The sequence below is a fragment of the Nelumbo nucifera genome, chromosome 2, assembly GCF_055504915.1.
Source record: "Nelumbo nucifera cultivar China Antique chromosome 2, China Antique-T2T, whole genome shotgun sequence".
NCBI classification, from domain to species: Eukaryota; Viridiplantae; Streptophyta; class Magnoliopsida; order Proteales; family Nelumbonaceae; genus Nelumbo; species Nelumbo nucifera.
Genome location: NC_142650.1, coordinates 13516916 through 13589004, shown reverse-complemented (window position 1 = coordinate 13589004; position 72089 = coordinate 13516916). Strand labels below are relative to the sequence as shown.

The 72089-nt window shown below is 37.5% G+C and overlaps 4 protein-coding genes across 8 annotated transcripts; 3 read left to right on the top strand and 1 right to left on the bottom strand.

Annotated features, from left to right (window-relative positions):
- Positions 1 to 15218: 15218 nt before the first annotated feature.
- On the top strand, positions 15219 to 18320 carry LOC104597186 (uncharacterized). 2 transcript variants are annotated; one of them, XR_735180.3, is made up of 5 exons: positions 15219 to 15348; positions 15882 to 15974; positions 16124 to 16209; positions 16300 to 16603; positions 16724 to 18320. XR_735180.3 is itself a non-coding variant. In XM_010258617.3 (4 exons), the coding sequence occupies exons 1-4, from the start codon at positions 15258 to 15260 to the stop codon at positions 16345 to 16347; spliced, it is 318 nt and encodes a 105-aa protein (XP_010256919.1). In that variant the 5' UTR covers positions 15219 to 15257; the 3' UTR covers positions 16348 to 16711. The 2 variants fall into 2 exon arrangements, 1 of the variants encoding a protein (XP_010256919.1); XM_010258617.3 differs by lacking the exon at positions 16724 to 18320 and having other exon boundaries at positions 16300 to 16711.
- Positions 18321 to 18616: 296 nt separating this feature from the next.
- Positions 18617 to 43279, top strand: LOC104597188 (serine/threonine-protein kinase PCRK1-like). Its single transcript, XM_010258618.3, has 4 exons — positions 18617 to 19494; positions 40301 to 40561; positions 40736 to 40858; positions 42555 to 43279. The coding sequence occupies exons 1-4, from the start codon at positions 19111 to 19113 to the stop codon at positions 43113 to 43115; spliced, it is 1329 nt and encodes a 442-aa protein (XP_010256920.1). The 5' UTR covers positions 18617 to 19110; the 3' UTR covers positions 43116 to 43279.
- Positions 43280 to 54730: 11451 nt separating this feature from the next.
- Positions 54731 to 71183, top strand: SCL30 (SC35-like splicing factor 30). 4 transcript variants are annotated; one of them, XM_010258619.3, is made up of 9 exons: positions 54731 to 54873; positions 66422 to 66574; positions 66715 to 66792; positions 67764 to 67928; positions 68023 to 68063; positions 69469 to 69547; positions 69637 to 69822; positions 70743 to 70870; positions 70984 to 71183. In XM_010258619.3, exons 2-8 carry the CDS (start codon positions 66429 to 66431, stop codon positions 70861 to 70863), a joined length of 816 nt encoding a protein of 271 aa, XP_010256921.1. In that variant the 5' UTR covers positions 54731 to 54873; positions 66422 to 66428; the 3' UTR covers positions 70864 to 70870; positions 70984 to 71183. The 4 variants fall into 4 exon arrangements, with proteins under 4 accessions (XP_010256921.1, XP_010256923.1, XP_010256922.1 ...); XM_010258621.3 differs by having other exon boundaries at positions 70743 to 70884; XM_010258620.3 differs by having other exon boundaries at positions 54737 to 54878.
- On the bottom strand, positions 60755 to 61129 carry LOC104597346 (uncharacterized). The gene has a single exon (XM_010258817.1). The coding sequence runs from the start codon at positions 61127 to 61129 to the stop codon at positions 60755 to 60757; it is 375 nt and encodes a 124-aa protein (XP_010257119.1).
- Positions 71184 to 72089: the final 906 nt, after the last annotated feature.

The following is a 72089-nucleotide window of genomic DNA, read 5'->3' as shown; positions in this document are numbered from 1 at the left end:
GAAGCCGATCTCGCCGGTCATAAAAGTAGGCCCACAATCATTCAATCTCTCATTTATCATTTATGATTGGCGTGGGTCATTTTTATTTGGTTCTACGGGCCGCTAGACAACAATCGCATTCAGGATTCACTTAATCTAAATTACAATTATATGAGTTCCGACTTGGTACTCAGAGAGCATTCCTTACATTAATCTCATAGAATCTGGAGCCATACATCTGGAACATCTTTATACTTCTAAATTATCTGTCAGGAGCAAATCCAAATTCCAGTTATATATGGGTAAGGAGTTTAGGGATCTGCTACCAAAAAAATACTCTTTCACACTATCCCAACAGGACATTGCAGCCCCATATTGGAAATATGGAAATATTTGAGTTCAAATCAGACCCCATAAGATTGTCCCCCACAATGTCCCACAGTATATCTTCACCATTTATTGGAAACATCACCCGATGATGATGATGACATCATTAGATGTTATCAATACATGGCAAGGATATGTTGTGGGGGACTGATTTGATTTCTCTATCTCCCTTATCACTCGTGTGAAAATGTTTCCATTGTACAACTGTAATGTCTTGTTGGGACATGGTTGGGAACATTTGTTAGTAGCAGATTGAGAGAGGACCATTGGGATTCGTATGATTTCTTTATTATACCGTATAATAAAAAGGAGCATGCTCACTTACTTTGCTTTTTATGTCAAATTTGTTCTCAATTTTATTTGTTATTCCACAATTCTGCACATGTGAAACAAAAAACAGTGGAGGGCAAAAGTGTTAAACAATCATTTTTGCTTGATTTTATTTTCCATGTTTACCACTTTACCATCTTCTTTATATGTTTTTCCGAAGTAATAAATGTAGTATAATAACAGATTGATTTTTATGTCATAGCATTCTGTCGTTTATTTTGTGCATGATTTTACCTAGTGACACATGTTTGTTAAAGATACAAACAGAAATTCGAATCAAGGTATATTCGAATCTGATTTGATATATGAACAGTTCACAAACATTTATTTGAATTCAAACCTAATGAAGAAGTCGGATATTTGGATTTGATCTAATCTGATTTAATTTTTTAAAAATTAATAAATTATTAAAATAAAAATAAAATATAACCATTTAAATAAAGAAAAACAAAAAAATACAAGTATCTTTTCAACTATCTTCATCATATATATATATATATACATGTTTTTATAAAAATAAATAAATTAACAAATTTACAAAAATGCAATACAAATAACATATTTATAAATGAATAAACAACATATTCATGTGTTATATATATTTATATAAATAAATAAATAACATATATATCGGATCAGATAGTGGGGTGATCTGAATTTGATCCGACTTCTTATCAAATCCTATCATCCGATCCAAAGATCTGAAATGGGGGGATATCCGAATCAAAGAAAATAAGAACAGATCATAATCCAATCCATTTGCATCCCTAATGTTTCCATCATAAAACTTTATATAACACAAGTCAATGTTTGTGGGCAATACTTGGCTCCTACTACATTGGAGGGCATGTGTCCTACCACCTCCTCTTGATTTTTAGATCTAAATCTGAAACCCTAAAATCAATACTCTTAAACCCTAATCCTAAGTATTTACCCTTAAACCTAACATCTAAGCTCTAAAATCTAAACCCTTAAATCTTCACAGTATATAATGATTTGAAATCGCGATTCATGATAAGATTACTTTTTTTTGGATAGTTTTCTCACTGTTTCAATGTGCCAAATCGTGATTTGAGTTGAAAAAAAAATTAGGTGGAATTAAAAATGGAGAATATATATATTGTTTATGACTTTAGTTTGTGGAATTTCATGATGAGAAAAAAAACCTTAAATATGGGATTCAATGAAACATAATGAGAGAGAATAAATTGAACTGAAAAGGTGGTGATGAGGGCATATTTGGCCCTCCAGTGAAATTGCGACACGTGGCACCTCGCGACAACTAGGCAAGCACCCAGGCAACATCTTACCAAGTTGGTCTCCCCCCCGGGCACCGGTGTGGCTGGCTTGGCGCGACCTGCACGTGGCCCACGGGCGGCCTGCACGCGGCCTGGCACGGCCTGCGCGCGACCTGCGCACAACCTGCGCGCGGCCTGCGCGTGACCTGCGCACGACCTGCGCACGACCTGCGCGCGGCCTGCGCGCGACCTGGCCGGATCAGCCTGCCACAGGCGCCGACCTGGCAACCTGGCCCGGACACAGGCGCCGACCTGGCAATCTGGCCCGAACACAGGCGCCGACCTGACAACCTGACCCGGACACAGGCGCCGACCTGACAACCTGACCCGGACACAGGCACCGGCCTGGCAACCTGGCCCAGACACCGACCCGCCGACTGACACAGGCGCCGACTTGGCAACCTGGCCCGGACACCGACCCGCCAACAGACACAGGCGCCGGCCTGGCAACCTGGCCCGGACATCGACCCGCCGACCTGAAAACCTGGCCCAGGCGCTGACCTAGCCGCCTGGCACAAGCGCCAGCCTGACAACCTCGAGGAGTTCATCATCGTACCCCGGTTCTGACGGGATATGACGTCTTACCATTATAAGGCTTTTCACCCACCTAACCCGCGAGGGCACCACTATATAAGGACTCCGACCCCCAAAGCCAGGGGGAAAAAAAGAAGGATGGTAACCCCCGCTCTCTAGCTCTCTCATTTCTCTCCAAGCCCTCTGTAATCAGAATGCTAACTTAGGCATCGGAGAGTCCCCGCCGGGAAAATACCCTCGAGTCCTCTAATTCAGTTCTCGCAGGTCCCTCAGCTCCCGCCATCTACAAAGGAGAGAAAATCACCTCACGCGGAGGGTAGTCGGGTTGCGCTGCACCAGGGAGCTCCACCATCATCTGAGTTGCAGACCGCCTAGGAGCAAGTCAAGTGACGAGTTCGCCATCAGACAGTTCAACACCAGGGAGTTCGCCACCAGGCAGTTCGCCCCCAGGCAGTTCGCCACCAGGGAGCACTACCAGGCAGTTCGCCACCAGGTAGTTCGCCACCAGGCAGTTCGCCACCAGGCAATTCGCCACCAGGCAGTTTGCCACCAGGCAGCTCGCCACCGGGCAGCTCGCCACCGGGCAGTTCACCATCAGGCAGTTCGCCACCAGGGAGCACCACTAGGCAGTTCGCCACCAGGTAGCTCGCCACCAAGTAGTTCGCCACCAGGCAGTTCGCCACCAGGGAGCACTACCAGGCAATTCGCCATCAGGCAGTTCGCCACCAGACCGCCATCAAGCAGTTCGTCACCAAGTAGTTCTCTCGCAGGGAGTTCGCCACCAAGTAGCTCATCACCAAGGCACATCACCACCGGGTCAAACAACGAGGTACTTAGCCAAAAAATGTGTACATCACAAAAAATGGTACGTGACCAAAAACGGTTACATCAATTGGCGCCGTCTGTGGGAAACGCTACGAAAAGCTAAGTTCTCATCCTACAAAAGCTAAGTTCTCATCTTACCAAAGCTAAGTCCTCACTTTTTTTGAAGCTATCACTTTATAGTTTACATTTTTTATGAACTCAAAAACTATGTAGGGGGCTAACAGACTAAGTAGCTCTACCAACCTTACTTTCAATTCAAATAATGCCTCATCAGTCCTCTCCGCAAGGTCCCCCCTACAAAGATGAGCTCTTCGTGGCTTCCGCGGGAGTTGACGGCCAACAAACTACATAGGCACCCTTACCGGTCGAGCCTTCCAAGACTCCCGTGTGAGCTGGCAACCTAAAGTTAGTAGTGCTGCCCCCGAAGGTCGAGCTCCTAGTAGCTTCTTGTAGGAGTGGGTGACCGGCTTTACGAAGCTGATGCAGCTCAATCATAGCTCGACACCTCACAGGCAAAGCCTATGGGCCACATTACTGCTTAAGACCCGGTCACCTCTCTGGCACGGGCAAAAGTAAAAAAAGAGTAGACTACAAGTCACTCCCAAAAGCCTACGGGCCACATTACTGCTTAAGACCCGGTCGCCTCTCCGACACGGGCAAAAGTCAAAAAAGTAGACTACGAGTCACTCCCAAAAGCCTACGGGTCAGATTACTGCTTCAGACCCGGTCGCCTCTCCGGCATGGGCAAAAGTCAAAAAAAGAGTAGACTACGAGTCACTCCCAAAGCCTACGGGCCACATTACTGCTTAAGGCCCGGTCGCCTCTCCGGCATGAGCAAAAGTCAAAAAAGATTAGACTACGAGTCACTCCCAAATCCTGCGGGCACACTATTGCTAAATATCCAGTCGCTTTCTCAGCAGGAACAAAATCAGCAAAAGTGAACTATAAGTTGCCCCAAAGCCTAAGGGCTACACTACTGAACTGGCGGAGACCCCCTCGTCTTACTAGCAGCTCGCCACATACAGGTAGCTCCCAAAGCCTAAGGAATTGGATCAAAACTTACTAGCTCGTCGACTTACGGGCCAAAAGAAATCTACTCCCTTCGCTGAGTTACTCTCAGCTCGGGAGTGGGGGGCAATTGATGAGGGCAGATTTGGCCCTCCAGTGAAATTGTGACATGTGGCACCTCGTGACAACTAGGCAAGCACCCAGGCAACATCTTACCAAGTTGGTCTCCCCCCCGGCACCGGTCTGGCTGGCCTGGCGCGACCTGGCCGGATCAGCCTGCCACAGGCGCCGACTTGGCAACCTGGCCCGGACACAGGCGCCAACCTGGCAATCTGTCCCGGACACAAGCGCCGACCTAACAACCTGACCCGGACACAGGCGCCGACCTGACAACCTGACCCGGACACAGGCGCCAGCCTGGCAACCTGGCCCGGACACCGACCCGCCGACTGACACAGGTGCCGACCTGGCAACCTGGCCCGGACACCGACCCGCCGATAGACACAGGCGTCGGCCTGGCAACCTGGCCCGGACACCGACCTGCCGACCTGACAACCTGGCCCCGGCGCCGACCTGGCCGCCTGGCACAAGCGCCAGCCTGACAACCTCGAGGAGTTCATCACCGTACCCCGGTTCTGACGGGATATGACGTCTTACCATTTGAAGGCTTTTCACCCACCAAACCCGCGAGGGCACCACTATATAAGGACTCCGACCCCCAAAGCTAGGGGGAAAAAAAGAAGGATGGTAACCCCCGCTCTCTAGCTCTCTCATTTCTCTCCAAACCCTCTGTAATCAGAATGCTAACTTAGGCATCGGAGAGTCCCCGCCGGGAAAATACCCCCGGGTCCTCTGATTCAGTTCTCGCAGGTCCCTCCGCTCCCGTCGTCTACAAAGGAGAGAAAATCACCTCACGCGGAGGGTAGTCGGGTTGCGCCGCACCAGGGAGCTCCACCATCACCCGAGTTGCAGACCGCCTAGGAGCAAGTCAAGTGACGAGTTCGCCATCAGGCAGTTCGCCACCAGGGAGTTCGCCACCAGGCAGTTCGCCCCCGGGCAGTTCGCCACCAGGGAGCACTACCAGGCAGTTCGCCACCAGGTAGTTCGCCACCAAGCAGTTCGCCACCAGGCAATTCGCCACCAGGCAATTCGCCACCAGGCAGCTCGCCACCGGGCAGCTCACCACCGGGCAGTTCGCCATCAGGCAGTTCGCCACCAGGGAGCACCACTAGGCAGTTTGCCACCAGGCAGTTCGCCCCCAGGTAGCTCGCCACCAGGTAGTTCGCCACCTGGCAGTTCGCCACCAGAGAGCACTACCAGGCAGTTCGCCATCAGGCAGTTCGCCACCAGACCGCCATCAAGTAGTTTGTCACCAAGTAGTTCTCCCGCAGGGAGTTCGCCACCAAGTAGCTCATCACCAAGGCACGTCACCACCGGGTCAAACAATGAGGTACTTAGCCAAAAAATTTATACATCACAAAAAATGGTACGTGACCAAAAACGGTTTCATCAGGTGGCATTCAAATTACTATTTATATATGCCCTCTCAAATATATATATAGAGAGAGAGATAGAGAGTAAATTTGAAAAAGAGGGGTGTTTAGTAAAGAAAAATTCCAAAATCCTTTGGAAACTATTCCTGCATTCTATAATATAGATAGATAATAGATTATAATTAATTTGAAAGATTTCCCTTTCCCTTTCCCTTTCTCCTCTTCTTTGTTTCTTTGGTTTTCTAGATCCAATTATTTGCCCTACGATCTCTAACTATAGTGGATTGGTAGGTGGGATAGAGGTGAGATCTGTTACTAAGAGTCCTTGCTTTTAACCAATAAACCTACAGATGGGCCAAGATCCCCCCCCTATTTATAGTCAATTTGGCCACAAATCTTTCTTGTTTTTTAGTTGCATATTCAGGATTTATGTAAGGAAAACCCTTTATGTAAAATAAATAGGGTTTGGCTATGATATGAAAAAGATATGATATCTGAAAAACTTTTCATCAGTTAATTGGAATCATAAATATGATAGTCAATCAGGTGTTATTTATCAAAATTCATAGATGAGTTTTGATTGATCAAAACTCTTCCCATACCATATCTTTTCCACATCATAGATTTTCCCAAATAATTTTGGAAGGGTGCAAGTCAAGTTGTCCAATTCGAATAACTTCAAGTGCATCAGGTTTGGGTTTGGGCTCAAGCCCATTTAAAATTCAAATAATATTTCAATCCAACTCAAGCTGCATCACTAATGAAGCACAAACATAAATGGTTAAGACAGCACTGTGGCCCACGACTTGGCCCAACTCTCAATTGTGCTTATTGAGCCAACTACTTGGCTGTTGGACAACCATCGTTGCATTTTTTCCCTCCTTTCTGATGATTCTGATCCTATCCTACTACTGAGGTATGTTTATTGTTTAATGAATTTTGGTTTTAGACTCCAAAAAATGGTTAAGATAGAGATCTAGCGTTGGGTCTTGTGGTAACACAACCACTGACCCACAGATGAATCATGAAGTGGAGTGGCTATTTAATGTTTACATGTAGGCAGGGCAAAGTCTTTTTATTTATATTTTTTAGAGATTGAGGGCTAAGAATTAACCTTAATATGTATTAATTTAAGTGAAGAATTTTGAGACATAGGGGTTTACAGGTTACAGCTCCCTTGGGCTTTGCACCTGTATGTCGATTTACCATGGGTAGACCTGTTCATGGGCCGGGTGGCCCGATGAGCCGGCCCGGTCCCCGGACGAGTTAGAATAGGTATATAGGTCTGCAGGCTTAACCTCGGGCCAAAAATCCCGACCTGCAATAAATTTGAGCCGGGCTCGGGATTTGCCAAAATAGCCCGGCCTGAGCCCGGCCCGGCCCGACCTATAAATAAACCTAGAAAACCTAATTGAATACCCCTCTTTTTTTCACCTCTTTTCCTTCTTTTTCCAACCAAATTCTTCTTCTCCACATCCTCTTTGCCTTCTTTATATATATATTTTTAATATAAATAAATTTTGAATTTATATATTTTTTTAATGTAAATAAATTCTGATTTATATTGATTATTGAATAGGGAAAATTTCTAATTTTTTTTATTAGGTCGGGCTCGGGCTCGGGCTTCAGGCTTTTTATTAGGGCCGGGCTCGGGCCCAAGTTGTAGGCTCGTTGGTCGGGCCAGGCTCGGGCTCGGGCCTAACATATTTCTATTAATGAATAGTAAAAGCCCGGCCCGAACCCGGCCCGGCCCATGAACAGGTCTAACCATGGGTACGGAAAATGGAGAGATCGACAATGTGGGGAATAAAGGGTTCCAAATGGTATTCATTTATCTGATAAAATATTTTAATATGGAATAATTGGATTCAATTTATTATTATATATATATATATATTGCTGTAAAAATAATTTAATCTATTACACCACTGCAAATACAAAGAGGAGGATGTTCTTCCCAAACTCCGTAACTTTTAGTCCCCAAATACCAAGTAGCAACTTTGAGCTAGTAGTACATTGATGTTTCTTTTACATACTTAAAAATTTAATATTTTATCTATTAGTAAAGTTACTTTAACTGTATTTATTAAGGAGATATATGTTAAATACAAAAAAAGAGTTATATGTTAAAGAGTTAAATAAGTTTTCATGAATTCATTTTGCTAATGAAATATAATTTTAAATTCATTTTAGGAAATAGATTTATTTACCCCTACTGTTTGCAAAATCCCTTCAAGTATCATCAAGTTTTCTAACAACTGTCTAAGTGGGTATTTGGCACTAGTGCTTTTACAAGCGTTCCATTTCACAAGTGGGCTTTGATTCATAAGTTTTTGTTTCATTTGTTGTTTTTTTTTGATTAACACAAAAAAAAAATGGGATGCAGATTGACTGGGTGTTTAAAGTGATTTAATATTATATTGTATTTATAATGACAATGGTGTGACATATAAGAAAATTAGTCAGTTTTTTCAAATTTCAATGTGCCATGTTACCATGACAATTCGAGAAACGTCAATTTGATGTTTCAAGAAATCCTTCTTTTTTCAAATTCCAAAGTTAATCATTACAAAAACATTTTTTTTAGATCCAAGATTGCCAAATGCGATTTTCTTGCCGAATCCATTTATTTGCTGATGTGGCATGCATGACATATCCGCAAAAATGAAACACTTATGAAATGCACTAGTGCCAAACACCCAATAATTCTAGGGGTGTCAATTGGACTGGATTTGGTCCAATCCGATCCAATCCAATGTGAGTCCATTACAAATTGACCAGATACAATCCTTTCCAATGAATAATTTTGACTATTTTGGACCAGTCCAATTCAATATTCGGACCATCCAATTTGTTCAAATTCATTTTAATTTAGATTGGTTTCAACTCAAACCCGATCTATTGACACCTATATTCTTATCTTATATCAATGGACATGTATTGGCTTAATCCAACAACCAAATCCAATATAAATTTATTACGGACGAATTAGGTCCAATCCAATTTAATAAATATTTTGAACTGAATTGGTCCAATCCGTTCAAATTGGTTTTCAATTGGATGGGGTCCAGTCCAAAACCGGCCCATTGACACCCTTAACTAACTCTACCCCTAAGGGTGCCATCACATTTCATTTGTATACGATAGCACAACTATTAAAACATTTTTAAAACTCAAATTTACCCTGGAGCTTTTACCATTTCCCCATTAAACTACTCTTTCTCTCACTCCACAGCCCATTTCTTTTCTTTCCTCTCCAACCAAATAAACATTTGTCGCTGGTAGAAACACAGCAAAGCTGATCATTTTGTTTGATTTTTGGTAGGCGAACAATGCCCTTGGCCATGGGAGTCTATGGAGTCCACTAATAAAGTAGAAGGTGGAAAACTGACACTACATTGCAGATAAGGAAGCCAGCCACACCTCATTACAAGCTCCGTCAAAGCTTTAACGGCGGATGATGAGTCATTTTTCGAGAACTTGTAATTAAGGAACAAACATCCATTCATTGGTTCACAATTTCACCTTCTTACCTTTAGATCTTTTGTAAAACACATTGTGTCCTTTATAAAACTAGAGAGTAAATTCCATCAAATCAAATCTTAATCTGAAAATGAAGACATAGAATTCCATGATTATCCACATCTCCTTTCCTCAACATGCTCTGTAGATTGTCATCTTATAAATCCAAAAGGGTAGAGTTTCTCTTCAAAATATCAAAAGTAATGAATCCCTTATCAGGGTCAATGAGCAACTGAAACCCATTTGAGAGTTCCTGAATCAATCTCTACCCGTACAACTTCTTAAGCATTATGGTCAAGAAAGTAGAAACCATAGAAATTGGCGGCCTTTAATTTCTCCGTCTAATACTTTTTTCTGATGAAGAAAAAGAATTCCAAGGGAGTTCGGATTTTGTTATGAGAGGAAAAGGGATAAATCTTGGACTAGACTAAGTTATAGTTGGGCAGCTTTAATAGTTCGAATTCAAAACCGGATGAGATGAGAAGTTGTCGTGGGTTAGTGAGAGAGATTCGGGCGTTGTGGATTATAAAAACCAAAAAATTGAATAGAAGGATTCTATTCATCAACGGTTAGAGATGAAGCTCCATTACCGCCATGCATCCTTCCACATTATTTATATCAAAACAGAAAATGTCAATCGTAACGGAATTACTCTTAAGTTTCTGAGAATCATAAAAACCTTTCTTATAGTTTTATTTTAGTAAAAATCTCCTTTTGATTTTTCAAAAATTCAAGAAAAATCTCCCTTCCATTAATGATCAAAACAGAAAATGTTTATAATTACGAAATTACCCCTAAGTCATTTAATTATTCTGTAAACTACCATATTTGCCTTCAAACGAGCAACATTTTACATTTTCCTTTTCTTTTTTGTCATATTAGAAGAACATAAACCATACAGTTGCAATAGTGCTACTGCTCGGAATATTCCAATACTTCTCGAATATTCATCCATTTTTCCGACAACTATTCTTCATTGGAGACTATCATTGACTGATGAGTGTTCTCATATTTCCGCTTTGAAGCTTACTATCTATGTTCACTCTGAAAATCCAAGGAGTTCAGTTTCTTCACTGAGCTAAGGGTTCAACGTCTGAACAGTTAGTGTTCATATGATTTCAATTGGTTTGAATGGATTTTTATTGGATTCGAGTGGGGTTTATTGTAGTTTATAGGTTTTCTTTGCTTCGTTTTCTTCCATTTTCGTTGTTTTAAACTTCCATTGGTTTTTATTTCTTTATTGTAACTCGTTGTTTGACTTCATCAAACTTCACTCCAATTCATTGATCTATATTAACCGGTGCACAAAATTACAGAAATAGGAAATAAGAATCAGAAATGTGATGCATTTTTAGAACGGTGCAAGTAATTATAATGTATGGGAAATTGACCTTGGAAATTTGCTTAAATCGATTTGTATCCATATTTCCAAGCTTAAACCCCTCTCTCCCTTGGTTATTCAATAGAAATTTCCACATATATTTGTTGTCCCTAAGGCTAATAGGGCATTCAAGGATTTTGCTCTTCGTTACAAAGCAAGAATCCCCACCTCATTTTGCTAAAAATCAGTGTTAAGACATCGAAAATAGAGCAACACTGACTGAATAATGTCAACTGCTACCTCACTTGCTTTGTAACAAAGCAACACTAGCTAAAATTCAAAAATTACTTGCATTGGCATTATATTGTCAACGGCTACCTCTCCTTGATTGAAAGAGAAGGAAGAAATTGCCAAAGATGAAGAAAATGGAAAGGAAAAACAAAGTCAATAGAATTCCTTGAACCCCTGTGCTGCGTTCCTCGAACCTTTGTGATGTATTCCTCCTAAACTGGGTTAAGAAAAGAGGGTAAATGCGACGACATGAGAGGAAAAAAGGATAAAATATTGACAGGGATGTTTTAGCAAAAATAGATGCAAAATAATTTGAAAAAGGGTAAAATAGGTATTTGAAAAAAATTGATTTGTCAGTTTCACGTTTTTTGTCTTGATCATTAATGAAATGGAGATTTTTGTTGAGTTTTTTAAAAATCTAGGGGAGGTTTTTGTTAAAGTTAAACTATAGGGGAGGTCTTTATGATTGTCAAAAACTTTAAGGGAGTTTTTTTGTATTTTACCTTAAAAAAAGATGGATAAAATAGTTTTTGATATTTCCAGTAGTATAGCATGAGACTAATCAATTTTCTAAAACATGGTTATAATTTAAGAGATTTTCCTTTTAATATTTGGTTGCATCTTGTAATTTAAAATCGATACAAATCCAACAAGTTTACATTTACACCATCCGTGAACCGAGTTTTAAAACGAAGGGATTTATTGGATAGATTATATGGACAAAAAGAAATAGATTGTTATGACCAATTGATAATGGGGGAAGCAGCCTTTGCAAGGCTATGCAAGATTATTCGTGAGACAAGAAGACTACATAATACAATAAGGTGCACAATAGAAGAACAAGTGGCACGCTTCCTACACATATTGGCACACAACGTTAGGAATAGAAAAATGGGTTTTCATTTCAGTCGGTTTGATGAGACTGTGAGCCGTCATTTCAACAACATATTGAATGCATTTTTGAGCTTGGAGGATAGGTATTTGATTCAACCAAGACCAAGTGGTACTGAAACACCTTCAGAAATTAAAAACCGGCATGATTTTTTACCATATTTCAAAGTAATTAAGTGATAAAGTATTCTTTATGACATATACACTCATAAAAATGAATAATAAAAAACCTAAGTCTACTAACAGGATTGTATTGGGGCAATTGGTGGCTCACACCTCCTTGTGAAAGTCCCTTCTACTGATGTTGTTAGGTTTCGAAGTCGTAAATCTTATTCCACACAAAACATCATTGCTGCATGTACTTTCAATTTGCGTTTCACATATGTATTACCTAGTTGGGAGAGTGTCGCATCGGACTCCCACATGCTTAACAATGCTTTAAGGAGAGAGCATAATTTAGAGGTCCTCAATGTAGTAATAAACTCTCACAAGAGACATTTTTATTTAATAGGTAAGTATGTACGTGTTTTCTAACTTTATATATTTTAAATAGGTAAATACTATCTTATAGATGCAATATTTTCATTAAAGGCTAGGTTCATTACACCATATCGAAGCACACGATACCATGTAAAGGAATGGAGTGCACATCAACCTGAGAACCTAAAAGAATTATTCATCCTTCGACACTCATCACTTAGAAATGCCGTTGAATGGATCTTTGGTGTATTGAAGAAACGTTTTCCAATCTTGGTATCTCAGCAACATTACCCTTTTAAGTCACAGGTGAAGATTATGCCTACATGCTACATCTTACACAACCATGTCATGGGTGTGAATCCATATGATTTCATCATGCGTTAGTATGATCCAGAAACAGTTGATACTGAGAATGATGTAGGAATTGATGATTTATATGATGATAGAACAAACAATACACAACTCTCCCAACTATCTCAGCGAGCTAGTAGAAATGAATAATCAAGGGAAGGAATTTGTCTCAGAGAAGAAATAGCTACCCAAATGTGGGTTGATTATGTCTTGTATCGATCTAGGGCTCGACATTAATTTCTTCCTGTTGTTTAATTCTTTCTTTCTAATATAATTTTTGTTGTATAACTTATTTCTATGTAAATTCATTTCTTTAACTAATTATAATGTTTGACTTTATTAATTGCCTATTGCTATTTATACAAAAATACTTTGTATTAATTGGTGTTATGGATATATATTGTTGATTTGCATTATTCATTTGATTGGCATGAAACATAAATTGACTCTTCTAGCTCTCAGCTTAAAAACAAGAATGGAAAAACAAATATGAATTAAACACAAAACATGGATAATTTACTCATTGACACACTTGTTAAGTAAGTCAACCTTGGAAACAAGGTTGACAAAAGTTTTAAATCACCGGCTTACACTGCAGCAGCACATGCTATTAGCACTAAGTTTTCAGTTGAATGTACTAAATGACACATATGAAATAGGCTGAAAACAATCAAACAGAATTTTGCAATATTAAAAAACCTTTTGAATCAAAGTGGCTTTGTGTTGAATGATTCAATCAAGACAATAGATGCAACACCCGATGTTTGAGCTACATATATTGAGGTAAAATAGATTAATAACACTTACTTTAAACACTTGGTTTACAAATTAGTATGAAAGATGACTTATTAGTACGAAAGGTGACTTATTATGGTACTCTCATGATAAATGAGTAGGCACATCTAGAGGCAAAGCAGTTCAAACAAAAAAGCATTCCAAACTATGACCAATTGGCGTTAACATGCGAAAATGATCAAGTGACTGGAAATTGTGCTTTTACAGCCAAGGAGCTGAATAAACAAGATGCAATTTTTGCAACTGCCACTAGTGCAACACTGAATGTTGAGCATGTGTTTGATGACATTGATAAGGTTGAGAATTTTGAAGGTCTTAACGTTCAAGCAAGACCAGTGGTGGCAAGTAGTTTTGCAAAATGAAGAGTTTTAGGAAAACGGAAGTTATATGCTTAAAATGTTGTTGAACAAGTGCAAAACATTCCTACACATCTCGAGAAACTTGCATCTACAGTTAAGAGAGGGTTTAGTTTATTTAGCAAGGAAAAGGTGAATGCCGATGTTATGAGCCTAGAAGGATGTTTAGTGGCATTTTTTATGAAAGCATATGACTTCTTAACTGAATCTGAAAGGCGAGTTATGACATTTTACGGAGTGGAGCCACATCTGAGGAAGGCGTGGCTTCAAATGAAGTTAGGGCCTTCATATTGAAGGGATGGATAAAAGACTTAAACTATTATAAAATCACGTTTATTAACAAACTAGGTATTAATTATATATGACAAAATTTGTTTTGTTGGTTGAGCCTTTGCATCCATTTTGTATAATTTTTGGGGATGCATTGGTAATTTGATGGTTGTCCCAATATTTTTTGCGATGGTCAATCTACTTGTATTAGGTGGAATGAATAGTTATATTTTACCACAATGGATTTATTGGTATATGGATGATTATGAATACATGGAATGAATAGGCTGAACTAATTACAGGTTAAAGACATTCAAATGATTTATTGATGTATGTATGACTTTCTGGATGAAATAGGTTATTGCATGCAACTTCTTTGATGTATGAACAAGTCCAAATAATGGAGCAATTTTAGTTCCTAGTAGTTTTTTTTATGAATGCATGCATATGTTTTTTATAGATGAATACATTGAGTAGACCTATGAACAAATTCTATGATGAATGAGCAAGTCCAAATAATTAAGTATTTCTTATTCTTTAGTAAAATTTTTGAATAAGCAAGTTTAATAACACTATCATGCCACGTGGCAAGTTTAATTGCACATGTCATACATTTGGGGGATGCAACTTGTCATAAAAGTAAATTACATGCAATTTTATAATTGGGCATAATTTTTCTCATATAAATTTTTTTTTGCGAAACAAACACCGAAAAATGAATTTTCTCATAAAAATTTTCTTAGCAAATAAACACATTATAACTAACTAAGAAAATAATTTTTTCTTTTCTTATCCCAACCTTTATCAGCGCAATTTTCCCAACAATCAAACAGACCCTACAATGAGTTGATACTCAATAATGAGTGAGTTGATACTCAATAATGGCAACCCAATAATACACACGTCTGATCACCTGCCCATCTGCCCCCCAAAAACGTCCCACGAAATCTAAGTGCGACGCGTGTCATGACACACGCGCACTAAGCGCGACGCGTGCGGACTCCATTTCGCGCCGTTTCAAACACGTCTGTTAATTCCTTCCCGCCCAAAAGGGTTTCTTCCCCCATTCTACTTCTATGCCCCTTCCCTCTCTTCTCTCTGCCACCTTTTATACTTTTAAAACAAAATGCTTTCTACGGCAACTCTCCGCCGCCACTTTCCACAACTTCCAGTCGCACGAGCTTCTCCTTCGTCAGATACGCCGGCGGTTTCCTCTGGTGAGTTTCCACTTTCCATTAGGTTTCCGTTGTACGCTATATATCTTATGAACCATCATCACCTGCTACAAGTTCAGATTTATGGGAACAAAATCAGATAACCTCTACGGCAGTTAACTGCTTTTTATAACTGATCCAGTTGGTAAAGGTAAAAGCAATGGAATTCTACTAGCTACGAATATTCACCGGTTCAGCCGAAACGAACGTCAAGATATATTGATCGTTTTTCTCTAGAATCTATATCCTTTTGGATTACAGTTCTGACTTCTAAGACAAAAAAAAGGCGAGCCTATTTTTCTGGTGAATTATTGAGATTCATGTTTTTAGCCGGGGAATTAATCAAGAGATATGGTGAACACTGCATAACCTCTTCTAAGTTTCCTGTTAGCTTTGCTCTAACTGTTACAGAGTGATCGAATTAATGAGTCTAAAATGACATTGTGGCCCGGCTGCATTGTAATTTTTCACATCAAACTTACTTTCTAGTTTCTGCTATAAATCAATGGGTTTCCGTTAATTATTCTTCTTTGAAGGTGTATGGTCTATGATCAGGACTACGAATGAAAGGAATAACCTTGGTCTCTTCCATTCCATACTTGGCGCCAAATCCAAATCTCCCACGCAAGGTATAACAAACGTTTGATTATAGTTCCAGATCCCAGATAGATTCATACTGATTCTGCACATATATATATATACGTCTTTTCCTGCAAATGCATACGTATACGCAACACACATGATACGCTAGCTGGATAATCCATGATCGTTTGTGCAGTTTACGCGGAGGTTTCTAAACATGGCTCAGCAGTGATAGAGTGGCTAGATACTGTCAACAGTGACGAAGAAGGGGAAGCTCATAACGTAATTTCACTTGTCGATTATTGTTTTTTTTTTTTTTTTTGATCTTCACTGGTTTATCCAACTAATGGAGTTTCGTCTATGTTGACCAAGGTTTTGATTTCGAAAGAGATAGCGGAGAGGGTGAGTTCTATTAAATAAATGTTGAATTCAATGGAGGGTGGAGAAATTAGTATCTCGGCCTACGACACTGCATGGGTGGCTCTAGTCGAAGATATTCATGGAAGTGGTGTTCCTCAGTTCCCTTCTAGCATTCGGTGGATCGTCGAAAATCAGCTCCCAGATGGTTCTTGAGGTGACCGTGGGATGCTCTCTGCTCACGATCGGATACTAAACACTTTGGCTTATGTGGTTGCATTGAAATCATGGAACGTATACCCAGAGAGATGGGAGAAAGGTATGACAAAATTAACTAAATACTGGTTCATCATCAGTTGTACGTATTATCAGTTCATCAATTGAGTGTGATGATTATATAGGCTAATTAATTAAGATGGGTTTTGCTTTGGCTTACTAGGAATGTTATTCATTCGGGAGAACATGTGCATGCTCGAAACTGAAAATGCAGAGAACATGCCGATAGGCTTTGAAATTGCTTTCCCCTCTCGTATTGAAATTGCTAAATATCAGGATTTGCAAGTTCCAGATGATTCTGCTTTCATGCAAGAGATATATACCAAGCGGAACGCCTCAGCTTTCTGCTTTCATGCTTTCCCTTCTCTAAATTGTTTTTTCTCAGTACCTACCTAATGTCTATCCTGTCGACTTGTTTGAACATATTTGGGCTGTTGATCGGTTGGAACGCCTCGGCATTTCTCGATATTTCCAATCAGAAATTAAAGAATGCCTCAATTATGTCTACAGGTGTCGTTATTCGGCGTCGACCGGCGGTAATCGAAAGAGTTAATCTCCGGTGGGTTACCGAAAAGAATGTCAAGGGTTTGAAACGGCGTCAGGGGGCTTCCACTCCGGCGGGTTTCAGATCTGAGAATGTTAAAAAACGAATGAGAAAAAAAAAAAAAAAAAAAGATAAGAAATGAGAAAAGGAATCCGCACGGTATGGCCGTCGGAAGGGGGCGCCAAGCGTTTCAGTTTCGACAGTAGAATGGGAGAAGAATGCCCAGAATGGGAGAAGAAACTTTTTTGGGCGGGAAATGGAATCCGCACGCGTCGTACCTAATATGCGTGCGTTATGACACGCGTCACGCCTAAGTTTCGTAGGACGTTTTTAGGGGACAAGTCTGTGGGGGCAGATGCGAACCCCATTCCAACAACTTACCAGCAGGAGATCCCAATTCGCAATACACCACGTGGGCCCCTTAACCCCTTGGGATCTGTTACCCACAAATTGTTTATACATAGCTTCTCCCTATAGAGTACCACCACCGTGTATTGGAAACATCTTCTAGAAATATTCCCAATCACGAGTAGAACTGCATGATAGGTACTAATTGTACAGTTGTACAACGTTAATTCGGGAGGGACAGAAACTTGCAGATGGTTGGGACCACGGTAATGTGTAAGACCCGAAATCAGATTCAGTCAGTGCAAGGTCCGTTCCAATAACCCATGAAATAAAACACGGAAGCATAGAGATGTTCCCAATGCGCTGTCCGAACGGGTCTTCAAGCCGATCTCGTAGGATCCACCTAATCGGTGTCAGTATCATAATCCTACCGTACCGCCCATTTCTAATTAATCCGATCATTCACCCGTTACAGAGTCTGTATCGATTAGGATACATTGCTGGCCACGTTTACCCAGCCGCACATCGGGATCCGTGATATAAATTACAAGAGATGTTCGTAATGTGAAGCTGGGTAAAGGCAGCTCGCAATGTGTTGTGGACTTGTGGTTAGCAGATCGCCGTTTATGTATAAACTAACAAATCGTATGAGTTTCATAACAGGTACGACTTCAACCGTCGGATTGGAATGGGAAGCGAGTTGTGAAAAAGAATATCTGATTTGGTGGAAAAGCATTGTCGTTTCGTCGTCGTTTTCGAAATGTGTCGTGAAGCACAGTATAGTTTCCGTCTGGATTTTCAAACTGGAATATTACGGATCTTATGATTTTATATACACTTGGAGCTGGGTAAAGGCAGCCCGCAATGTGTTGTGGTCAGCAGATCGCCGTTTATGTATAAACTAACAAATCGTATGAGTTTCATAACAGGTACGACTTCAACCGTCGGATTGGAATGGGAAGCGAGTTGTGAAAAAGAATATCTGATTTGGTGGAAAAGCATTGTTGTTTCGTCGTCGTTTTCGGAAATGTGTCGTGAAGCACAGTATAGTTTCCGTCTGGAATTTCAAACTTGAATATTACGGATCTTATGATTTTATATACACTTGGGGTTGGGGGCGTTTTCAGTTCAACTACCCAAACGTTGTTTTCTGCTCCAACTCTAAAGTCTAAACTCTGTTATTCGTCGATTGTGGCCTGTAAGTTGTATCGGTTCTGTCGATACGTACACAGTGAAGCTTTCACAACTTGACTCTGCAAAACACCCATCTCTCGTGAATGGCCGTGCCTGGCATCAGACAACTCTCTCTCACTCTCTCTGCAATAGGAGAGTAGGCCAAGCCCATCTTTCAACGTCAACGTCATGACAGAGAAGGAAAACAAAACCAAACCTACTCTTTGCGTCCCTCCTTTCTTTCAATTGCATTTATTCTTCTCAGTGTTCTAATATTTTTTTTCTTTCTCAAATTCTAGTTAGTTAGATTCGATCAACAGTCTATCTCATTTGACTCACTTCACCCACCCACCTTTCTCTTGTTCTCTCTCTTTCTCTGTTTTTCTTCTCATGGTCATACACTTTGCTTCATGTCTGCGTTTCTTCAATTTCGTGTTTTCTAGCGTTTTGTTAGGTTTTCTTCAGGGTTTTTTCTTTTTACAGCAATGAAGTGCTTTCACTTTTCTAATGGGGAGAAGAGGGAAAACGACGATGGCTCCATTTCTAGGGCTTCTAAGGTTTCATGGGCCCGTTCCTTCAGTGTTGCATCGAGTAATGTCGATGTTAGGTGCTCCGAGTTTGACTCGTATTCCAGGGACTTCTCTGGCTCGCTGGGCTTCAATGATTTCTTATATCAAAGGAGGAGTAATGATCTACGAGTATTCTCATTCTCCGAGTTGAGAGCGGCAACGAGAGGATTTAGTCGGGCCTTGATGATTGGGGAGGGAGGGTTTGGCTGTGTTTACAGAGGGGTCATTAGTATTTCTGATGATGATCCTGATGCAAAACTGGATGTTGCTGTGAAGCAATTGAATCGGAATGGATTGCAGGCAAGGACTTCCTTTATTATCTTCCTAATTCTTCTTGGAAATTGTTTAGTTATTATGAAATTGGGCGCAAGGTACTTGTGATTCCTGGATCCTAGTTCAAGTTAAAATCCTGAAGTCTAAATTCTTTTTGAATTTTTTAAACAAATTTGTTCAGCTTGAATTTCAATATTGAATATAGATATATTTTTTTTTTTGTATTTTCTGGAATGCAGAGTATAGTCGAAACCATGTACTACAACTAATAAAAAATCCTCAAACTTTGGTTACTGTTAACTAGAGAACGGATAATTGGATCTTGAATGTATACATTTTTGTGTTTCCTCCTCTTTGACATTGCTAGATTTGTGGACCTGGAAATGTACATGTAGTATCTAAAAATTGCTTCCTTTATAATGGTTAAAGTGATAATGTAATGCCGAATCGTCCTTATCAAAACTTCCTCTTGGGAAGAAAAGTACCAAATACCTAGATTTTTATTATTTGATTATTTTTTATGTAAGACAGACCAGAAATGTCAATAAATATATGGGTTCAATGCTATTAACCAGCAAGGTGAAATTTCTTTGGTGAAATTTCTGCGACATTTTTTCTGTCATTACTTTATATAAAAACTGTTGGTGCTTTCCATAATGTTAGCAATATATAAAACCATGATAGCCAACCAAGATGATCCATTTGCTCAAATTTGGTTATGTTTGACTGTCTTCTTTAAAGGAATCCAATGTTTGTGCACATTGGTAGTATTTAACCTTTCACCATGCTCAATAAAAGTCCTTCAAGGGAGCCCTTTTTTAAGAAAACTCACTTAAAAAAAATTGAAAATTTGGATGGCATAATATAACTCAGAAAAATTTTTCACTACGAAGTAGTGAATAGGGTTCACATTTACTGCAGAAGTGAAACATGCACGATGCAGACTCCAGAGTTTCCCTCTGATTCTTTTTGATCAGGGATATGATCAAAGAGATGATTTTAGTGATTAGTCAGAGGATTCCTCCACATGGAAGAATTAGGTGGCATTGCCTGCAGTAAATGTTTTTCCATCTATTATTGTTTTCAGATACTGTATTTTTTTCTGTTTAATGTCTATTAGCTTGTTCTGGTTACAATTTTCTTCTACGCTGCATCCACTTCAACTTTAGCCCTTGGATTCAGGGGTGGAGCTAGGATTTTTTTGTTGAGGGGGCCAAAAACTAGTAAACATGGATTGGGGGGGGGGGGCAAAAGCTAGGAAACATAGGTAAGGGGACCGAAATACCAAAATGTAAGATGGATTTAACGAGTGCTGTGGGGATTTTCAAGGCATAGGGGGGCCATAACTCCCTTCCGCCAGACCACCACCCTTGGTTCCGCCCCTGCTTGGATTAATGCCAATTATTCATATCTCAAGTAATTACCTTGACTAACCACCCCTGAAAAACTATGGATTATGTTGCCACTTTCATCCCTAACAAGTCCCCCTACACCGGAAGCCCCTGGATTGCCCAACCAGCACCCATCAAAATTTAGTTTGATGTGGGATGCAAAGAAGCTAATGCCCAAAGTTGTCTTTGGATTATTTGGGAGTGAACTATCTTTGAATCCGTAACCCAACCTGTTGCCAAATTTTTGGAGGCAAAAAACTTTCTTATTTGTGTTGATTTTGATATTGCTAGAAGGTTGCTCAATTAGTCAATTATGTCCCCAAGAAGACTGTGGATTCTAATTGTAATTAAGACATGAATGGAGTGAGTTATGTCAATATATGGGTGACCAACTAGTCTGTAATGAAATTCTCTCTGTTTTTTAGCTTCTTTTTTGAACTTTTAAGCTAAGGTTAGCTTATTTTGGTAGGTATCAATTCTATTCTAGAAGTTGTTTCATTTTTAGAAACTCATGCCAAACTTGTAATGAGTTAAAACTCCTTAGAAGGATTTTAGAAATTAGAGGAAGCTAATTTATAGTTATGTTCTAATTTTGATTTCTTGGTTCTGAAGGAATTCTTTCTTTACACTCACCATATACACCATTCTAGGAGCTGTCCATTCCTGTCTTACACCAATATGACTCAAAATTTTCTTTGATTTGACTTCATTTTTTATAGTAAAATAAAAATTCATTAAAATAAAAGAAGGTACATGAGAAAGGTGATGAGATCGCCCGAGAGAAGAAGAGAAGTGTGACTTCTCTAGCCATCTAACTTCTACTACCTATCTATTCTTTGTTTTTTCCATATTTGTGAGAATTTTGAGCATTCCCAAGGCCTCCTACATCACTTGGTTTCAACTTTTCTAGGTATTCTTCACCTCCAATAACTATTTACAATACTAGTTTTTCTTCTTTGGCTCTTTTTTTAGTTTGCATCAATAAACCAAAACTTACAAAAGATTGGTAGGATCCTCTCCATTGCCATAACCAGATTGCTGGAATATAGTTTTGGCAGTTAAAGCACTGGCAATAGATGTATCTCCATTCCCTATCCAGTTTATTTATTTTTTCTTTTTTTTACTGTTTTTGAGATGTTCTGAAAGGAATTCTCCAAAAGGTTCAAATCTCTCAAGAATTCAGAATACTTAATTAAGATCATCATGCCCTCAAAAGAGTTAAAGAGTTCAATTGTAGATATAGAAAGCTGAAAATCCTAGTTATAGGTTACAATACATTGATACTGTGTAACAGGGTATAACCTTGGACACTGGACAGGTAGTTGTTGCAAAGAGATGCGGTTTTAGAAAATTTCAGCAAATAGACTTTTATAACAAGGAAACAAAGGTGTGGTAGTATCTGACATGGATACGAGGTGTGTTGTGTGTGACATTGCAATTTCAGGAAAATTGAATTAGAGTTAGCATTCTAGGAGTTAGGTGTGTTTTGAACATAGATACTGTAAAATCCCTATTCGATTCTAGGTTAAAGTAGAGAAGAAGAAGAGAAGAAGAAGGAGGAGAAGAAGGGTTCGTCCAGATTAGGAAAAATCAGTCCACCTTTAGCCGACCCACTTGTATTTATCTCCAATAACATAGTTACAAGAAAGACCATATTGTTCCTCATAAATGATGGGACACATAACTTAAACTTAAATAAAATAGACCTTTCACTCTCAAATAGATAAACCCAAATGACCAAAATACCCATGATTTGTGTATTCTAACACTCTCCCTCAAGCTGGAGAGTATATGTCATATAGTTCCAGCTTGTCACAAATATAATTTACTCTGCCCCGAGACAATCCCTTTGTAAAGAGATATCCCCACTGATTTCCTGAGCTCACATGAGATGTGGTTATCACTCCACTTATCACTTTCTCTCTCAAAAAGTGACAATCGACCTCAATATGCTTGGTTCTCTCATGGAAGACTGGGTTGGAAGAGATGTGAACAGCAGTTTGGTTATCACAGTATAATCTCATGGGTTTGTCAACCGAGAACCCCATCTCTTGTAGCAAGTTCACATGTGGTATGAGCCATAGCTCTGTACTCAGCTTCTGCACTACTCCTTGTCACCACTATTTGTTTCTTGCTCTTCCAAGTTACAAGATTGCCACCAAGGAAGGTACAATACTCTGTAGTTGATCTCCTGTCTGATATAGAACCAGCCCAATCAGCATCTATATACCCTACTATTTCAAGAGTCCCTCCACTTTGGTATAGCAAACCACGACCTGGAGCACCCTTCAGGTACCTAACAATCCTTAGAATTGCTTCCCAATGGAATCCGAGGATGTTGCATAAACTGACTCACCATACTCACAGCAAATGATATATCTGGTCAGGTAATAGTCAGATAATTCAACTTTCCCACCAACCTCCTGTATCTTCCAGGATCATTAAACTCTTCACTTGCATCAACACTCAACTTGACATTAAGTTCCATAGGAGTCTGTTGGTTTAGCACCTAATAGTCCTGTTTCTTCAAGTAGGTCAAGAACATATTTTCTTTGACATAAGTTAATTCCATGCCTTGACCTTGCAACTTCTATTCCCAGGAAGTACTTCAGCTTACCCAAATCTTTCGTATTGAAGTGGTCCTGTAGGAATTTCTTCAACCTGTCAATCCCGTTACTGTCACTCCCAGTTATGACAATATCATCCACATACACCACTAGCAAGATTTTCCCATCTTTTGAGTCATGGCTGAACACAGAATGGTCTACCTGACATTGTTTCATCCCAAAGTCTTTCACTACTTCACTGAACCTGCCAAATCATGCGCGTGGAGATTGTTTCAGTCCATAAATTGCCTTTTTGAGTCTACAAACCTTACCATCCTCCCCCTGAGCAACAAACCCTGGCAGTTGTTCCATATACACTTCCTCAATGAGATCACCATGTAGAAAAGCATTTTTAATGTCAAGTTGCACAAGAGGCCAATCATACATAGCAGCTAATGAAATCAACACCCGAACTGAACCAATTTTAGCCACAGGAGAAAATGTCTCCATATAGTCCACACCATACAACTGAGAATAGCCCTTGGCCACTAACCTGGCCTTCAATCGCTCCACACTGCCATCTGGAAGATACTTCACTGTGTAAACCCACTTACACCCAACAGCATGCTTACCAAGAGGAAGAGCAGTGAGTTCCCACGTGTGATTGTGTTGTAGAGTAGAGAGTTCCTCTTCCATGGCTTGCTGCCACCCTGGGGAGGTAAGGGCTTTCTGGACAGTCTTGGGAATGGAAATAGATGATAGCAATGATATAAAGTTGTGATGAGAAGCAGAAAGGTGAGCAGCTGAAACATAGTGTGAAATAGAATGAGAAGTACAAGTGCGTTTACCTTTCCGCAAGGCAATAGGAAGATCAAGGTCTAAGGGAGAAGAAGCAATGACAGGATCTGTCGACGAGGGCTGAATTGGAGGAGGGGCCGGTGCTCTTCTGTGAGTATACACTTGTTTGATTGGTGGCCTCTCAGTAGTAACTGGCATGGGAGGTGAATCTACAACTGGAATGGGAACCACGGGAAGGGGATCCGCAACTGGGACGGGAAGAGGAACTGCGGAGGAAGGAGAAGAAGCCACAGTATCTAAAAAAAAAGGAACTGATTCAAAGAAGGTGACATCGGAGCACACAAATGACTTATGGAAGTTAGGGTTATAGCACTTATACCCTTTCTGAGTCCTTGAGTAGCCAAGGAAGATACACTTAGTAGCTCGTGCATCTAACTTGTCTAAACCAGGCCCCAAGTTTTGAACAAAACAAACACATCCAAAGACTCTTGGGGTGAGAGGAAACGGAGACAAGGTGGGAAACAACACCGGAAGGGGATTGACTTCCAAGGATGCTATTGCTTGGAAGCCAAGCAAGCCATACCTGAATGGGTAGCTGTGTTCTGCTGTGTTCTGCTGAGATGCCTGAAGGAACTGCTCATATACTACACGGGGTACACTCACCATCTCCTTCCCAGAAGCACCAGTAGATGTGGAGGGGATCAGGTCAGTATGCTGACTATCAGTAATTGTACCACTACCCTTAGTCACAGCATGGTTAGCCCAAGTGTTGGGTGGACCATGTAAATCATAGCAGAAATTAACCGTGTGCCCCTCTAATCCACAATGTGTACACTTCCTAGGGGCATTACTTCTTCCTTTACCACAACCTCCCCCTGAGTCCCGACCTCCACTCCGGCCGCTAGCACAGTTAAACAAACACCACGGTTACCTGGAAGTCCACGACCACCGCCACCACCTCTATTTCCACGGCCTCCCCCTCTAGTCACCACAAAACCATATCTGTCTGAGAGAGAAGAATGCTCTATAAACTCAATAGATGTCCTCCTAAGACGGGCAAAAACTTCTTCAAGTGAGGGAAGAGCAGACCTCCCCAGTATTTGTACTCGGACAGGCTCATATTCAGCCTTCAAACCCACTAGAAACCTTGTAACATCAAGTTGCTCACGCTGTTGTTGCTGAATCTGAACATCCTGTGTCAAAGGATGATACACATTGAGCTCATTTCAGATATTCCTCAGACTTACATGGTATTCCTCCAAGTTTTGACTGCCTTGCTTCAGATTAAAGTACTCTTGGTACAACTGATACACCCTCATTGTATTGTCTTGTCCAGAGTACAGTTTCTTAGCATGATCATAGATTTCTTTAGCTGTATCTAGGAACATAAAGTTCACGCTAATTTTTGGTTCCATGCTATTTCACAGCCATGTCATTATTTGTGCATCTTCATGTTCCCAGTCACTAAACCTCGGAGAATCAGAGGAGGGTTTCTCCTCTCTCACATATTTTACTTTTTTCTTGGCCTTTAAAAACACCTCCACAGATTTTGCCCACGGCACATAATTCTCACCATTCAACTTAATAGATGTCATTTGAACATTTGGGTAATCTGGAGAAATCATTATGCCTATTTTATTGTCATTCCCATCTCCAATCGATGCCATCTTAACCAATTCACCTTCAAATATTCAGCACAATCTCATGCACTTCCACAAAACTTATCTCACTTTCAGCACCACCAACTTCTTCAAATACACATTGCACATCAAATACAAAAGCTGAAATCACTCAGTCATTAAATCAAACAGAGAAATCAGTATAAAACCACCACATGACACAAGGTTTCACTTTCAACTACTCAGAAGCATCCACACACCATTCAACACAGTACAACCACCACCACACCTCTGCTGTTGTGACCTTCAGCAGTCGAAAAACCCTACTTTCAGCACACATATGAGGTAAAAACAGAGGAGAACAAGGCTGATATGCATACTAGTCAGTTCAAACCTCCACAAAAAAATATTTTGAACCAAAACACAGCATTTACAGTCCACTATTTGGGCAAAAAAAAACAGAATTGTTCATACCTGTCCACAAACAGCCCTCTTCGTATCACAGAATAGAGGGCATCTAGTACACAACCTCAACAACCACCACCACAGTAACTGGAGGCATACTCACCTCCAAAACCACAAAATGACTACTCCTTTTTGGCCTCTTGTCGAGTTTCCACTCAGGCTATAAGAAAATCGAAGAAAGTTGAAATGGTTGGCGGCGAACCCAAGAAGAAGACAAACAGTGAGGAAAGAAGAAAAAAAAAGGGAAAAGAGAACTAGGTTTTATTGCTCTGATACCATGTAAAATCCCTATTCGATTCTAGGTTAAAGTAGAGAAGAAGAAGAGAAAGAAGAAGAAAAGAAGAAGAAGAGAAAGAAGAAGAAGAGAAAGAAGAAGAAGAAGAAGGGTTCGACCAGATTAGGAAAAATCAGTCCACCTCTAGCCGACCCACTTGTATTTATCTCCAATAACATAGTTACAAGAAAGACCATATTGTCCCTCATAAGTGATGGGACACATAACTTAAACTTAAATAAAATAGACCTTTCACTCTCAAATAGATAAACCCAAATGACCAAAATACCCCTGATTTGTGTATTCTAACAAATACAAATAGTGTGATTATTGTCTGATGCAATCGGTTTTCTAAAAAAGTATGGAAGATATCACAAAAAGGCCATTACCTAATGTTGGTCCCAGCTATCTGTGGTCTTGGGAGGGTGAACTGGTCCTAACATTCATCTCTCAGATGTGACCTTGCACCATTATGCTTGTCAGCCTGAGATTTTACCATTACACCAAGAAATGGCCCTAGGAATAACAATATTTTATGACAGCTTTGATAATAGGGAACACAGGAATCTGAACCTCATCCAATTCTATGAATGTTGAAACAAAATGAGTGGAGATCTCCTAGTCCATGATCTGATTCCCAATAAAAATGTAACTAATGTTCTATCTCAAGTGTTTTCCCTTTCTTACATGGTGCTGGATTAAGGCTTCAATTACTGATCAGGACTCAGGAGTTTAATTCTGGATAGGTTAAAGTGGCTGGAATTTTAGGCTAATTGAGTTATAAATCCCCAGAGAATTTATTTACAAGGACAGTTTCTAGGAAAACTGATCTGCTGGATCTTAGGTGGCTAGTGGAAGAATATATGTTAATACAGAGCTAGAATTACCAATTAAGGCAATAGGTGTTCTAGGAAACTTTATACTAGAAATTATATTGAAATTTGTTTATGGGAGCCTCACTTTATTTCAGGATTATGAATTGATTATTTAGTTAGCACAATTATTGTTTTGCATAGGAGTTATTAACAGCCAAATAGAGGAGAAGAGAGGAAGGAGAAGAGAAGAGGAAGAGAGGAGAGAAGAGAGAGATTTGGAATCAACTACTAATCTTAGCGGTGCCAGTTTATATTAATATATATAGGGCGACCATAATTAGAAGGGAAAGGACCCTTGTGCCCCTACTTAAGTTACAGCATAAAAACAAAAGAAAAAAAAATTGCTTTAACTAGTCCAAACGGACCCTAACTCAGCAGAATACAAGCATAAGAGATAAAACTAACATTCTAACACTCCCCCTCAAGTTGGGACATGGATGTCAATCATGCCCAACTTGTCACACAAATTATTATGTTGCACATGATGAAGGCCCTTGGTGAAGATGTCTGCAAGTTGTTCCTCTGAACTGACATAAGGAGTGCACACTTCTCCACTCACAAGTTTTTCTCTAATAAAATGCTTGTCCACTTCAATATGTTTTGTTCTATCATGGAGGACTGTGTTAGCAACAATATTGATAGCAGCTTTGTTGTCACAGTAGAGTGACATAGGTTTATTAACTGCAAAACCCAGGTCTCCTAACAAGTTTTTTATCCACATTATTTCAGCAACTCCATGAGGCATGGCTCTGTATTTTGCCTCAACACTAGATCTAGCCACCACACTTTGCTTCTTACTTCTCCAAGTGACTAGTTTTCCTCCCATAAAGGTACAATACCCACTGGTAGATTTTCTGTCATCGATTGCCCCTGCCCAATCAGCATTTGTATACACCTCCACTTTCAAATGCCCATGTTTCTGGAAAAGCAAACCAGCTCCTGGGAACTTCTTGAGGTATCTAGGGATTCTTTCTGCAGCTTCAAAGTGAGTTGTCTTAAGATTATGCATGAACTGACTAAAAACACCCACTGCATAGGCAATATCAGGACTGGTCATAAACAAATATAAGAATCTCCCTACAAGTCTCTAGAACTTCTTCACATCTTTCAAACACTCCCCCTAATTGTCTCCTAGCCGATGGTTGGGTTCACTGGGTGAATCAATTGGTTTCACTCCCAACTTGCTTGTATCCTCTAATAGATCTAGTACATATTTCCTTTAGGAAATAAAGATGCCCTTTTTTGAGCGGGCAACTTCAATTCCAAGGAAATATTGTAAGGGGCCTAGATCTTTCACCTCAAATTGAGTGGCTAGGAATTTCTTCAGCTTCTGTATTTCAGTCTTCTAGTCTTCGGTGATTAGTATGTCATCAATATACACAATTAAAGCTGCAATTTTCCCTTCACCTTTCTTCACAAACAAAGTATGATCTGACTAGCATTGTTTGAATCCCATCTGTTGCATTACTAAATGAAACCTGCTAAACCAGGCCCGAGGTGATTGCTTCAATCCATATAGAGATTTTTTTAACTTGCACACCTTCTACTCACTACCTTTGGCACAAAAACCTGGAGGTTGAGTCATGTAAACCTCCTCCTCTAGGTCACCATTCAAAAATGCATTCTTGATATCTAACTGATGAAGTTCCCAGTCAAGGTTAGCTACCAATGAGAGGAGGATTCTGATTGAATTCATCTTGGCTATTGGAGCAAAGGTCTCTGCATAGTCTACTCCATACACTTGTGTAAACCCTTTGGCCACCAATCTAGCTTTGTATCTTTCTACTGAACCATCAACTCTATGCTTTACTGTGAATACCCACTTGCAACCCACTAGTTCCTTCCCTTCAGGAAGATCCACCAACTCTCAGGTGCCATTTTTGTGTAAGGCATTAATTTCTTCTTCATTGCATCTGTCCATTCATGTTTAGATAAAGCTTCTGCCACATTCTTAGGAACAGAGACACTGTCGATAGAGGAAAGGAATGCACGGTATGAAGGTGAAATATGACCGTAGGACACAAAGTGAGAGATAGGATGATTTAGTACAAGATCTAACACCTTTTCTCTTAGCAATAGGAACATCAAGATCATTAACAACAGGAGGATCAATGTTAAGAGGTTCAGGCATATCAATGGGAACAAGTGTACTTGGCTGATGAGGAGGATCTACCTTTGGAGAGTCCGATGATATTGGTTGTATAGTTTCAAGTTCCACGACTCTTGAACTCTGTTGGCTCTTATGGCGGCGAAGAAAGACACTAAATGGAGAAGGGTCAGGAAGAAGAGGTAGTTGAACCTGAGTGTGCTTCTCCTCAACCCTACTCTCCCCCTGAGGAGAAACCGAGAAGAAATGTTGACTCTCAAAGAATGATACATCCATGGAGACATAGTACTTGCATGAAGCAGGATCATAGCAATGGTAACCCTTTTGAGATAATGGATAACCAAGAAAAAAAAAGGAGTGGCACGAGGATCAAGTTTACCACGAGTAGGAGACAAGTCATGAACGAAGCAACGACACCCAAAGACACGCATTGGAATAGGGGACAGCGGAGCTGTAGGAAACAAAAGTTGATATGGGGCCTTATACTCTAGTAATCGAGATAGCATACAGTTGATGATTTATGCAACACACATAACAACATCCATCCAAAAACGTTTCGGAACATTCATGTGAAGTAATAGACCACGAGCTACTTCAAGTAGATGATTGTTTTTCCTTTCAACAACACCGTTTTGTTGAGGTGTCCTGGCACAAGAGCTTCGATGAAGGGATCCATACGAAGCAAAGAACTCCGTGAGATCACTATGGAAGTACTCTTTTGCATTGTTCGACTGGAAAATGTGAATTTCAGTTTGAAATTGAGTGAAAACCATTCGTTGGAAGTCTTTTACAATTTTTGGCACTTCATCTCTAGATCGCATAGGATACACCCACGAATATCTAGACTAGTCATCGATCAAAGTAATGAAATATTTATATCCAGACTCAGTAGGTAGAGAAATAGGGCCCCAAGCATCAGAATAGACAATATGAAAGGGAAATTCAGATATTTTATTTCTTAAAGGAAAGGAGTTTCTACAATGTTTGCTCAATTGACATGTCTGACACTATAGTTTGCTAACTGACAAAGACTTAAACAACTCAAGAAACATAAGTTTTAAAGACTCAAACGAAAGGTGACCAAGACGATTATGCCACAAGTAGGCATGACTCTCACTAGAAGAACTTAAGGACTCTGTAGCCACAAGACCGGATTTATTCTCCAACACGTAGAGGCCATCCACCATGCTTCCTCTACCAATCGTCTCCCTCGAGGTCAAATCCTGAAACACATACGAAGAAGGAAAGAAGGTCACTAAACAATTCAAGGAATGAGTAATATTGCTAATGGAAAGTAAATTGATCGGTAATTTAGGAACATGCAACACATTAGAGAGGGTAAGACCAAGAGGAAGGGAGATGGTTCCTTGACCGTCTATGGTGGAAAAAGACCCATCAATCAATCTCATCTTATCTCTCCCAGAGAGGAGGTTATATGCCTGAAATAAATTTGACTTACCAGTCATGTGGTTTGAGGCTCCAGAGTCAATTATCCAAGGGGAATCAGATGTATGAGATGACACATGGAAAGCAGTGGTAATGTTACTTGATGTAGACACAAAGGAGGTAGAAGGAGTAAGGCCAGAACCCATTTGGCGAAGTGTCCTACCATATAATTCCAAGTGGTCATTAAAGGAGTTGATATCTTCCTTGGGGTTAGAACCAGAGTGTCGCTCCTGGTGTACCATGGGACTAGTCTCTTGAGATGCCACATTTGTTGAGTTATATTTCTTCTAACTCTGCTGGGTTGGCTTCTTACTCGGATCAGACTTCTTACTCAATTCCTGAGCCCATTTAGGCTTTCCATGGAGATCCCAACATGTGTTTCTAGTGTGCCTAGACTTTTGACAGTGAGTGCACCAAAGTTTGTCTTTGTCATCCACTCTCTTCTGTGAATCACCCTTTTTAAAAGAACCTCCAAGAACTTGTACCCCCTCGACAGCTAGTGCAATTGGTTCCCCTTCTATACAATTCATCACACTTCTTCTGCTCTTGACTGAACTAGGGCATAAACTTCTTGAACTGAAGGTAGGTTCTTACTTCCTAAGATTTGTACCCTCATGGATTCATATGTAGGATTCAGCCCCAAAAGAAAAGCAAACACCCATTGCTGGGAAACAAGTGATTTGTAGGCCCTTGCATCCTCATCACACTTCCAATTCACATTTTGATAATGATCCAGTTCCTTCCAAATTGATGTCAGATCTGAATAGTACACCAAGAGACTCCTCTCCCTCTGCTTGCAAGTGGAGGATTTAGCTTGTAATTGATATATCTTTGCATAGTGTCTCTGCTCTGAATAGGTAGATTTTGCTTGTTCTCATATTTCATAAGCTGTTTCAGCCCATATAAAAGTCTTCCTTACTTGTGGCAGCATGAAAACCAAGAGCCATGACATCACCATACTATTTTCTTGGTCCCATCTGTCATGCTCAGCACTACCAGTCTTTGGTTCCTTGACTTTACCATTAATATACCCAATTTTTCCCCTAGCAGTAATATAAAGTTTAATTCTCCTAGACCATTCAAGATAGTTCAGTCCATCAAAGGGGATTACAGCCATGGGGAAACTCATATCTATCCCCTCACTTATTCCATTTTGACCTCCTAAAGTTCCTAAAGTTGTAGAATTCTCAGAGGACATGATTCAAACACCTTTCAGACCTTACACACACCTTATGATCCCTCCTATCACCAAAAAACAGTCCTAGAAACACACCAAGGATGAAGCCCACATGCACACACTACAAGATTTTAGGGTGACCTCAGTGCTGAACTGACCTAGCAGTCACACTCCACCAACTTCCAGACCACCCAAACACATCAACTGCTAGAAGGGGTCAGAAACCAGTACGGTTACACCGCAAGAGGTAAAAAATCAGGTCATCCACGACCTACAGATATGAATTCTCAGATATGGGATCACACGATCCATAAAAAAAAAGAGGTTCGAACCTCACAGCTTCTCAAAAGACATTCAACAGTCTGGATTCATATAGTTTCTTCTTGGTACACGACCAAGGTAAAAAAAATCTGTACCAGTCGTAGGTCTGTACTTTTGATCTCAATTGAAGAAGACAACAGGTTGAAACTTGTTTGATCTGCTCACAGGCCTAACAGAACTGCTCTGATACCATATTAACTGCCAAACAGAGAAGAGAGGAAGAGAAGAGAGAGATTTGGAGTCAACTATTGATCCTGGCGGTGCCAATTTATATTAATATATATAGGGCGACCATAATTAGAAGGGAAGGACCCTTATGCCCCTACTTAAGTTGCAGCATAAAAAACAAAAGAAAAAACTGCTTTAACTAGTCCAAACGGACCCTAACTCAGCAGAATACAAACATAAGAGATAAACCTAACATTCCAACAGGAGTGTTTGTTTTTTCTATGGTTGAGACTTTGTCCTTACTCCAAGGCTTGAGACTGATGTTCTCCTTGGGCTTCTAGAGGTTGGAGGAGGAGGGAAATCGGCAGGTGTTTTTATGTTGGATGACTGGTGAGGAGAGTTCTTGGCTTATGTAGTATCACATACAAGAGGCTAGATCTTTACTGGCTAGAGCACCTTGTTCAGATGAGAGTGAAAATTAGCTAATGCTCTAACAGGTAGTCTTGTCATATCCTGTTTGGATAGAGATGATCTTTGTTAGGAGATGATGCTCAATTGGGTTTATTTACATTTCAATTTTGTTGCTTTTCTAGAACAGTTTTAATTATATTACTTTTTCTTGAGGGTGGGGAGTGGGGGTGGTTGTTGGCCTTGATGTAAGGGCTAAGGTGTCATAGACAAATGATTTGGTTCATCACATGACTAGGAGATTTCCTCAGATAGGGATTCTAATTAGGAGTGTATTGCGGAAAGAGAAGCCAAACATGTTCTCGATTAAGAGAAAATTACTAGAGATACATAGAAAGTGGATTATAAGTATTTAGGGAATTCGAGGTCTAAGTTGGCTTTTGCATCATCTTGTGGAGCATCATGGGGAATACTCACTATTTGGAAAAATGAAGAAATGGAATGCCTGGAGGAACTCATAGGAAACTACTCATTTTCTATTAAAATCAAAAGAGTTAATGATTGGAGGGAGTGGGTTTTGACCAATGTGTATGGTCCTAACTCTTATAGAGAAAGAGACCAATTTTGGGAGGAGTTGAGTATGGTTAGAGGTTTGTTGGAGGGGCCTTGGTGTCTAGGATGTGATTTCATTGTTAAGATTTTCAAGGGGAACAAACAATCCAAACCAGGGCCTCACCTTAAGCATGAGAAAATTTTACAATCTAATTGAATCCTTTAGTTGAAGGAACCACCCTTGCTACAAGCCGATTTTACTTGGTCAAATTTCTAATCAAATCTAGCTTGCTCTAAACTCAATAGGTTTCTTTTTTCAGTAGATTGGGAAGACTTGTGGGAAAACCTAATTGCAAGGGCCTTGCCTAAGGTAACCTTAAAGCACTACTCTATTTGTTTAAGATAGGAGATTTTTCTTGGTGGACCTTCACCTTTTGACTTTGAGAATATGTGGCTAGAGGATCCTTCTTTCGAAAAGAGAATTAAATCCTAGTGGGGTGAAGAAAGACCAAGGGGCAAGAAAAAGGGTGTTAGGTTTACAAGGAATTTGAAAGCTCTAAAAGAAAAAAATCAAATCTTGGTGTAGAAAAGAAAAAACAAAAGTCCGATTTGATAACAATGAGAAAGGAGAAAGAGAGAGTTCTTAGGGAGAACAGAAGTAGAGATGGGGAAAAGCCAGTAATGATCTGGCTGCCACTCATTATCTTATATACTCAAAAAAGATTGATTACAAAGACTAATATGCCCTTATTAGGGCGGCCACTGTTCATAACATAAAAACAATCCCCCCCCCCCCGCAAAAACAATAACAACATAAACTAATGGGCCTTGCCCTCAACACTTGGAATAAGGACCACTTTGGAAGAAGGCTAAAAGAAGCTTAAGAAAGAATCTCTTCAAAGTTTGAGGCTTTGGATAGAAAGAAACACCAAGAGAAATTAGTTAGGAGGAAAGAGAAGAGTGTTGGAGGTTGAAATTAGAATTGGAGGAGATTTTCAAAAAGGTAGAAAATTCTTGGAGGCAAAAATCTAGGTGTAAATGGCTTCAAGAGGGGGATGGGAACACGCTTTTTTTTCTTTCTTTGGCAAATGGGAGGAGGAAGAGCTTCATAACGAGCGTAAAAGTGGATGAACATGAGTCCAGAACGGAAGAGGAGATTATTAAGGCCTTTGTGGATCATTTTAAGGGTATTTTTTCCAGAATGGATGAAAGGAGAAAGAACTCCCTAATCTAGAATGGGATAGGATGACAAATATCCAATCTAAGGCCTTAGAGAACAACTTTAGCATTGAGGAAATTAGATAGGTCATCTTCTCTATGAAAAGATCAAAAGCCCCTGGCCTGGGTGGATTTTCTATTGCTTTTTTTTTCAAGACTATTGAGAGGCTGAAAAATGATTTAAAAGAAGTGTTTGATGAGTTTCACCAAAAAGTGTTATGGACACACCGCCCGGCAGTGCCACACAGCAGCCCGGCAGCGCACCGCACGCACCGCCCGGCAGCGCGCATAGCAGCATGCACCGCCCGGCAGCGCGCATAGCAGCATGCACCGCCCGACAGCGCGCACAGCAGCACACACCGCCCGGCAACGCGCACAGCAGCACGCACCGCATAACAGCAACACTAGGCAGCAGCAGTAGGGCGGGGTCCACATGACAGCTCATCAGGGTGGGCCCACACTTGTCTTATCACATCAGCTCTGCCCGCCAACTCGCCGCCAACTACACCATTCCTCATCCCTTATCCTTATCCTTATCTTATCTTAAGTAAGAGTTGTGTTACCATTAGGAGTAGGTAATTAGGAGTTTGAGTTCAAGTTGGAGTTTGAGTTTAATTAGGAATTTCCTTCTGTAATCTCCTATTTAAGGAGCCATGAATTGAAATAAAGACATTCAGTTTTCCAGTCAAGAAAAGAGTGAGGAGAGTTCGGGTGGTATCTTGGACAAATCACCCATTCGGAGAGTTAGGGTGGTCTCTTGGACAAATCACCCATTCAGTTTCCGCAATAGGGTCTGCACGCAAGGGAAGGCGCAAGGGAAAGCAGGGCTTTCTCACCGTGGACCGACCCATGACGAGATCCTGCGCGCGGGCCCATAACAAAAAGGGGAGATCTCTCCAAGAGCAAATGTCACCTTCATCGCTCCAATGCCCAAAAAGTAGGAAGCCAAGACCTCAAGGGATTTTAGGGCTACAAGTCTGGTGGGAAGCCTCTACAAAATAATATCTAAAGTTTTATCTGCAAACTGAAAAATGTTTTCCTTCAATGATTTCACAATTTCAAGGTGCTTTTGTTGAGAATAGACAAATTGTTAACCAGATCTTAGTGGTAAATGAGTGTGTAGCAAAGAAGAAGAAAAGTGGAGGGAAGAGCTTCATCTACAAATTGGACCTAGAGAAGGCTTATGATTTTGTGGATTTTTTTTTTTATCAATAACAACAGCTTCATTAATAATAAGAAAATTGTGAAACTATAGATACAAGAGGGGAGATAAAATGTCTTAGCTCCCCATTAACAGAATACAAAGAAAGAAAATTAAAAATTAGCCCAAAAGGTCGACTCCCTATTCACCCCTTGCTTGAGATTATGGAGAAGTTTGAGTTGGGAGGAAGGTGGAGAATGTGGATTAAGGGGTGCTGGAGCTCGGTGCACTATTCAACTCTAACTAATGAGACTGCTAGAGGCTTTCTCCTAGTGAAAAGAGGTTTGAGACAAGGAGACCCTTTATCTCCTTTCTTTTTTACCTTGATTACAGAGGTCTTAAGCAGATTGATCATCAAGGCTAAATTGAATAATTTGATTAGAGGTTAGAGGATGGGAAGGAATGAGGTTGTGGTTTCCCATTTGTAGTTTGTAGATGATATAGTCCTCTTATGCAATGGTCATAGTCTTAATTCCCTAAGAAACTTAAAGGAACTTATTTGCTCATTTGAGAATTTCTCAAAACTAAGAGTTAATTTGGGGAAAATTTGTGTTGTAGGCATAAATTTGCAGGAGGAGAAAATCCTTAGAGTGGTAGAGCTCTTGGGTTGTGAAGTAAAAAATTGGCCCCTGGAGTATTTAGGACTCCCTCTAGGTGGTAACCAAGATCAAATTGTTTCTGGAAACTAGTGGTGGAGAAATTTGCTAAAAAGGTAGCCCTATGGAAAAGACATACATTTCAATGGGAGGGAGAATAACCTTAATCAAAGCCACAATGGCTAATCTTCCTGTCTATCTTTTGTCCACCTTCCATATCCTGTTAGAATAGCTAGGTAGTTAGAGAAGCCTATTAGGGGCTTCTTATGGGAATCAGGCGATGAGAAGAAAGATCACTTGGTGAAATGGGAACAAGTTAGTAGGGCCTAAACAGAACGGTAGGCTTGGGATAGGAAACATGGTCCAGAAGAATACAACTCTCCTAGGAAAATGGTTGTGGAGACATCCCATAGAAAGAGAAAGGCTTTAACATAGGGTAATTGAAAACATACATTGGCGGCCAAACAATGGCTGGGATGCAAAGGTAGCCTCTAATACAACATCAACTTCTCCTTGGAAAGCAATATGTGAGGCATAACCTTTATTTCTTAACCACATTTGTTTCGACATGGGGCATGGGAATAGAGTCTTGTTCTGGGAAACCTTTGGCTAGGAGAACATCTACTCAAGGTCCAATTTCCTTTGCTTTATGCACTATCCAAGTAAAAGCCTGAACCCATTTCTAAATTTGTGGTATTCTCTACCTCTGGTTTAAATTGGGACTTTGGGTTCAAAAGGGTTCTTAAGGAGATGAAGTGTGAACCTCTCGTTCTTCTATTAGTCCAGATTGATTCAGTCCTCCTGAACCAAAATACAGAGGACACTAGGGTTTGGTTAATTTCCCCTGATGGCATTTTTACATTTGCCTCATTCAATAACTTAATACATCCTACTACCTTGGGGGTGAACTTCCTAGTGAAAGATTTGGAGTAATCCAATCCCTCCTAAAATTCAGGCCCTATGTTGGGAGGTCTTTCTTGGGAAGGTAAACACCTGTGATTTGTTGTAGAAACTAGAAAAGAAGGCCAATCAAGTGCCTATCCCCTCATATGTACTTCCTTTGCAAAACAAGTGGTGAAACCATTTACTGTACTTTTATGCCCTTTTATGCTTTGTATTTGGGAGCACTTTTGTTCTCTCTTTGGGTGCAGGTGCACTCCTCCTCGGGATGTGGTGGGTCTTCTTGGCCCAAACTTCTTGAGACAGCTAAAGAAAAGAGGGAGGTTAATGTGGAAAGTAGTGAGGGTGGCAATGGTATGTTCTATATGGGAAGAAAGGAATGGGAGGATTTTCATGAAAAGAGCAAGTCCAAGGTGGAAATCATAGATATCATAACAACAAAAGTTGCACATTGGGTGAAAACAGTGGAAGCCTTCCAAGTTTTTCTTTGAATGATGTTTTGAGAACTTGGAAGGAAGGGGCACATTCAACTCAAAAAAAGGAAAGAATAGTCATGGATTGGAGACCTAAGGCAATCACCTTTGTAAAACTTAACTTTGATGGAAGCTTGTTAGGTAATCAAGGTATGGCTGGGTTAGGTGGTGTTTTCTGAGATTTAGAAGGCAAACTAGCCTTATATTCAGGACCTATAGAGCAAGGTGACTACTAATTGACAGCAGAATTGTTGGCATTACTTCATGGGTTAAAGTTTGCAAAGAAGTTTGGGTTCCAACACTTGGAGGTGGAAGGGGACTCCTAGGTGGTCATCTCATTATCAAATCCAATGTATTTTATAGAACACACTTTTCAGGAAATTGAAAGCATAACAAGGGAGCTAATTGTTACTTTTAAATGGGTGAGAAGAACAGGAAATGGGATGGTGGATGCTTTAGCTAAACAAGGGGGTAATAGACAACAAATGTTTTGGGTAAAATGTAAACTTTTATATCTTTGGGGTGGGTAATAATGCCACATTGATGTAATCTTCAAGTTGAATATAATAAAATCTACTTTTACTGATCAAAGAAAAGCTGTGTGAACTCGTGTGTTTTCTTATTAGAGGAAATACATTTCATTTCTAATAACTTTATACAAAAGACAAGAAGATGCAATTAATTGCCTCCTGATTTCTCAAGGACAATTTTGCCTATCTAATTTAGTAGTATGATTACTTATTCTCCTAAATATCTTTGTCCTTTAAGAAAAAGGATGCTATTTAGGGACATCCATAGTAAAAATACAAAGAAACAATTGTTGGTTATAACTTATAACAGAAGCGAAAATATGGGGGTGTTGTTGCCTTTAGAGACATGTACTTTTTGAATAATAATTAGGGATGTGTCCCATTTGTCAAGAATGGATTGTGCCCAAATCACCCCCCAAGGAAATAGTACTTCAACCATATTTATTAGTATAACAATTGATTCCCCTCATAAGTACATGCTTAACAATACTTATCAAAAAATGTAACAATTTTTCCCTTAAAGTAAATGTCACATAAAATGAAGTTTCTATGAATATCTAAGGGGAAACAAGTGCAGTTAGGTTTAAGATGGCTTATAATGCTTAATTTGTTTTACCAGGTTGCTGTTGCCAAGCTGGGAACAGACCACAAGGTCTTGCTTTGTTTGAAACTTAGTTAAATATACCCAGTAAATGTAATCGTACAGAACATAAAAGCATATCAAAAATCAAGGAAAGAGAGATGGCTATGTTGTTCAAAGACTGTAGAAACTTGATAATATAAAGAATGAGTCAATAAAGGACGATAGAGAGAATAAGAGAGGAAGTAAGAGCTATGATAGTGATTTAGCAATGAACTTACCCAACTTCTTGATACCTCCAAAGACCCCTGCCTGTCCCCCATCAGACGCTTTTATTTATAAGATACCTACCTTTCTGTTAGTTCACCATTAGTGACCATGACAGAAGTGTTCATTTCTTTAATATTTTTTTAATGACAAAATTAACATTGACCAATCAGTCAACCTTATTAACTAAGTATTTTTATGATATAGATACCCTGGTTCATTTCTTTCCCCTATTTTATGTTCTTCACTCCACCTTCTCATTTGTTTCTTAGAAGAAATAGGTTTTAAGATTTAAGATTTGGCCTTCTCCTCTAGATCAAGCGAATGATTATGGATATTTTGGTAGAAAGGGTGGAGATGAACAGGGGTATTATGGTAATCTTGTAGAGACAGTTTGTCTTTTAACAGAAAATGGTTAACAGGGGGGGTCTCTGGAGGAATCTGATAGTCAGGGTGAGTTTGAGAGAAAATCAGAAAAGTGAGGGGGAGTTTCAAATAATAACCCTTTTTAAAATAATTAAGAAGTTAATCATTTTAACTTGAATGATGAAAATAAATTTGATAAATTTGAAATGCAGAATTTATTAACTATAAACTTTACATGGTTATATATGACTATATGTTAATGTGTGTGTATACTATGTACATTATAAAATTTGATTGGATTGGGTGTTGGACTTTTGTACTTCATTAACATCCCTAATCTCTCTAGGAGTGGAATTAAGAACAACATGTATTGATGGTTCTCATGTAGCTTAGGCATTCTGATGATTTCCCTTTGGATCATTGAAACAGGCTATTATGTTTCTCCTGTAATATGCAAAATCTTCTGTAAATACTACTGAATGAGTGTGGTGACTGTAGTTAATATTTTGGAGATTGTCAAATTGTCTATTTACCATTTCATATCCCATTATTCAGGGGCACAAGGAGTGGGTTACAGAAGTGAACTTTTTAGGTGTGGTGAAGCACCCAAATCTTGTCAAGTTAGTAGGATATTGTGCTGAAGATGATGAAAGGGGAATTCAAAGGCTTCTGGTATATGAACTCATGCCCAATAAAAGCTTGGAAGATCATCTATTCTCTAAGGTGCCATTACCTCTTTCATGGGATATGAGATTAAGAATTGCCCAGGATGCAGCACGTGGTCTAGCATACCTCCATGAAGAAATGGATTTTCAGGTACATATTATCTTAGATTTCACTTTCCTTTCAAGTTATCCTAGTTCGGTTAGATTGTTGATACTTCAACATGGTTTAAGACCTAGGAGTATTGAAGGATCAACTTTGAACCTGATTGACAGTTAATGGTCATCTATTATTGGTGCAGTTAATATTCATCTATTATTGGTGCAGTTAATATTTCGAGATTTTAAAACATCAAACATCCTATTAGATGAGGACTTCAATGCAAAGCTTTCAGATTTTGGGTTGGCTAGGCAGGGGCCAACTGAAGGACTCAGTCATGTTTTGACATCAGTAAGTTGTTCTCCTTGAGTATAGTTCTGGGGTTCTGACTTCCATTTATCTCTCATATCACTTAAGAGCCATGCGAAAAAACCACCTCTTTCTTTGTGGATGTATTTGTTTTGGTGTTAAAGTGATGGAAAACTTTGTTTTGACTGTAAAAAAGGTGTAAAAATAGTAGTTGAATTATTAATTTTGTGGCCTTTTTATGTTGGAACAAACTGAGCTTGAGTAATAACTAACTTTGCTCCTTTAGATTGCTTCTGAAATATGGTAAATCAATTTAGCCAATGTTAAATTCTTTGGCATAAGTAACCCCTAGAACATCTCCCTCCCCTGCTTCTTTTTATTAATGAATTTCACCTTTCAAAAAGATCTTTGGCATATTTAAATATTATAAACTATATATGGCATCTTATTGAACTAATGGTGCATTTCTGGGTGGGAAGAGCTTGGATGGTTATGATAACATTGTTGAGATGATTTTGGTTTGGAAGATCTCTAAGGTGGCTCTAGAGTTATGCTGTGGCTGGGTTGGCTTATGGCATCTAATTGACTGGGGAAATCAGGAGAACGAAATGTTAAGTTAACATGAATAAGAATATCTTGAATGGTTTGAAACAATTGCCATGGTAATTTGTTTGAAGCAATTAGAGGAGACCAGTTCATTGAAGAAAAACTTGGAAGAAGCAAAACTATTGGGAGGTAAAGACCAAATTCTAGAATCTGGTGAAGTAGAGGATGCAAAATTCTAACTTGGAGAATTGATGAAAGAAACCACCTAATCATCTTCCACATCCCTAACATAAATGAAAATTCCAAAAGAAAAAAAACTAGGGAGTAGGGACTCTTAGGCTATGTTTGGTTTGATAGAAAATAAGAAAAACGAAAAGTTGAGGGAAAGCTGTTAACAGAATATGTGAAATTTCCTAACAACCTTCCCTCAACTCTCTGTTTCTCTCTTATTTTCTTTCAAACCAAAGACAGTCTTAAGGTTTGGGCAGAAAATACAAATAAATTAAATACAAATAAAGTATCGACATGGCCGATACTACTTGTTCAAGTGTCAAGGCATTCAAAGCATTGATACACTATGTTTTTTACATTTTCACTGGATGCCCATCGTTCCACCATCATATCCTACATACTACCATCAGTAAATCTTGTCAGAAGTCCCCAGTGTCTTGTATATGGCATATGGACGACCTCAAAAACCAGTATGTTTCATACAATACAGTATGATAAGGATCAATACTTTGAACCATGATCCCACCCATTAGGATCCACCATATTGGCTTTTGAAATTAATAGCTGGAGACTTGGTATCATGTGGTAACATTCCAGTTAAATGTTTCTACTGTTTTTCTTATTCCTGGGAAATAGAAGTGAAGAACTATTCTGAAGCCACTTTAATTAAGAGGCCCTTGTTCCTCTCTTTCAATTTGTCATTGCCTTGTACACATGGAGTAATATACTCAAGAAACTTAAATTTATGCTTTATGTGTACGAGGCTATTGCTGGCTACAGTCAGATAAACTGTGAACTGGTGCTGGATGTTTTAGGCCCAAAATCTTTGTTGGGTCTGTCCACTTGTCCTGGATATGTATGGCTCTCCATGTATCTGACATAATCTGTAGAGATCTAATCACATAATTTTTGGTAAACATCTAATCACATAATGAGTTTACTGCTTTTTTTTTTTGAACAGGTTGTAGGTACAGTAGGTTATGCAGCTCCAGAGTACATTCAAACAGGCAGGTTAACTGCCAAAAGTGATGTTTGGAGCTTTGGGGTGGTCCTATACGAGCTCTTGACTGGACGGCGTTCAGTAGACAGAAACCTGCCTAGGGGAGAGCAGAAGCTTTTGGAATGGATAAAACCATATATTTCTGACTCCAAAAAATTCCACCTCATAATAGACCCACGGCTGGAAGGACAGTATTGCATTAAGTCTGCTCAAAAGCTTTCGTCCCTTGCTAACAAGTGTCTACTGAAGCAACCAAAGTCTCGCCCTAGGATGAGCGAGGTTGTTGAAATGCTGGGACAGATTATTACCGAAGCATCATCATCACCATTGCTGCCACCTTGTGGAGTCTCAGAAGCTATCAAAGAAGCTGGAGCTACGACTGAATATAGTGTCACTCAGACCAAATCATCAAAACAAGGGAATAATTACCTTAAGAAGGCTTTTGAATTCAGAGAAAAGGTCAATTTCAGAAACAGATCTGGTAGTAAGTTGGATTGGAGAAATAGGACAGTAGCCTGGTAAGAACAGGGTGATAATTTTGTGGGTGTAAGAGCGTAATTCTTCTTTTTTTTTTGGCATGAGTAAGAACGTAATTATTGTAATGCAAATATGTTCATCCAAATGTCAACTTCTCATTTTTTACTGAAGTTAAAATTTGTGATAGGGAAGGTATTTTTGATTTTGAATCGTTTTGTCTGAAAATGCCTTAAAGGAGCAGATATTGATTTTTGATCTCTGATATATTAGATAAAATTTGTATAGATGAACCCACCTACAGATTCCATCGTTTGAATTTAAGACACGTGGCAAGTTATAGGACCATACATGAGATCCAGACTCAAGCAGATTAGCATGCCTGGCGTTCAGACATGAAGCCTGGAGTATGACATCACCTAGGTGACGGTGCCTAAGACAAGAGGCATTACCAGGTGTTTCAAGCATGTGGGTGCCACCAGGCGTCACATAGGATAAGCAATGTAGTCTTTGGGATTCAAGAAATGTCAGTTTTTTTTAAGAAGCCCGTAGGCAATTCATTCATTCATATCTTCAACAAGTACAGGCAAAAGGAAATCAGGCGGATTCGACAATGTTAAGGTCCTGGAGAGATTATAAGCAAATTTTGCAATTAAATGTGCTACTCTATTGCCTGTACGAGGTCTAAGCAAATTTTGCAATTAAATGTTCTACTCTATTGCTTATACGAGGCCTAAATGAGATAACAGTAGACTGAAAGTCTTTTAAAAGGTCCCTGCAATCAGAATAATGGGGAATAACCGCCAAGGAATGTCAAGTCGGTCATCCAACAGAGCTCTATCTTTTGAGCATCACCCTCAATCCAAACATAAATGATTTGTAAGTCTTTGGCCATTTGAATACCTTCTTGGAAAGCGTAAGCCTCTGAAATATCCGGATCAGATAAGGAAAGTTAACCGCTCTACCAAATAAGAACTCACCTTTGTGGTCCCTCAGAATAATCCAAACCCCAGAGTGAGAGTGGTTATGAGCTCCGTCCACATTGATTTTAATGAAATGCTGGGTAGAGGGGCACCGAGAAATTTCTGGGGAGATCGTGACTGAATTCGGCACTTGTAACATGGCTCAATTTCAGGTTGATCAACTCTTCAATTTGGGCGTTGGTTGCAGCAATTATCGAAGAGAGCCTAAAAGGGGAGTTCTCCAATGCTACTTTACATATTGCCTTCCAAAAGGAAATCCAATCCTTAACTCCTTTATGTGACCACTCCTCTACTCTTAAGTGATAAACATGATCCAAACCAGACATGACGGAGGAAATGACAGTGAATAAACAGGTGATCCAAATCTTCCTCCACTTCAGAACAGGGGGCATAGATTATCAATCTTCTTTGTATACTTGGAGAGAACTCCTTTCAGAGGAAGAACTTGGGCGAAGAATTCTCCAAACAAAGATGTGAATACGTGGCGGGAGTTCCTTGAAAGCCCAGAATTCTTTCCAAGAAATGTTTGGGGCTGCGTTCAAATTATAAGAAGAATCAGCACACTCCCCATTCAGTAATCTATATGCTAAAGAACTAGAGAAACAGCCATTGGGAGTGAAAGTCCAGATAACCTTATCTTGGTGGGCTAAAGGATTAGCCGGAATCTCAAATTTGATCTCCACTTACCTTAGTCAAAGTCAATGAGATCTGCAACTTTACCTTTGGATTGAGAATTATCTTCGTTAAGTATAAAGTTTGGGACCCATGGATCATTGAAGATGTTTGTGTCCCATCCGTTTGAAATCAACATCCGTGTTCCTTTACTTAAGTCCTCCCTCGAGTTAAGTAAACACCTCCAGATGTGAGGGGATGAGCCCTTAAGCTTAATACTCCAAAAGGATTCACCAGAGTTCAAATACTTTAGCTTCAGGTGTTTGGCACTTTGGCCCAAACTCTATCTTGTTCAGATTGAGGGTTTGATATTTCCCACGTTGTATGAAATCCAATGCAAGCATTTTTTTTTTTCTGTTTCAAGTTTAATTCATTAATTGGCTCAACCAAATATGCCCTTTAAACGTTAAAATTGAGTTACATGGATTCTGATTTGTTTTTGAAACATAAATGAGCTTACATGGAACAGAAACAAAGAACTCCACATCACAGTACCAAGCACCCTATGGTTGTGATTGTTGATTATACGACTGGCCTTCCCACAAGTCACACAATAAAGTTCAGTTTAGAGTATAAATGCAAATATGTATAATATAAATACATACAAAATAATATAAAATATAAGATTTTGCACTCTATATATTTACATTTGTACTCTTACCAAACAGAGCATAAATTCCTATTTTACTCGGGATTTTATTGCAAGTTTCCGCTACAAATAGTTGGAGAACCTACCAACTCAGCCACCGTCACTTTATAAAGTTTCAAGATGTATATGCTTCAAAATGTCTAAGAATCACAAAATACTTTGTTGATTTATATTAGTTTATGATTTTATTCTATTATTTTTCTTGGATAATCCGTGCTGTTATTGGGCCCTTCTAGTATATATTAAAAATCATTATTATTTGAAATTTTATTTATCAACTTCTCTCTTGTGTTTTATTTTATACTTTCAATCGTCTCTGTTTCCTTGATCTTTTACATTTTGGAATTATTTATTTTTGTAAAGGACTGAAAAGCACGTTAAAAAGTTTTCTTTTTTTTTGAATTATTTATTTGATAATCAAATTATAAATTCATTGGATTGACCCAATTATAATCTGGATTATCGGGTCTGGCCTAATAAGACCCAATTATAGTTGTCGGATATTTTAAATTAACAATAAACATATTTATTTCATTGGATTGACACATTTGAATATCATAATATGATGTTATTCCAAACATATCTATATCTATACTACTATAAAAAGTAGGAATGGACTCTAAAATTTCTGAAATTTTTCTTGACTAAAATACTTCCTTTTTCTGAAATATGATCTCTTTTATTGTGAAGGTAAAAATGTAAATTGAATACTATTATTCAATGCATTCGATTCCCTCATTAAATCTCACATTTAAGTTATTAACTCCCATTCACCCTCATTGAATATAATGTTTTCATTTAGGTGGTGGTAAGAAATTAAACCATTTTGGGTCAAATGGGCCAACTCATGTTGTCACAATTAAATAATAAAAATTCAAAAATAGATAAAAATTCAAAAATTATAGAAATTAAAGAAAATTTTAGGAACGTTTTTAATATCATATATTCAACATATTAAACAATAATAATAATGATAAATAAGAAATTTTTTTATTAATTATAGAAACGGAATATAAAATTTAAAACCAATTAGAAATAAAACTATTTTCCTATATCTAATATCTAATTTATATCTAATTTATATTCTTTCATTAAATCCTATATTTGAGATATATTTTTTTCATCATTAAATTCTACTAATTAAATCCACAACATTAATTTTAGTAGTATAAAAAATTATTTTGAAAAGTAATTTGAAAACAAAATCATTTTCTTCCCTCTCGGTGGTGGGTAAGAAATTCAACCATTTGGGGTTAAATGAGCTAATCAACAATGACATGATATAAAATATAGAAAAAATCAAAATAATTGGGCATATATCTCTAATATTGTATATTCATTATACTAAACAAAATAAGTATAAAATATAAGAAGTGTTTTTATTAATGATGAAAATTGAATATGAAATCTAAAATCAACCTAGAAATGAAATGATGCCATAGTCAAATGATAAAATTTTAAAATTAGAAAATAAAAAGAATCACAAAAAAAATAGAGAAAACCTAAAAACCAAACTATTTTCCTTTTTGGGTCATGGGTTGGGTCAAATGGATTAACTGATGATGTCATAGTTAAATAATAAATATTTAAAAAGTAAAAAAAAGTACAAATAATCAAAATCATAAAAAAAATTGTACACGTCTCTAATATATTAATTATATCGAACAAAGATTAAGTGTAATAAGTACAAATTATTTATATAATGTAGATGAAATATATAATTTAAAATTGATCTAAAAGCAAAACTATTTTCCTACCTAGGTGGTGGGTCAATTATCCAACTTTTCAAATAAACTCATGGTGTCATAATTGAATAATAAATAATTAAAAAAAGATAAAGCACAAAAAATAAAAAGTATAGAATTTTGTCTAAAACATTTGGGAACATTTATAATGTTATATATTCATCGTATTAAATAAAAATAATCATTAAAATAAAATTTATTTTTATTTATGATGGAAATAGAATACAAAATTTAATAATAATAATAATAATAATTTTTATTGTAATTTACAATTTCCACATGAAGTCGGATTTTTTGTGTATATTTACTTTTATATTATCCATACAAACATACATATAATATATTTATTTATACTATTAAAAGTACCAATGAGGGTGTAGAACTTTACTAAACTACCCCTATTTTTGAATTTAGTCCCTCTTTAATTCTAAAAGCTAATAATGTAATATCATTTATAATCTTCACATTATTTAATTCCCTCTCATTATGTCTTATATTTAATTCTAAAAGCTAATAATTACTCATGTTCTCTCACATTAAATCTTGTATTTGAGGTATTTTTTATTTAATAATTCTAATAATTAGATCTTTATCAAATATAAAATTATTCTTAACAATATGAAGCCCATGTTTTTAAAGGGTAAAATGCTAAAACATCCCCTAAAGTTTCTAACCATTGCTGAAAACCTCCCTTGAAGTTTGGTAATTGCAATCACCTCTCTTGAAATTTAACATAGTTGCAAGTATAACCTTTCTCATATAATCCTATAACAAGAGGCATGAAAATGTCCAAAATAACCATGTAGTTACTTTGACTAAAATGTTTATTTTCCAAGTTTTCCCTTCATATCAATCAATACCCCAAACCCTTCCAATCTTTTCTAAAAGTGATTTATTTTATAATTTTTCCTTTCATATGAATCCCTCAAAGGTAAAGTTGCAATTTTAAACTTTTTTTGATGTTTAAAGTTTGTATTGTTTGTTATGCAAAAACTAGCCTCAATAATAATTACATGGGTATTTTGGACATTTGTGTGCCTCTTGTTAGAGGATTCTAAGGGGAGGGGGGGGAGGGTCTACTTGCAACTTTATTAGAAAATTAAAGGAGGCGATTGCAATCACCAAACTTCAGGGGAGATTTTAGTAACAGTTAGAAACTTTAGGAGAGGTTTTAGTAATTTACCTTGTTTTCAAATTAACAAAAAATAAAAAAATAAAAGAAACCATTCTTCCATCCGAGTGGTGGGTAAGCCAATTCAACCATGTGGGCCAATTAGATGAGTCCATGATGTCATAGTTAAATAAAAGATGTAGAAAAATGGGTCATTTCTCTACCCTATACTTTGGGCCTAGTGCCACTTTAGTCCCCAAACTTTAAAATGCGACAATCCAATGCCTAAAGTTTCAAAACATGACAATCCAGTACATTCAGGGAGTCCTATGTCACTGAGATAACATTAATTTGACTAACGGGCATTGTTAATTTACTATTTTACCCTTTTTTATGTTCGACTCATTTTACAATATCCCAAAATTACCCTGTCATTCTTCATCCCAAAACCCTAATAATTTGAACGAAAAAGAAACCATTGTCACTGCTTATTCCACCATTTGAGAAAGAGAAAACCATTGCCATTTGCCATTGTTTTTTCCACCATTTAAGAAAGAGAAAATCATGGTTGTTGATTCTTCCACCATCTGAAAATGTGAAAACCGTTGTGGCTGATTCTTCTATTGTTTGAGAACGTGAAAACCATTGCCATTGCTTCTTCCACCATCAGAGAATGAGATCAATAGTCACCATTTGAGACCTACGTTAGCGATTGTCTGATCAGTGGCAAAGTATACTAGTCACTTATTTGTTTCTTGTGAAAGAACACATTCAACACAAAAGCTTCTTAAAAAGTAGTAGGCTGCCCTTTACAGATTCTGCTTTACCATAAACAAAAAACTCTGCCCACTCCATTACCACAACTAATTTTGTTCATTTTCTACCCAAGAAGCCTTAGGCTCCTCTTAGGCTCCTCTCCTAATTTAGATTGCAAAGAGCAGTTGCTGCCGCTGTCTAAGACCAGACAACAACAATGACGACAGTGGATGCAAGGTTCAAAGTATCGGTACGTATTGGACCTTCCTGATACATCTCTACAAAGAGTGTATCGAGGTTTCGACCAGTTCAAGAGGTGGACGGACCTTAAACCGACCCCTCTGAACCATATTTTAAAAAAAAAACTAAAAAATATAAAAAGAAAAACTATCGATACTGCCCTATACGCCTCTACTATCATACATATCAATATTTTGAACCTTAAATGCAAGAGGCAAAACTGTAACAAAATATTGTTTTCACTGTAACAAAATACTTGGTCTGTAGAGAGGCAAAATTGTTTGTGCATTCCATTAACTTGTGGGATAGAGCAATGATGACACTGGAAGAAACCTCCAGTGTATGCGAACTAAAAGAAAAAAAAAGGATCGAAGCTTAATACAAACTGAAAAAAAAAATGAAAAAATAGAGTATGCGAATTGGAAGAAAAAAGGAACTAGGCTTAATACAAACTGAAAAGAAAATGAAACAGGTGGAGAAAGAATGAAAAAGGAACGAAGCTTAATACCTGGTTGGGGGTTGGGTTCACTGGATGTTGAGATCAAAAGGACTCGTTGAGAGCAAAAAGACTCAACGAGTTGAACTCTTACATATAAAGAAGTAGGACGCTGTAAGGGCATTTCAGTCAAAAATAAATGTATACTAAGGCTGATTCACCATTCAAGGGCAGTTTGGTCATTAAAATGCATTTGTGATGACGTGGGTAACTTGTGTTAAGGACCTCTAACGGTGCTCTAATGGATGGTGAGTTTTGGAAAATAAAAATCCACTAACATCGGGTTCCCTAGACATTTTGAAAAGTTATGATAAGTTTAAGAGAATTCATGAAAAGCCATGGTGAGTTTTAGACAATAACCCTTGTTTTTGTTTCTTTTTTTATTTCTCAAGTGTATATTTACTCATGTTTTTTTGTTTATAGGTAGTCAAGATAATAATCATTTTACTCATAAAAATCCATTATTAAAAGGGACATTTTTGTTCTATTCAAGTGTTAGCAATTTTTCTCCCAAGGGGAAAGATATTTATCCACTTGAGAGATGGGTATACTCAGGAAATAAACTTTTTCCTGGTCCCCATACAAATCTAAAAAAAGAACATGGTTTTTTTGGTCAATGGGAACCAAAATCCCATTTACTAACTTTTCCCTCTCAAAATCCAAAAAATGAACACCCCACAAGAAATAAAAAAATGAAATGGAAACCATCATTAGAGAATAGAGAGATTCGTTTGCAAAGTGCAAAATGGAACTTTTCTTTTTTGTTTTTTTTTTGAGCCTAACAAGGCATTATCATTAACTACTTAGTGAAATGTCATTATACATACAATTTTCTAAAAAAACTTTGGTATGCGAGACCAAATATACCAGGGGTGTTCAATTTTAGGGTGTCAACCCTATTTGAAAATCCGATTTTGAATTTGAGATTTGGCAAAATAGAGTCGAATTCAATTAAGACATTGATTCAATAAATATTCGAATTTGATCAATTATTTAATTTATATATATATAATATAAAATATTTAAATATTTTACATCATATATATAATAATTAAATTATAAAAATAAGTTACATAATTATATACTTTATATAAATAAAATATTTATTTTATATATTTATTAATTACCTAAAATATCTGATTGAATTCGAATCGAATTGAATCAAATATTCAAATATTTAATCAAATTCAAATTTGAATATTGATTTTCAATATCCATTGGATATTGAATTGAGTTCGATCTGTTTACACCTCGAGTGTTCATGGTTTGGATCAATACAGTTTAAAAAAGATTTCAAATCAAACTGGTAAAATATTCTCAGACCAAAATCAAACTGTTTTATTATAATTTGGTGGGATTTTTTATATGGTTTTGGACATTCTATTGAACTTAACTCAATTAGAAAGTGAAAACAACATATATAGTTGCATAAATAATAAACTAGCGGGGACTCGTGCGATGCACGAGATTTGTTAAGGAAAACTAAACAATAAAACACATAAGAGTATACAACTATTTATATTTATAACTTTTTAAAATAATGGTTAATTATTTATATTTTATAATACTTTTAATTACTTTTAAAATACAAAAATAGCAATAATTTATTTAAGCTAAGCTTGTTCATTGAATTGATGAAACCAACCAACCTAACCAACCAACCCGAATTGCTGAATTTCTAATTTCATCTAAATTAATGTTTTAATCTCTAATAAATAAAAGTAATTTAATCAACAAAAATTATTAAAAATTTATAGAAAAAGTGCACAACAATTGAAAATATATTGATAATGAAAACAAAATAAATAACTAATAAAATAAAATAATTACAACAATTATAAAAATACTAAAAAAACTAAAAAATATATTAAGTTAGTCAATAAATATTGTAATCTCAAAAGTACAATAAATACAATAAGTATAATAAATTAAATTTCAAAAGTTAAATAACAATAGTTTAATATCCAATAATTATTAAAAATTTTCTGTTAAGTAACAAAACAAATATAGGTTTATACATAATTATTGAAAACATATTTATAAAAAAAAACTATAAATAATTGCTGAAAATACACTAAATATTAAGTTTAGTATATTAAATATATAATAAATATAGATTAAGATCTTAAAATCATTATTAACGAATATTATTTTTTTGAAAGTTATTTTTCTAGAATTATTAATTGATATAAGTGAAATTGGTTATTTAAAATATTATTTAATTATTTAAATAATATCCTTATTTAAATTTTATATTTTAATCATTAATTGAATTTAATAATCTATAAAATTATAATTTATTCTATTAAGCCATTAAGTGGCATTTGAAAAAGACACAAATGCCCTCTGATTGTCATCTAATTTTCCTTATCAACCATCCAAACATCGACAAAAAATTAACAATCTCAAATCCTTACCTCTTTTATTCAAGAAAGTTGGGGTCACAAGAATGTCCACTCAAACGTGATCCCAACTTTCTTCAGTGGAAAAGGCAAGAATTTAGGACTGTTAATTTTTTGTCAATGTTTAGATGGTTGACAAAGACAATCAAATAACACTTGAAGCGCATTTGTGTCTTTTTCAAATGCCACTTAACAGCTGGTTAATAGCTAGTTAGCGGCAAGTACTAGATTGTCATGTTTAAAAAGTTATGGTACTGAATTGTTACATTTGAAAGTTTGGGGACCAAAGTGGCACTAAGCCCAAAGTACAAGGTACTAGTTGGGAATTTTCCCCATTTTATATTAATCATATTAAAGAAAAAAGATATCATAAACAAAATTTGTTTTCATTGATAATGCAAATGAAATACAAATTTTAAAACCAACAAAAAATGAAATTGATTTCCTATTTGGTCCAAGTCAACATTTCAACTTTTAGGTCAAATGTGTCAATATTTGATGCCATAATTAAATGATAAAAATTAAAAACATGATACAAATTCAGAAAATGAAAAAAACATAAATTTTGCGAAAAAAAAATCATTTGGGTGCATCTCTAATATTGTATATTCATCATATTAAACAAAAACAAGTGTCATAAATAAGAATTATTTGTGTACACATGGAAATATAAAAATGTAAAAAATGTAATTTGAACTATTATTTTTCATCTCATTCAAATCCCTCTCATTAAGTCATATATTTGAGGTGCTAACATCCATTCTCTCTCATTAAATTATATATTTAAGATATTTTTTCACCAATAAATTATGTTATTAGATCTATATTCAATATTTTTAACAATATAAATCACATTTTTTTTCAAATTTGAACAAAAAAAATGAAATTGTCCTTTTGTCTAGGTGGTGGATAAGGTCAATCATCTGGGCCAAATGGGTCAATCCATGATGTCATAATTAAATAATAAAAAATAAAGAAAGATAAGAACACAAAAAATTTGTAGAAAACATTTGGGACATCTATAATATAGAATTATTTTATATACATAGAAATATATACAAAATTTAAAATAATTTGGATGTATATTACTATCTTCATCATCTAAAATTGCCATGTGCAAAGCATGTGCAAATTTACTAGTCATGAAAAAAGTATATAACTTTTATTGAGAACTAATATAAGAGCATGTATTATGCATACAAGCAAGTATTAACTACATACATGCATGGTATTTGGGTTTAACTTTTATGGCCCACATGGAACTCAAGACAAGTATTCACTTTACATGGTACAACAGATGAAAAGAAAAAAAAGATATTAGACCGGAATATTTTTATAATATGCCTATCGGGCTATTACATACATTAGGCTCATGTATTAACCAATTTTGAACAACCAAAACCAACCCCAACCCAATTAGGACGGCATACCCCATACCCATGCCTTATATAATGGGTTGGTTTGATTTTAGTATATTTGTACAGCCTGTTTACAAACCTTAAAGATACAGATTTTTTTTATTTTTGTTTATTTTTTATTTTTTTTGGGGTAGTGGGTTTACCCTGACCTTGCACAAAACCATAACCATTGACACCTGGGAGGGCAGGGTTAAAGGCTCAATGCTTTGAAACACTCTATATAGGGGTGTCATTGGATTTGATCCAACCTGATACAGTCCAATGTGAATCCATTTACAAATGGGTCGTACCTAATCCGGTTCAAATCCAATCCAATATATTAAAATGTAAATGGGCTGTATCCAGTCCAATCCAAACTGAATGAAATAATAATTTTTTTTTATATAATCTAACAACCATGCTAGTAGAAGTTCAAATTAAAATTACAAAAATAGGGAACCGTTATGGGTTCCAGGGGTCGAATAGCCCGAATGTCCAGTCCGAACGAATGGCTCGCTCTGACAAAAAAATAAAAAAATTTAAAAAACCCAAAAAATGGCCAAAAACCATTCCTGAGCCAAATGATTTGACTACTCAGGTCAATGGTTCACTAACCAAATCAACAATTTTTGGCCAAATAGCGATTTTGGAGTAAAACAGAACCACTAAGGTGACCAGTTCCCAATTTTTCTAGTATGGTCCGATTTTGAAGACATTGATTAAAATCAGAGCTTTTTCACAAATTTTTTGTTTTGTTTTGTTCATTTTGTTCATTTTTTGTTTGGTTTTGTTTTGTTCACGATAGACTACTAATACGGTTGGTAGAAAATACGGAAAATGTTCCCTATGTGTGGTTGGGAGGCGTTGTGAGGAAGAACAGATTCAGACTTAGTCACAGGAGTAGGGATCTTCTACCAACAAAACTCTACCACCACTGTCCCAACCCACGATTGCAGCCGCACATTGAGAACATCTCTTTTGTTATTTATGCAAAGATGTTTCCGATGTACCATTGCAATGGCGGTTGATATGTTGTTGGCACTGTGTATTCGTTGCTGATCTGAACTGATTCCTAGGAAGATGTTACAAATACACGGGGATGGGGTGGGGTGTGTGAGGTCGGCGTAAAGTGCGCATTGTAAGGAGCAAATCTTGATTCGTCCCAACATGCTCTAGATGCTCTTGAACAACATGGGATTGGATTTGGGGCCCATATGTTTTTAGTGTTTGATCGCTGGACTCCTTTGAACTTCTAGTTATTAAGTTCGATCTAAGATTCTTCCCAAGTCCCGTGCTTGATTTCCTCCTTTCGTATCTAGGCTGAACCGAAGATCGCGTACATTGTGGTTCGACAGGTAAGGTAGCTGCAACAAACCCTAAGTATGATTTTGAACCCAAAAGGAAAAAGAAAAAAAAGTTATGGTTTCATCTTCTCATTCAAAGCTTTGAATTGCAGGAACCCTAATTTCTTTCTCATTCTGATCTAAATTATCCTAAGCAACGCTGCCAGATATTTGTATTCTTGGTTCCTTGTTTATTGGAATGATTTAGGGTATTATCGCATTATTGTCGTCGTTGACATAACGAGTTGCATCTGCTTTTGTTTTAGGGTTTTATCGTCACTTGAATGCTTTTATGGTTATTACCTAAAAATGCTTTTATCAAGAGTTTTGGATGGACGCTACTGGATGATTATTTACTTTACTATCTGAGTTTGAACCTCCTGTAGTAGATTGTATTTCTGTTATTGGCTGTATTGGTTTTAATTTTCTTCTGTTGCTTAGTTGAAACGATTTGTTGAGAGCACTGGATATATATATTTTCTTTTGTTAATGGAGAAAGCATCATCACTAGAGTGTTGATTAGAATTTAGCATCCAAACTGAAAGGCATTATATCTGCTTAGAAGGTAGAAAGTTACATTTCAAGAGCGTGCTTGTTGACAGTACTGATAAACTAATCCTTTTTGGTAGAATATCTGTTTATTATATCTAACAATGGTCAGTACATGTTGGGCGAGTTCACTTTCCATCAGTCATTAGGGTCATCGACATGGTAGAATATCTGTTTATTATATCTAACAATCGAAAATTATAAAAAAAGTGTCTTTTGTATTATAAATATCACTCAGGAGAATTATAAGGAAAAAGCTTCAATTGAAGCTTTATATTTTGGTATTTTTTTGGTCTTCAGCTTCTACTGGTTTGTTGCTTTCGAAAAACATCTTATGAAACAATAAAAAATCTTTCTTGAGCTTTTGGCATTCAAAAGCTCAGCCACAGCCCAACGAAACACATCTTTAGTTATTTTTGACTCTTGCTTCATACTCCTATCTTTTTAAAAGAAACATGAATTTGATAGGGATATCGTTCTTTCCTACTTTCAAATGTGGTATAATAGTTAGGCAAGAAAATAAAAAGCGTTTCTGACAAAAGAGTTGCGTTTTATTAACATGACAAATTGTTAACGACATGTTTAACAAGCATGGAAATGCAGGTTCAAGTAAGAAAGTAAGAGAACGGAATCCATATTAAATTCATGTTTCTTTTAAAACGATAGGAATATGAAGCAAGAGTCAAAAATAACTAAAGATGTGTTTCGTTGGGCTGTGGCTGAACTTTTGAATGCCAAAAGCTCAAGAAAGATTTTTTATTGTTTTGTAAGATGTTTTTTGAAAGCAACAAACTAGTAGAAGAGCCACTTTGTGGGAAGAAAAAACATTTTAGGTTAGATGCCTATCCAGTCCACCACCCCAAGATCCTAGATAGTTGGGACAAGCATTGGTAATGGTCTTTGGCCAAAGTTTAGGGGAGAAATAGGGGATGTGATGACTAGGGTTTTGATGTGATCAAGTAAAGTTGTGAAACTCCGTGATCATTAGGATCCTTGAAGCTAGGCTATGGGATGCTTTTGAATAAAAACCACAAATACTATGGTAAGAAAGATCTAAAGAGCAAGTCACTGACTGCATAGCCATTAAGGTGATACACTGGCTGAAAGTAACTGACTTGTTTGAAGACTTTTCAGCTGAGGATATTGATATTCTTAGGGGAGGGTTGGTAGTGGAAAATTCTTCAACTTCACAGATTGTGGTTCAGCCTCATTGGACACCTGCAGCACAACAAAAGGGTAAAATTGAACTTTGATGGAAGCCCATTGGGTAATCCAGGATCCTCTGGAGCTGGGGAAGTTTTCAAAGATGGGGAGGGCAGGCTGATAGCACTTTACTCTGGCCCCATAGGAATGGGAGATTCTCCGAGGTCTGGAATTATGGCCCTACTACAAGGTTTGGCCATTTGGGGCTGGCCAAGCAATGGGGATTTCAAAACTTTGAGGTGGAGGGAAACTCTGAACTGTTGATAGAATGGCTGCAGACAAAAAGCTTGGCTGTATGGACTTTTAGACAACAAATTTGCTTAGCAAGGGTAGCTGGAATAATCTTCGAGTGGGTAAGGAGGTCAGCCAATTCAGTGGCTGATACTTTGGCAAAGCATACCTTCAGGGAAAACCTTTTTTGGGTGTTGTAACTTGTAAGGGTTGAAAATGTTGGGGGTCAACACTCATACTCTGAGTGGTTGACAGTGTATGTGATTAGCTGATAATTTTAATGAAAGTTAATAAAAAAATCTTCATAAAAATGTACAAATTACATTTAAAACATAAAGAAATTTCAGCAAATAGAGTGGCTGAGCCCTTATTTTTGTCCTAGGAAAACAAGAAAAAAAAGAAAGAATGGAAGAAAAGAAAAGAAAGCATGAAATTTGAGTTTTTCCATGCTTATTAGTTCAGGTTTTGAAGTCCTCGAGGGTTCAAAATAGTATACATCTTGACTGAATCCTAAGAAATAAGAAAAATAATAAAAAGAAATTGGTGTTTTAACTCAAATAAAATAATTTTATTTAATAAAGTTTGTTTTATTATTATAGTCTCGAAAAGGTAAGAATACAAAAGTATCCAAGAGCATTGTGTAAAAAGTATCTTGGTGATTAAGTGAGGCGACCCTCCGTGAGCACTTTATTGCCTAGGCATCACTCTACATGTTAAACTACATTGATATTACTTGATTGTCATGGTTAGGTAGTATGTCCTAGAGGTAGTCTCTATTTTATATGATATTAGGTGGGTTGCTTTGGTGTAGCATTACTAGGCATGCCTTTGTTGGGTTATTTGGTTTTTTATTTGATTGATAGCAACATGTTTGTGTTTTATTGGATGGTTGCGAGAAATTGTTGACTATGTTATAGCATATTTGAATATATAGCATATTTGAATTTTTTAGAGGCCACAAGAAAGTGTTATGAATATGTGAACGCATTGTTCCGCATATTAGACTACCTTCGTATTTCTTGAAATTCCTAGCAAGGTAGTGGATTCTAGAGGTAGTCTCCATTTTATTATATGATAGTAGATAGAATGTCTATGTTTTATTTGGAGGGTTGCAAAAAAGTGTTTTGATCATGTACTCTAATCAAAACCAAATCACCTAGGCATGTACTCACTACTCACAAGGTGATTTGGTTATAGTTTTGAATAATAGCATGTCTGTGGCTTATTGGAGGGTTACAAGAAAGTGTTGTGGCCGCATGAACTTCATCAAAATCAAATCACCTAGACATGCACTCACTGGGTGATTTGGTTTTTCTTTTGATTGATAGTATGTTGATGTTTTATTGGAAGGTTTATTGTGACCATGTGAACACATCACAACACAAGTTAGGCTATCTTGGCATTTCTTGATTGCCATAGAAAGGTAGTAGACCTTTGAGGCAGTGTTTTAAAAGGCGTGGGAGGCGTACGCCTGGAGGTGCGCCTCTAGGCGAGGCGCTCCCAAAACGCCCTGAGGCGTATGCCAGAGGCGCTGACACCTCTGAGGTGTATGCCTCAGGTGCAAGAGGTGTACGCCTCTTGCGCTTTTTTCATGAGGCGTGCTAGAGGCATACGCCTTATGTGCCTCATGCACATCTTATATAAAGACAAAAAGAAAAAAGAAAAAAAAAGGACAGGAAAAGAAAGGGAAGGGAAAGAAAAAGAAAGAGAAGAAAAAAAGAGAAAAGGAAAGAAAAAGAAAGTGAAGAAAAAAAGAGAAAAGGAAAGAAAAGAAAAGGAAAGGGAAGGGAAGAAAAGATAAGGGGAAAGGAAGTGGTTTGCCCCCTGCCCCTTTCGACAAGACCCCCTCTTTCAACTAATGTTATGCATCTTTATTCTTTTTAATATAAAAGATTTTTATTAAAAATAAAGAAAAAATGAGATCCCCCCTTACTCCTCATCCTCCTAACCCCCCTCCTCTTAAGGAGGCTTACGCCTTGTGTTCTGAACTACGCCTCACGTCTCTAGGTAGTGGAACGCCTCACGTCACGCCTCCGCATTTTAAAACATTGCTTTGAGGTAGTTTCTATTTTTTCATATGTTAGCAGGTTTTTATATTATTTAGGGTAGGAAAAGGTATTCACTCACTGCTTCACTAGGTGTTTTGATTTTTCATTTGGTGGTCAGCATTTTGTGTTTTATTCTAGGGTTGCAAGCATAGTTTTCAAGGTGCCAAGGCGAGGCTAGGCGATAGGGGGCGCCTTGTCGCCTAGTCACCTAGGAGATGGATTTTTTTTATGTTGAAAATATAGATCCTAGGGTAATTCCCTAGGTACCATAACCATATTTCATTAATAATTATTCATAATTTTTATAAGAAAAGTATAAAGTTCATATTTAAGTATAGAAAATCAACATATTCATGAGAAGAAAAAGAAGGAAAATAAAATTCAAAAAATATAGGGGATGAACCCTTATTTTTGTTATAGGAAAAGAAAAAGTAATGGTAGTATTATATGGAAGAATAAAATTAGAGGTGTAAAGTGGGCTGTGCCGCCCTCCTTGGTGAAAATTTTGGGGGTTGGCCCGGCACGGCCCACGGCCCAGGCCCACGTGGGTTCGTGCTGTGCCGTGGGCTGGGCTGGCCCGTGGGTCAAGCCTTGGCCCAAGTCGGGCCATGGACCGGGCCAAAGCTATTTTTGCCTATTTATTTAAAAAATTGAGAAAAAAATTAAAATTTTAATTTTATATGAATTTTGATGTATACAATTGCTTATATATACAATAATTAAATAAATTAGTATAATAAAATTGAAAAAAATTGTTTATTTTATTATTATATTATATACTATATATTGTTATTTAATTATAATTTATATAATATAATATATTATATATATAAATAGTATATATGGGCCGTGCCGTGCCATGACGGGCCGCGGGCGGCCCGGCCTGATTAACACCTCTAAATAAAATGTGCTGACTAGATAAAATTTTAAGTTCTTCTTTATTGGTTCAGGTCTTTGAGTGTTCAATATAGCATTTAGCAATGTTTGTGTTGATTAAACCCTAATAAGTAAGAAAACAATAAAAAGAAATTAGTATATAAACACACAAAATGGTTATTTTAGTTTAATAATGCCTATTTTATAATTATAATCTCAAAAAAGAATGAACAAAAAAGTATTTTATAGTAGGAAGTAGAAAATTGCTTGGCGATTAGGCGAGGCGAGCCTCAAAGGGCGCCTTGTCGCCTTGACAACTATGGTTGCAAGAAAGTGTGTGACCATGTGAAGTTGTGAACTCATCAAAAACTAAATCGCCCAAGCATGCACTGATTGAGGTGGTTTTTGGGATTGATGTTGTTTTCTCGAAAATGGTGACACATCAGTGTCACGTTGCTGTTTTGTGGTTTGAATCCACATTCTTTGTTTGGTTGGGCGTTTTTCCAAAAAATGCTGAAAAAATGACCACACCTAGGAAATTGGAAAGGTCTGGTCTAGGAAAACATAAAAAAGGGTGTTTTCCCATTTTTCATACTGTTACTAGCAATGGTTACCTGACATGGCGACAAGAATCTGTAGGTGGCAGCAATGGAGCCAAACAAAGAACATTGCCATTTTCGAGAAAACTATTGTACAATTGCATCACCATTTTTTAGAAAACGGCAATGGAACCAAACACCACTTGAGTGATTTGGTTTTCACTTGATTGATAACATGTCTGCGTTTTATTGTAGGGTTGCATGAAAGTGGCTTGGTCGTTTGAGCTAGTCACTCAACATGGTAGGTTACCTTGGTATATTTTTTTGATCAATAACAATTGCTTTATTAAGAAACAAATCCACGAAAGGAACAAGGAGAGATAAACTCTCTTAGCTCTCCCATAAAGGTACAAACAAACCAAAAAACAAGAAAATTAGCTATTACAATTAAGCCCAAAGCATTGCATCCCTATTCACCCCTTGCTTTGCTAGCCCATCAGCTATGGAATTGGTATTTCTTTTGACCCAAACCACTTTAACTTCAATATCCTGTGTTAACCACTTGAACATTTTCCTTTCATTGCTGTCATTCCAGAATCCACTCCTCTCATCATTCAACCATCCCACCACTAGCTTGGAGTCACCTTCTATGATTAGTTCATGAATGCCCATCTCCTTTGCCCTCTTAACCCCTTCCAAAACTGCCATTAGTTCAACCCTTAGAGAGTCACCTTCTCCAATTGGGCCAGAGAAGGGAGTAATGAACTTTCCTTCCTCATTCCTAAACACCGCCAATTCCTGACGGCCCTGAATTTCCAACATTACTTCCATCAATATTTAACTTGACATATCCATTGCTTGGGGGATCCAAGAAGGAATTAAAACATTCTTAACCGGGACTGAGGAAGCAATTTCCTTCCAATTAGTTTTTTTAAAAGGCATGGGAGGCGTATGCCTCCAGGCGAGGCGCCCCCAAAACGCCTTGAGGCATGTGCCAAAGGCGCTGATACCTTTGAGGCATACGCCTCATATGCTTTTTTCATGAAGCGTGCTAGAGGCGTACGCCTCATGCACACCTCATGTAAAAAGGCAGAAAAAAAAGTAAAAAGAAAGAGAAAAAGGAAAAAAAAAGGAAAGGAAGGGAAAGGAAAAGAAAGGGAAGGGGAAATCTTCCATTGAAAAATCCATAAAAAGATCCAAGGATTTAGTCCAATGTACTACTTTGTTGAAGACCACTACTATGATAGATTCTTTAGTTCTTTCCTTGTCTGAGAATAGCCGTGAGTTTCCTCTCTTCCTAGATAGTCCATCAAATAGCAGCCCGTATACACCTCCACAAAATCCCCCCCCTCTCTCTCTCTCTTATTAGCCAAAAATACTTCCTTTCTTCTTCAGCCAGCTGAAAGTTGTAGAAGCAAACAAGCTTTGCACATTCGACGGAGGGGACCACCTACACCCAAGCAAAGAGAGAAACCAATCCCAAATATCTTTAACAAAAGAACAAGAAATTAATAAGTGAAAGCAAGTCTCACCCAGTGTTTTAAAAGGCGCATCTAGGCGCACAGGCGAGGCGCATTTCAGGGTAGGCGCCTTGCCCAGGTGATGTAAAACATATTACATTCCTGATTCTACGAGCCATCTCTTTGTACCACGTCCCTCGAGGTAAGCCCAAACAAGTCCACATCAGGTCTTAAATTCTTGGTTCTCACATAAAAATAGTAATAATTTTATAGTTTTAATTGCTTTTTAAGAAGACATTTTATTAGGATGAATGAATGAACGTGTTTTACATGCTTGTTTGGGCTTGCCTCGAGGGGCGTGGTACAAAGATGGCTCGTAGAATCAGGAATGTAATATGTTTTTCATCGCATTAGCTATTTGAAGTAATGCAATTGAGAGAAAAAGAGATTGTGGGTTTTATATGCTTGAAAATGTTTTATATATTTGATTTCATTTTTAAATTCTCATTTGAATATGCTTTACATGTTATATTTATGTATTTTAATATTAGATAATAGGTTTTTTAAAACATTTATTTTAAAATTAAAGTTTATATTTTTATTAATATTATGTTTAGCATTTTTTTTTTATTTTTTGATTTTTAGCTTTTTTTTTTTAATTTTGTGCATTGCTTAAAAAGGCGCACACTTCGCCTTGCGCCTCGGGCACAAATTGACCCCTGTGCCTTTTTTGTGCCTTGCGCTTTTAAAATACTAGTCTCACCATCAGCTTTACAAAGTACACACCAATGCGGGGAAAACAACTGTTTGATCTCTTCTTTTGAAGCAAGTCACAGCTATTTCCTCTTTCGAGGAATGCTTCCCAACAGAAACTCCCAACCTTGAGAAGAATAGGATTTTTCCAAACCTCTTTCATATGAAAAGAAATGCCACTAGAATCACCAAGAGAAGTTATGGTGTTGAAGAATGAAGCACAAGAAAACAAACCAGAAGGTGAAGGGGTCCAAGTTCGCCTGTCAGATTTAGTGGGGTCCAAGAACACTTTATCAAGAATATTCAAAAGGGTTGATATACTATCCATATCTGTATCCCTAACTGTTCTTCTCAGACCCAAGTCCCAACCCTACCCAGATCCAGAATTGGGAGGTTGACCCTAGAGGCGATCTCTAGTTTTTCATATGTTAGTGGGTTGTTAGTGTGTCATTTGGGGTAGCAACAACAGGATGCATTGGATAATTTGTGTTTTTTTGTTTGATCAATAGCATGTTTGTGTTTTATTAGAGGGTTATAAGTGTTATGACCATGTGAACACATCAAAACAAAATAACCCAGGCAAGCAATCATTGGGTTTTTTCTTGATTGTGACCATGTGAACTCATTTACTCCAGATGTTCAGCTATCTTTATATTTCTTAATTGTCAAAGTAAGGGAGTGGACCCTAGAGGCATAGTTTTCAAAGCATTGAGGTGAGGCTAGGCGACAGGGGGTGCCTTATCGCCTAGTTGCCTAGGCAGTGGCTTTTTTTTTTTTTTTATTTAATGAAAACCACGAATCCTAGGATAATTCCCTAGGTTTCATTGCAAGCAACAACCATATTTCATTATTAATTGTTTATAATCTTCATAAAAAATCTATAAACTTCATTTAAAACATAGAAAATCAACATTCATGAAAAAATGGAAGAAAGAAAAGAAATTTCAGAAATAGAGGGGTTGAGCCTTTATTTTTGTCTTAGGAAAAGAAGAAAAGAGAAGAAAGGATGAAAAAGAAAGAACAAAATAATCAGTTCAGGTTTTAAAGTCTTCAAGGGTTCAAGACACCATAGATGTTGAATGAACCCTAACAAATAAGAAAAATAAAAAAAGAAACTAGTATTGTAACTAAAACTGAATAATTTTTTTTGATAAGGATAACTTTTATTGCAAAAGAAAGGGGAATGGTGTACAAAAGCTTTAGCAAGGCTGTCTACAGACTATTAAGCTCTTAGAAAGGTCTTTAGAGATTTGACGTTTTCAAGGCGTTGAGGGGAGGCTAGGTGATTTTCTTTTTTATTTTTTTATAAAATTCATCTTTCACTATTGTTGTGGCCTTTGCCTAGCTAATAGGTGTTTTTGAATAAAAACCATGAATCCTAGGGTAATTCCTTAGGTTCCAAAGCAAGCAACAACAATCTTTTGCTATTAATTCATGAAAATCATCATATTCATGAATCCTAAGTTTTTGAACATAGAAAATCATCATATTCATGAAAAAATGGAAAGAAAGAAAATAAATTTCAGAAAAATAGAGGGGCTGATATTCATCCGAAAAAATAGAGGGGCTGAGCCTCTAATTTTTGTCCTAGGAAAAGAAGAAAAGAAAAAAAGGGTGAAAGTTTTGAAGAAGAAAATTTTGAGTTCTCCCATGCTTATTAGTTCAAGTTTTGAAGTCTTCGAGGGTTCAAGGTAATATACATGTTGATTTGAACCCTGACAAAAAGAAACTAGTATTTTAACTTAAACTCAGGCCCCGTTTGGCACGTCTTTCTATGCGGGCTGTCGGCTGTTTAGAAGCCTGGCAGCCCACGTTTTTGTCTTTTCCCGTTTGGTTGGGAAAAGATCTAGCTGCCACCCCAAAAAGACACGTGAGCCGCGAAGCCCTTTTGGGCTATTTTCGGGAAGCTCCAAATGGAGCTTTTCGACTTTTATTTTTTATCTCATCTTTGTGTGGAAAGACGCGTGGGAAAATGTGCCTTAACCAAACGGTCTTCAGGCTGCTAAGATCTTAATGCAAAAGCTCATATCGTCTTTTGACTGTTAGGTCTGCCGGAAGACCTTTCAGAAAAGACTTGCCAAACGACACCTCAGTAATTAGTTTAATAATGCCTATTTTTAAATTATAATCTCAAAGATTAGGAATATAAAAGTTCCCAAGGGCACCCGACACTGTAAAAAATATCTTGGCACAATTGGGTCGGATTCTGCAAAATCTGAACCAATTCAATTATTCAGAATTTGCATCTGAATCCGATTTGAAATCTGGTTGGATTTGAAGACTTCGGAGACTCGGATTCAAATTCAAATCTTAATGGATTCGAATCGGATTTGAATTTAATCTGACTCCATTTTAATTTTTTAAAATACATAAAATATAAAAAATTTAATTACTTTTCAACTTTTACATATAATAAATTAATGTAAGTATAACATACTGAACTTATTATATATATAATATAATATATAAAAATAAGTTTTTATAATTTTAAATATAATTATATAAAATTTATATATATTAAAATCAATAAATATTATAATTTAATCGGACTTAAATTTTAATGGAGTCAAATTCAAATCTGATCCGATTACGTAAACACATAATCTGAATCCGTGATAATCGGATCAGATGTTGGAACAGGCTGCAGATTTCTGGGTATCATTGACAGGCCTATTTGTCGCTTAGGTGTTGCCTTCACAATTATGATAGTTATTATTCAATTCCCTCCCCTCGAGCATACAGCTCTATAACCATAGTTTTAAGGCGCCAAGGCGAGTCGCCTAGGTGATGGATTTTTTTTTTTTTTTTAAAGTAAAGGCATATATCCTAGGGTAGTTCCCTAGGTTCCATAGGTTCCATAACCATCTTTTCTTAATAATTATCCATAATTTTCATAAGAGAAGTATAAATTTCATGTTTTAAGTTTAGAAAATCAACATTTTATGAGAAGAAAAGGAACAAAGGAAAGAAAATTCAAAAAATATAGGGGCTGAACCCCTACTTTTGTTATAGGAAAAGAAGAAAAGAAAAGGTGGAAGAAAAAGAAGAAGATCTGTAAGAAGAAAATGTGTTGGTTAGACAAAATTTTAAGTTCTTCCCTTGCTTATTGGTTCAGGTTCTGAAATCTTTGAGGATTCAATCAAGGATCAAAACTTCGATACGATACACCACATATCGGGTGTATTGTATTGTATCTTTGGCGCCCCCAATACACATGTTTACAGGTGTTTTCGGGAACCCATTTTTTAAAATAATATATATATATATATATTTAAAAATGAAATTGAAAAGTAAAGAAATAAAAAAATTAGGGGGAGTATAGTTATAAGTACTGATACACCTATGCCGATACACAGGGGTGTATCAATACTTTGAACCATGGGTTCAATGCAGCAGTTAGCAATGTTTGTGTTGATTAAACCCTAACAAATAATAAAAAGAAATTAGTAATTAAACACATAAGATGAGTATTCTAGTTTAATAATGCCTATTTTATAATTATAATGTCAAAAAATAAAAAAATATCAAAGTATTTTATAACATAGTGCACAAAACTACTTGGCGACTGGGCAAGGCGAGCCTCCAAGGGTGCCTTGTCGCCTAGGTGTCGCCTTGACAACTATAATATGACACTGATATAGTATGTCCATGATTGATACATATAGAAGGACTCTTGCGTTGACTTTTTTTTTTTGTAATCATGCTTCCTATTTCTATTGTACTTACCATTTCTGTCATCCTTACTGGGGTTTGTTGTTTCAGATTTATAAACCTATTTGTTTTTTGGCCTTTTATATTATAGTTTGCAATATTTTTGCATTGTCTTAAATTCTATGTTCTATTTTACATCCAGGATATATTTTTGAAAGTTCACATATAACAAAAAAAAATTCTATTACAGCTATAACATGCGAAGGTACAGTCCACCATACTACAGTCCTCCAAGGAGAGGATATGGAGGTCGGGGAAGGAGTCCTCCAAGAAGGGGATATGGTGGGCACAAGGAACAGAATAATGGAAGTCTGTTGGTTCGCAATGTTCCTCTTAATTGCAGGTAGTATTTCTATAAAGTGATTGTAGCTAACTTTATATTGCATTCTTTCTAGATGTTATTAATTTAAGGAAGATCTACTCCTATGGTTCCTTATTACTTTTACTACTATTATACTAATTCATCAATCTTGGTGTTATCAGACCAGAAGATCTTCGAGTTCCATTTGAAAGGTTTGGGCCAGTAAGGGATGTCTACTTGCCGAAGGACTATTATACAGGGTGAGATTTTTGTATTTGGTTGATAATACAACCCAAATATTTAATGGTATATGGCTTTGTTCACAATGTTCAAGGTGTATGCCTCTCTCTCTCTCTCTCTCTCTAGACAGAGAGGCATGCATAATACACACATAATAGGGTCTTGAATTTGTTTATAGATCTGACTGAGAAAATTGATCCATCAGCCATTGTTAGTTTTGATAATAACTGTTAAATGATACTTAATGGGTTTTGCATGGAATCTGTGTTCATGGTATGTGAATACCATACAGAGGTTGCTGTAAGGAGGGAGATTCTGCTTTGCTATCACATCAATTGTTTTCTGTTTTTTATAGTGAGTCACTTTTTGCAACTGGTTTGTCAGGGGGCGTGTTGGTTTGAAGTTAAAACAAGCCCAAGCCCCGCACTTGATGAAGGCCTACTGTTTAGCATTACTTTAACTTATGGGTCTCCTCAAGGGTGTTAGAGTATTGTTCAAATGAAGAACGTTCCTGTATGAAGAGAAACTATATAATTCACACATCAAATTGAAGTTTGGTGAGGAAGAAGGTTGAACACGAAGTTGAAGGGGGATAGCATGAGAAGATTTAACTTTGGCGCAACGTTGATTTCAAGTGCTTATATTTTCAAGAATGTGAAGAATTTTCAAGTCTTGCATTTTTTGAAGTTGCTCTACATACTTGATTATAGAAGAAAAGGTCAGCCACTGAGCTTGGACAAACTGATTTTATGTTAACACTGAGCACACTTTTGTGGAAGGCCATAAAACTGGTTTCTGTGTATGCTGTTGGTAGGGGGCATACTAAGTAATGTCATTTGGCTACAACTTAGTATGCTGATTTTGTCTTTTTAAATAAATGTTCAAGTTTTTTTATTGGTCAGTTTTTTATTATAATACATATTTAAGTAAATTTTTCATATCATTGGTCAGTTAATTTTTTTATATATTAAGCTTTGGTACATCTGTGCAGGGAACCTCGAGGGTTTGCATTTGTGCAGTTTGTGGATCCTTATGATGCCACAGAGGCTCAATACCACATGAATGGGCAACTTTTTTGTGGGAGGGAGATTACTGTGGTGGTTGCTGCAGAGTCTAGAAAAAGGCCTGAGGAAATGCGCAACCGAGCCAGGTTAAGGTACTCTCAATATCCATAATAGTCTTCTCTACTTTCTTTGTTGAACTAGTCTTTGTTGTTCTTAGTTTCTTTTTGTTCATTGCATTTTTAACAGAGGGCCTTCAGGTCATCAAGGACGGCGATCATCTTACTATGGTAACCTTGACTTCTTCTAAGTGCTTACTTTCCATAATGGTTGTGAAACAAGTTGTATGAGAGGTCATATTTCAGAAATCCTAAAACAGCATGCATTAGGCATCTGCTTGTTTTTGGTAGAAAGGCATCTGCTGGCCTTATATTTTAGATTTTTTTTTGAATGGTCAGAAACCAAGGAAGAATTTTTTTTTTCAGAAAATGATCCATTTAATTGATGATTAGAGGTATCCACTCTAGGTGGTTTTTTTTTGTCTCACGGATCTCCTCTATGCAATCTACAATTTATAGGGTTCAGTTCTAAAAGATTTGCCACAAATTGTCTGAAATAAACTAGGTACTGTTGTACTTATAGTATTACGAGGTTTAATGATGTTTCTCATAAAATTGCTTATGAATTATAGTTTTTTTTCTTATATTCATTTTTACTTGAAGTTTGGCATTCTATTTAATATGAAATTAGAATAAACAATTTCAGACAAATTTTGGCCAGAATCTCTATCTGTTTTTTTTTTCTTGGTTATTTCTATACTATATCATCTTCAGTTGAGTGGTTCTTAGTTGGTGTGTCACTTTAGGTACCTGTTGCTGAGATCTAACTTAGAAAATCATTCAATTACATATGTACATAAAACCTTGCAGATTTTCAATATTTTCAGAGGTACTCCATAACTCAGTTCAAGTATTGTCCACAAATCATATCCAAATGAAGATCAAGACATTTCTCTAAATTCTGGATGAACAAGTAAACAATCCATAGTGGGACCCAATCTCAGTCACATCTCTTGTAATGCCACAGATTTCCCTTCAACAATTCTTCTATTTCTCTTCATATAGCATATGGAATCATACAAAATATTTGTCTTAGTACTTCCTAAAAAGATAGCTTTTTTGAGAAAATCTCTTTTAGAAGGGCTTGACTATGTCTAGCTCTTCCACAGAATGTGGCAAAGAATCTACAAATAAAATCATCAATTGTTAAATTATGGTCCCTTAAATAAGGTGCTAGCCAGCTGGTTGGTAAGGTCTCCTGCTGGTTGTAGCGGAGACTTGGGATTGAATCCCACCTGCACCTGGGTTGGGGAATGGGCTACCCTCTGTTGTGTAGCCCTTCAGAACATATAAAAAAAATGGTCCCTTAAGTACCGATAAAAAAAAGTCCCTTAAATCATTTCTCATTATTTCAACCCATGTCCTTTTTGGTCTGCTCCTTTGTTTTCTAAAGCCTTTGGCTTGCAATAGGTCACTTGACTCACTTCTTATTGGTGCTATTGATGGTCTTCTCTGCACATGACCAAATCATCTTAATACACTTTTCCTTCATTTATCACCTGATGCTCTAGTCCCGTCTTTTCTAGTTTTCCCAATCATCCATCTCAATATTTGCTTTATATTTAATGTGTTCTAGGACGTTCACGGTCCCGATCAGTATCCCGCTCACGCTCTCCACATTATCCTTCATCTTCTAGAAGTCGATACCGCTCAAGGTAAGCTGCTAATGCCTCATCCCAACCATCACTTTTACCATGAGATTCAGTTGAAACAAAGGGATCCACTTGGTTATTTATTTCTTCAGGTCATACTCCCCTGCTTCTAGACGAAGAGGTGACTACTCTGTCTCCCCAAGGAGAAGACACGGAGATGATCCAAGATCTCCAAGGAATCCTCCACCAGAGAGAGATGATGATCACTTGCGCCGACGGTCATACTCTCCACACTATGATGAGGCTGATCGAAATCCAGGTGGCAAGGGCTATGATGAGTAAGTATAGATATTCTGTCTCATGTTCAGGTATAAAAATTTGGAGGATTTCACAGCCCGTGAGCTCACTAGCATTGCAATACCATGAGGAACATTGAAATTTGTGGACACATCTCACATTAATAAGAATAATGGCAACAGTTATATTACTATTTATTTTTTTTACTTATACAGTAGACAAATTAAACTCACTGCCTTTGCTTATTTGCCACATGACCACACTAGTTTTTCATTGTTTTCTTAATTTCAATGTTAATTGGAAAAAAAATCAATAAACAATGGATCATAAGTTGTGTATAAATTGGAAAATATAAATACTAGATTGTCCTATTTAACAATTTAAAAGTCTGAACCACTATAGGTGTTTAATTCGCAATTTGGAGAGTCAGACACTGCAGGCATTTTGGTAAATCTGACTGATTCACACTTTAGTAGAGTCTGTCATGTATTTTGGAGAGTTGGGCAAAAGTAGATTCGGGGACACGACTTGACTCGCTAGTCTCCTCCAAATGTGTGGTGTCCATGCAGAACTCATTGCATGTTTATGCTGCAAAATAGTGATCTATGTATTGGTTATTTTTCTGGTATTATACATTACAGGGGATTAAGAGGTGGGGACAGAAAAGGGTGCACGTGAGGTCCACTGACCTGACCACGGAAAGCCTGCAGTTATGTGAGTTTGATCATACACCTCCGTACTAAGATGGATGTTGATGACCATTTCAGCTAATGGGTCATCAGCGATCAATGTATAGATTGGTTTATGGGGCCATTTGTGTGATCCCTTTAAAGTTCAATAAAAATTGCCTATCCTTTTAGGTTCATGTTTCTGTGCTTTTGTTTAGACGCATCAGCTTGCCCAAACTCTGGATTCGTTCATTTGGTTGGTCTCATGTTGACTTGGTAGTATATATTTGCAGAAAGTCTGCGTATGCTGATGAAGCACAGGCGGGCTGGAGATCATCTCCAGGACGTGCCTCAAGATCGCCATCTGGATCAAGATCTAGGTCGGCTGATTTGTCACCCCGGCACAGCAGATAATTGAAAGGCAAGAAAATTCAAGTAACGACAGTGGTTTAATTGTTTCTTTCAGTTGGTGAATTAGTTGACTTCTTTCATTGATTATGCATGTTTACGTTATGGCACTTACTTTGCATGCAGATCAGATGTAGCTGGCTATTGAAAAGTGGTTCTGAACGTTGTTGTGCACTATTTGGTCCCTAAAGGTTTTTTATTTTTGCTGTGTTCAGATTTTATGAAGTTCGGCCGTCTGTGTCAGCACATCTAGTGTCTAGTAGATTAACCTGTGATTTTATTCTTACTAATTAGAGACTCGCACAAGTGTGGTGGTCTTTTGGACTCGTCTTTTTATGGTTAAGATTTAGGACTAAGATGAAAATTAGGATCTCAACTTAATTAATTATCGAAAAGAAAACGTAATTGGGCCATTTTGATGAATTCGAATCTGGATCTCCTGCCCACGTTTATCGCAGTCACACGTGGAGAACATCTCATAAATCCTAGTATTATGCAGGGAGAAATGTTCCCAATTCATGGGGGGTGATGTATTGTGGGTTTTCGTGGGCAGGAGATCCGGAGTCCCTTTTTGCATGGATCTCTCTTCCAACCGTGCATTGGGATGTGCTGTGCGGTACACTCTATGGGGAACCAATCCGAACTCGTTTAGATCCGTATTGGATTACACTCGGGCTTCTCGTGTCAAGTTTCTAGAACAAAAAAAAAAAAAAACCTCCTATTAGCCTGTGAAATGAACAGTTTTTCGTTTGATTTCAGCCTCTTTTAACTGTTTGGGACATGGTGCAATAGTGTGGAATAAATGAGTTGGGCAAAACACTCTCCAACAGGACCAACACTACCAACGTAATTTGACACCTCACCTCACCATGAGACTGGGATCCACCGAAAAATAAGACCCACTATGTATGAGAGATTGGCTTCTCTCAGGGCAAACCTGTGCTCACACTGATCTAACAGCTTTTTCCAATCTTGCATTGGGAATATTTCTCATGAAATAAAGTACGTCAGTATGGAGATATTCTCAATGCAAGGCAGTAAAGGCTGCTCGGATGGGTTTTGTCCTGACTGAAGCCGAACTCTATGTATGAGATGTGTGGTCTCTGATCATGTTGGTAGGGGGTTGAAACGTGTTTTGTTGTCTGGAGATCCGATTTGAAATGAAATGCCTGATAAAAGAGGGGGTTGTGACTTGTGACTTGTGCCATCCGTTTGTATTATTACCTTAAGAT

Excerpts from the sequence above, each read along its gene's own strand:
- LOC104597346 (XM_010258817.1), bottom strand. The coding sequence starts at position 61,129 with ATGTTGGAAATTCAGGGCCGTCAGGAATTGGCGGTGTTTAGGAATGAG.
- SCL30 (XM_010258619.3), top strand. The coding sequence starts at position 66,429 with ATGCGAAGGTACAGTCCACCATACTACAGTCCTCCAAGGAGAGGATAT. Across the intron at positions 66,793-67,763 it reads CCGAAGGACTATTATACAGG|GGAACCTCGAGGGTTTGCAT; the intron begins GTGAGATTTTTG and ends ACATCTGTGCAG. Across the intron at positions 67,929-68,022 it reads CGCAACCGAGCCAGGTTAAG|AGGGCCTTCAGGTCATCAAG; the intron begins GTACTCTCAATA and ends CATTTTTAACAG.
- LOC104597186 (XM_010258617.3), top strand. The coding sequence starts at position 15,258 with ATGCTTTCTACGGCAACTCTCCGCCGCCACTTTCCACAACTTCCAGTC. Across the intron at positions 15,349-15,881 it reads TACGCCGGCGGTTTCCTCTG|GTGTATGGTCTATGATCAGG; the intron begins GTGAGTTTCCAC and ends TCTTCTTTGAAG. Across the intron at positions 15,975-16,123 it reads ATCCAAATCTCCCACGCAAG|TTTACGCGGAGGTTTCTAAA; the intron begins GTATAACAAACG and ends TCGTTTGTGCAG.
- LOC104597188 (XM_010258618.3), top strand. The coding sequence starts at position 19,111 with ATGAAGTGCTTTCACTTTTCTAATGGGGAGAAGAGGGAAAACGACGAT. Across the intron at positions 40,562-40,735 it reads ATGAAGAAATGGATTTTCAG|TTAATATTTCGAGATTTTAA; the intron begins GTACATATTATC and ends TTATTGGTGCAG. Across the intron at positions 40,859-42,554 it reads TCAGTCATGTTTTGACATCA|GTTGTAGGTACAGTAGGTTA; the intron begins GTAAGTTGTTCT and ends TTTTTTGAACAG.